General features: G+C 53.0%; 3 protein-coding genes across 8 annotated transcripts in view; 1 reads left to right on the top strand and 2 right to left on the bottom strand.

The window, feature by feature from the left end:
- SLC25A47 (solute carrier family 25 member 47) overlaps positions 1-2,681 on the bottom strand; it is a 6,589-nt gene extending 3,908 nt beyond the window's left edge. For both annotated transcript variants that reach the window (XM_081228182.1, XM_081228183.1), the window contains exons 1-3: positions 2,533-2,681; positions 377-420; positions 1-69 (exon numbers count right to left, since the gene is read on the bottom strand). The exon at positions 1-69 is cut by the window's left edge and continues 3 nt beyond it. In XM_081228182.1, coding sequence (XP_081084308.1) covers positions 1-69; positions 377-420; positions 2,533-2,560 — 141 coding nt within the window. In that variant the 5' untranslated portion in view covers positions 2,561-2,681. The remainder of the gene's footprint in view (positions 70-376; positions 421-2,532) is intronic.
- Positions 2,682-15,013: 12,332 nt separating this feature from the next.
- On the top strand, positions 15,014-28,769 carry SLC25A29 (solute carrier family 25 member 29). 5 transcript variants are annotated; one of them, XM_081230329.1, is made up of 5 exons: positions 15,014-15,382; positions 20,858-20,901; positions 24,545-24,615; positions 26,335-26,418; positions 26,736-28,769. In XM_081230329.1, exons 4-5 carry the CDS (start codon positions 26,356-26,358, stop codon positions 27,483-27,485), a joined length of 813 nt encoding a protein of 270 aa, XP_081086455.1. In that variant the 5' UTR covers positions 15,014-15,382; positions 20,858-20,901; positions 24,545-24,615; positions 26,335-26,355; the 3' UTR covers positions 27,486-28,769. The 5 variants fall into 5 exon arrangements, with proteins under 5 accessions (XP_081086455.1, XP_081086453.1, XP_081086452.1 ...); XM_081230327.1 differs by having other exon boundaries at positions 25,061-26,418; XM_081230326.1 differs by lacking the exon at positions 24,545-24,615.
- Positions 28,770-39,681: 10,912 nt separating this feature from the next.
- Positions 39,682-66,502, bottom strand: YY1 (YY1 transcription factor). The gene is made up of 5 exons (XM_081228181.1): positions 65,705-66,502; positions 51,677-51,839; positions 43,548-43,608; positions 41,657-41,815; positions 39,682-40,850 (listed from the first exon to the last, which is right to left on the bottom strand). Exons 1-5 carry the CDS (start codon positions 66,375-66,377, stop codon positions 40,668-40,670), a joined length of 1,239 nt encoding a protein of 412 aa, XP_081084307.1. The 5' UTR covers positions 66,378-66,502; the 3' UTR covers positions 39,682-40,667.
- Between the last annotated feature and the right edge of the window lie 2,204 nt (positions 66,503-68,706).

Here is a 68,706-nt window from a genome sequence, read left to right as displayed (position 1 = left end):
CTCTCGGCGATACGTATCCCGGATGCAGTGCCAGATGCCCGTGTACTTGGGCTCTGTCTGGATCCTGACCTGTGGGAGAAGTGGGCTTCAGGAAGGGGTGGCTCCAGGCCAGGGGCAAGGTCGGCAGGCCCTGGGGGAGGGAAAGAGCCAACACCTGATTGTCGCAGCCTTGCTGACTGTGGGCAGAGCAGGGACAGTGAGCCCCATTTAAGATGAGAAATTTGAGGCCCGGGGGGAGAAAGGGGCACTACAGTCCCGAGGACCCTGGGGCGACGCTCTGAATAGCAGGCTAGAAAGGTCTTCTGGCCATGAATGGGGGGCTTAAGCCCAGGCAGGGGCCTTGGGGTGGGTGGCAGGGGCCTGGTGGTGACCGCACCTTCACCGTGTCCAGGGGGTAGCCCACAGCAACACCGCAGACGCCTGGAAGAATACCAGAGGAACCGGTGAGAAAAGCAGGAGCCTGAGCCGTCCCAGGGAGAGGGGGAGGGTGAACCCTGATGGTGCTCCCGCTGAGAAAGGCCACACCTGGCTCTTCTCTTCCACACCGGGTCTCATCAGTGAGGGAGAGTGACCCCCATTTTACAGATGAGGAAACTGAGGCTCAAGAGAGGTAAAGTGATGTCTGCCAGGCTGCTAGTGGTTTCTCCTTCCCGAGTCTTGGCCCACTGGAGCCTTGTTCTGAAAGCCAAGGACACTCCTTGGCCTCCCCTCTGGCGGCGTGTTTTGGGAGACTTGGTCCAAAATTGGCTGGGCCCTGCCTCCAAGCCAGGCTGAGCTCGCCCTCAAGCCTCAGTCTGTGAAGGGTTTGTCTGCAAGCCAGGAGGCAGCTTCACCTCACAGCTCTGGGGGTGATGGCAGGGGGACACAGCCCAAGCAGAGGCTGGGGGCTGGGGAAGCCCGGGTCACCCCAGGCCTCTGTGAGGGACAGCCTGGAAGCACAAGTTTGCTTGGGACAGAGCAGGACTCAAGGCTTCCTGGACCAGGGCCCTCCGCCTCCTGCAAAGAGGGCCAGGTGCCACCCGCCTATCTCCTTCTCCTCTCCTGACACCAGGGCTCAACGTCCAAGCCCCCAGCACTGCCATGAGAAAGACAGAGAGCGAGCGGGCAGGTCCCTGGGATTTCATCCCTGGGGGGTGGGGGGTGGGGTGAGGGCCATCTGAGGACAATAAGGTATGTGGGGGCTGTGCCCTATTTACTGTGTATCCCAGGACTCGCTAAATATGCACGAATGAAAGAATAAAGTGAATGAATGAATGAGTGAAGGAACAAAGAGAGTGAAGCAAGAGACTGACTGACTGACTTGGGTAGAATTACCCCTCCTGGACCCTTACATATACCTCACCAAACTCCTACTCATCCATCAAAGCCCTGCCATAGCATCACCTCCTCTCAGGAGCCCTCCCTGACCCCTATACTCTGGGCTGCCTCTGTGCCGGAAACACGTTAGTCACAGCCCCTGTCACATGGCTTTGCTGCTGTCCCACCGCCTGCCGTCTCTGACTCCAGAACTAGAGTTCCTCAAGGAAAAGGCCCAGGTCTGATCCCCATGACCCTGAGCCAGGCACAGAGCAGGAGCCCTTGCCACCTAGGCCTCCCCTGGGCTCTGGAGAAAAGATGCAGGACTCGGGAGCCCTTCCTGCCGTGTGATCTTGGGCAAGTCAAGCCCCTTCTCTGAGCCTCCTCCTTAGGGGGCTAATGTCCAGGGAAGCAGCTGGCCTCAGGCCCAGCCCACAGCGGGACCTCAGGAAACCCACTGATGAGGCCAGGGCCCTGGTCTTTCCTGGCTCGGCACTGCCCTCCCCTTCTGAAGAGAACACCCCACCCCATTCCCAGAAGTATTGACGGGCAGCCGCTGCTGTTTCACAAGAGGAGCAAGGCCAAGGATGCCTCACCCAAAATAGCCTGTGTGTGATCGATGCTGGTAGGAGCCCGTTCCCGATGGGCCAGCTATCTCTGGATCAGGCTTTCACAATAGCCCTTTCCGCAAAAGTGAAAACGGTCTGGGGGGTCAACAAGGCTGGGATTGGCTCTGCGTGTGCACACAGCCAGCGGAGGGGGGTGCCGGGCTCGGCTGGGACCCTCCCTTTCCGCGCCCACCCTTGCAGTCAGTGTGGCAGGACCCAGGCCCCGTCTGTCCTGACTGTCCACCCTCTCCTGGAGCCTCCCCTCCCCTCCCATGACTCCGCCATCCCGCTCCATGCTTACAGCTCCCAGGCTCTCCCTGGCCAGGCAGAGACCACCCTCTGCTCCCACCCAGCAGCCCCTCAGCCTCCCAGGCTGAGCCCCCCAGGCCAGTGCAGACTCCCCCCCCCGCCGGCCCCCCCAAAGCTCCTCCTGGGCCCTGTGTCACCTGCCCCGAGCCTCCGGGAAAACTGCTCTCTCCTCCCAGCACCTGTGGCCCACACCAGGTGCCGGCCACTTCTGGGGGGCTTCAAACCCCACTGCTGCCCGGGCAGAGCACCCCCTCCAGCCCCTCCTGCTGGCCCCAGGAGCAGCGGTCCCCCCCCGAGACCCCTCTGTCCCCACTGTTACCTCCGATGGCTCCAGCAGCAAACTCCATGGACAGTGTGGCTGGTGGGGAAGGCCCTGCGGTCAGCGTGCCTGAGAGAGGTCCGGTGCCACCACCAGGGTGGCCTCAACAGCTCCCCGCTGGCTCCTCTCAGACCTTATACCTGCGGTGGGGGGCGGAGCCTGCTGACCAGTGGCTCCGAAGGCAGAGGCCGTGCTGGGCAGCAGGCGGGTCAGTGCCCACCTGGACTCCCTCCCCACTACCCCACTGTTCCAGTGTGCTCAGGACCCAGGTGTCGGGAAGTGTGTGAGAGGCCACCGGAGGCTAAAGCTCAGGAAGCAAGATCCCTGTCTGCACCGCCTGCAGGCCTGGCCCCAGGCCACGTCCAGACAGCTCCTGGGGAGGCTGTGATGCCCCCAACCCTCCCAGCCCAAGCTCAGACTTTATCCGTGTCCTGGGGCCTCCTCGGCTCCCCTGGAATTGCTCCTGTCCAGGGAACCCTCAAAGCTCCCTCGCTGATTCATTCAACGAACACTATCTGAGTTGAGGCTGCACCGAGGCAAATGAGACCCCGTCCCCGTCCCCAGGGAGCTCCAGTTAGCAGGGAGGGAGCTGGGGGCGACAGGCCACCGATGACTAAGCGTCCAGGAGGCTGGCCAGAGCCCTTCTGTGAGCAGCCCCAACAGAGGTCACGGGCGGCCCGCCCTCTGCTCCACACCCTTCACACCACCCTGGGCCCACACTCGCCCTGCCGCTTACACACCTCTCTCCCTGCGCCCAGGGCCCCAGCCAGGTCTGCCTCCGTTCTGAGTCCCCAGCACCCAACACGGACCCAGCTCTGAGCAGGGCTCACTGAACAAAAGGACGGGGGCAGGGGCTGCTGATTGGCCTCTAACCAAACCGGGGCACTCCTGGAGGGGAAGCCGCTCCAATAAGAGGCCACTTCTGTCTGCTGGGCACTGGAAACCACTGTAAAGAACGGTGACCCTCCCCCCCGGCAGTCGCACCCGCTTTAGTTAACCAAGCACTCCTCCTTCACCAGCTCAGGGGGTCCTCGTCACAGCCCCGGGAGGGAGGCAGGGCTGATGGTCCCATTTTACAGATGGAGCCACTGAGGCCCGGAAAAGGGACTCGTGCAGGGCCATGCAAGCAGCAGGGCCAGAGTTGATCGCGGGATACTTGCACAGCCAGCCCCTCTCTGATGCCAAGGGCCAGGCCCTGATGCCCGTGAGCCCTGCTCTCATGGCCATCAACCCAGTGGTGTGCTCAACACACCCCCATGTGACCCCACACAGCCCTTCAAGGACACTGAGGCTCAGGGAGGCTGTGCACTTGCCCAGGGTCACACCCGGTGGGGAGAGGTGTTGACATGGCAGTGTCTGGGCAGCGCTGTCCAGGCGGCCCTGGGGCAGGGGCCATGTGTCCGCCCGTTCCCTGTCCTCTGACACAAGGACCTGCAGGCTGGCCTTGAACTGACTGGTGCTGACAGAGGGGGAGCCCCGCCTCCACCTGCCCCCCTGTTTGTGGATCAAGGGGGGGACACAGGTTGGCAGTGGCCGCTGCCACGACAGAGGACAAAGGGCAAAAGGCAGCCTTTCCAAGGCCAGTCCTGATATCCATCCTGGCCTTTAGAGAGGTGCATGTTAGCATCTGGTTAGGAGCCAGGCTGTCTGCCTTCAAATCCCAGCTCTGAGACCTTGGGCAAGCCCTTGACCTCTCTGTACCTCCGTTTCTGCATCCATGAAATGAGGACAGTACCTGCCTCTCTGTCTGTGAGCACTCAGGGCAAACCCCGGGTGTGTCCCTGTGGGAGTGGCCAGCCAAACGCTAAGGCTGCATTAGTAGGAGCGTAGGTTCTAGAAGGAGGGAGGTGACGACAGGACTGTTCTGAGCAGGGCAAATCCATTTGGGACATGGGTTCAGCTGCAGATGTTACACTTGAGAGGCCGGTACCTTGGATGAGGAAGGAGCTTGAGGCATGTTGTCTAACTGAAAGAACAGGGAACTGTCTAGTCTCATGTTTCCTGCAGTGTCTAATGGAGTAAGTGCCACCCAGCCCCAGGCACCTGAGCCAGAGCCCAGGAATTGCCCTGGCCACCCTTCCCCCTGCACCCCACATGCTGTGAGGCACCCAGTCCTGAGGTCAACCCTCTGAAGTTCACGTTCGGATCCATTCCCGCTACCCATGTGCACAGCCCCCAGCTTTGTGGTCTCCCCCACCGGACAACAGCCCACCCCGCCCATGCCCCCCACCTGGGCAACAAACACTGCATGCCTACTACATGCCACAGTCTAGGCACTGGGCCACTGTAGTAAACACAGGCAAAGGTCCTTTCCTGGCTCTTACGTCCCAGGGGAGGAGACAGAAAACCAACACAATAAATAACCAAAATAAAGAGTCTGCCAGAGGGCGGTAAGTGACAGTGAGAGTCAGAGTAGGGAGGGGACAGGGCGGGGGGGGGGGGCGGGGACAGTGTTAGAAAGGGCAACCCAAGAGGTGGCATTTGAGACAGGTGTGTTTTCTTGGTCACTGCAGCCAAGTTTCACCTGCCCTTTGTCTCCTGAACAAACATGCCCCAACTTTAGCCTTCTCCACAGCAGAAACAGAAAACGTGCCACCTCACTGTTTAGGCTGCTTTGTGCAGGTCTAAACGTTTCCCCGGCCAGCTGTGAGCTTCCGGCAGGCAGGGTCGTCCTGGATTTGTCCCTGAGCCCACGGCGCCCAGCCCAGGGTGAGCACCCTGGAGAGACTGGATGAGTAAATGCGTGAAAAAAAATGAGTCCGTGAATGGATGGGTGGATAGATGGAGAGGTGGATGGATGCATAGACGGAAGAAGAGAAGGATTGAGAGATGGAAGGACAGACAGATGGAAAAGCGAGTGGATGGGTAGATAGATGAGGGATGGTTGGATGGATGGATAGTGGACGGACAGATGGATGAACCCAGGGCAGGGTCATGTGCTCACCCCTGACACAGGAGTTGGCAAAGAGGCCGTCTGGTGGCAGGGTGGGCAGGGGTTTTGGCTCAGGAGAACCCCACATGGTTTGGGGGAGACCTCAGCCTAGACTTGGCCCCTGGCTCCACCTCTCCCAGCTGTGTGAACTCGGACAGTGGTGTGACCTCTCTGAGTCTTGCATGGATGGCAGGAGACAGAGCCCATGGGCAGCTGCTGGGGCCACGCCTCCCACTGGCAAGGGCTACTATTACTAGCAGCAAGGTCGGCTGTAGGCCTCCTCCACCAACGGCAGAGCCCCACCACGTGCGGCCTTACAGAGCCCGAGTGAGGAGTTCCGAGCCACCCTCTAGGGGGAGACAGACATGGCACAAACAACCGTGGCGCCGCCAATGCAAGGGGCTCGGGGGAGCGAGACCCCCCTGGGCATGGCGGGGCTGTTTGCTGGCCGAGGTGCCATGGAGGAGCTTGACACATCCTACAATGCATTCTTACACTTCATAGCAAAAGGAATGACTACAAGTTATTAACAAAAAGTCCAGACCAAAGAGATGCAGCCAGCACAGAAGTGAAAGCCCCGCCACCCAGGCGTGGGTCCCGCCTCCCAGCAGGATGCAGGCAAATACAAGTTCTTTTTTACCATCGTTTTGCGACTTGCTTCTTTTCCTTATCAGTACATCTGGGACGCCTTGCCACCGTGGCACCTGGGGACTCACTTCCTTCTCCTGCATGAACACAGTGCCCGTGGGGTGGCCGCAGGGCCTGGGTGGACAGGAGGCTGAGCCAGGCTGCCCGGGCGTGGCCTTCACCCTGAGCTTCTCACTGTGTGATCCGCTGGGGCCTCAGTCTTTGTAAAAGAGTAGTTCTGTTGCTTCCCACCGTATGGCTTTGAGAGGGCTAAAGCGTCAGCAGCCACAAGGCTCCTGGAGCCATGCCTTCAGCCAGCAGATGCTCTAAATATCACCCTTATGATTCAACTAGCTAGTGATGTCCTTTGAGCTAGTGATGTCCTTTGGATTGTACTTGGACAGACAAGTGTAATACTCCGGTCTGTTACAGAAAGTGCCCCAATAATCACGCTTTGGAGTCTTTGGTGTTTCAGTGGGCACGTTCTCAGAGGGGAGCTTGTTGGGTCAAGGATACCTGAACTTTTTTTTTTTTTTTGCGGTATGCGGGCCTCTCACCGTTGTGGCCTCTCCCGTTGCAGAGCACAGGCTCCGGACGCGCAGGCCCAGCTGCTCCGCGGCATGTGGGATCTTCCCGGACCAGGGCACGAACCCGTGTTCCCTGCATCGGCAGGCGGACTCTCAACCACTGCGCCACCAGGGAAGCCCCTGAACTATTTTTATCTATCACCTACGTTGCCATTTTGGCAGGATTTAGAGGGGCGGTGGTGAGTGGGATTTCCAGGCAATGAGTCCAGAATGGGCACTGGAGGACTGGGCTGGCTCCAGAGATTGTCATTTCCAGAAAATGGGGCTCCTTGGCAAGACTGGACGAGGTCAGGAGAGCCCGGGTGCTCTCCTGGCTCACTCTGTGACTCTTCGAGCCTCAGTTTCTTCATCTGTGAAATGAGACAGGAGACAAGTCTGTACACACTGGCTTGACCCCTGCCGTGCTCTGCCCGGATTGCACAATGCCCAGCTGGGTGCTGCAGACCACACGGCCACGGGCAGGAGGCGAGGCTGCACCCACCTTTGGTGGGGGCATATCTCTAGGGTGTGACTGGTTCAGGGGGAAGGGGGTGGAAGAGTCCCCACCTCAGTTCTCCCAGACACCCTAGCCCCACTCTGACATCCTGAGGGGTTAGGGCCCTGGCTCCCAGGGCCTCAGGGTTGCAAAGCATGTGACAGGGCGTCCCCTGCTGTCTCCCGTGCCCCCACCTCCACCCTGGCAACGGGGTGAACAGGAAGGGCTGCCCCCAGCTCCCACTGTTCCCAGCGGAGGTGCCAGATGATGCTGCCTTTATGTCTGAGCTCAGCTCAGAGCTCCAGCCCCCCTGGAGCCACCCCCGTGTTACAGATGAGGACATCGTGGGCCAGAGAGAAACAACCAGGGACAATTAGGGGAAGACCTGGAATCTGAGCCCCGCTCTGCCACCGGTGACACCGATGAACTTGACCCCGTGACTCAGGTTCCCTATCTGCAAACAGGGACGACAGCTACCTGGGGCAGGGTTAATGCAGATAAGGACTTCTTAAATTCTTTTTTTTCTTATTTTTTTGGCCTCGCCACACGGCATGTAGGATCTTAGCTGCCCGACCAGGGGTCGGACCCGCAGCCCCTGCAGTGGAAGGGCGGAGTCTTAACCACTGGACGGCCAGGGAAGGCCCAATGCCGGTAAGGACTTTGAAGGCTCCAGGCACCGGCTGTCAGACGGAGCAGAAGAGACCCTCGAAGGGCCAGCCAGCAGCCTCCGGCCCGGCTCCGCTGCTGGCTTGCTCCTGGGCCTGCGGTCAGGCTCCTCCAGTCCTGCCTCCACCCACACGCCGGCCTTGTCTCCCCAGTTCCCCGGCACCCAGGCCATAGCCAAAACCCTCTGGTCACTTCTTGCAGCGTCTCCTGTTTCCAGTCCCCTGTGACCCCTTCACGACCTGCCCAGGAGGCACCTTCAACCCTGGGGTCCACTGGCTGGAAGGGCCGAGAGGATCATACCCCCTGGGCCTCAGGCTTCTCGCCTGGACAAGATGACCTCTGACACCACCCAGACCTAAGACCCAGGGGGCTGGATTGAGGAATGAGGCTCCGTCCCAAGCAGGGCCTGAGGCCCATCATATCTGATGATGTGGGGAGAGCAAGCTATTGACGCCTGTCAACCATTCATTAATTCCAGCGCACACCTTCTCGTGCAGGCCTCACACTGGGTGCTGAGCTCCAAAAGTGACTCACATGCTACCCGGCAGCCCCGGCCTGGCTGGGGAGTGTACTCATTATCTATGACCGCATGAGAAATTATCCCCAAATTCCTCAGAAGCTTATGATACCGACTGGCTATGATCTCGCCGTTTCTGAGGGTCAGGGTTCTGGTAACAGCTTAGTCCCGCGGCTCTGGCTCACGGCCTCTCACCAGGCTGCAGTCAAGCGGTCAGCCAGGGCTGCGCCATCTGACGCCTGCTGGGGGCCAGAGGACCCCGTTCCACGCTGACTCGCTCACACGGCTGTTGGCTGGGGGCCTCAGTTCGTGGCCAGATGGACCTGTCCACAGGGCCGCCTGAGCATGCTCAAAACACAGCGCCGAGCTTCCCACACAGCCGGGGTCCGGCCACAGTGCCTTTATGCAGTCGTGGCCCTCTCGAAGGGGGTGGTTGCTGCACAGGCAGCAACAGGGGGACCTGCCTGGCGGTCCAGCGGTTAAAACCCCGCACTTCCACTGCAGGGTGCTTGGGTTTGATCCCCGGCTGGGGAAGTTCCGCAGGCCACGTGGTGCAGCCAAAAAACCAAAAAAAAGACAAATTGCTCACAGGCAGCAAGAGGAGGGCTTGGCTGGACGGGCGTCCTCAGCACGTGAGACCTGGACGAGACCGGCAGGGAGCAGGCCAGGAGTGGGAGGGGCTTGGACCTCCCTGGCTGGAGTGTGTGGACACATCTCATTGGTTGTGGGCACAGCACATCCAGGGGAAGCGGCGGGCCTGGGGGGGCGGTGACCAGTGAAGGAGGGGAGGCTGGGACAAAGTGCCGGGGAGGAGGAGACGCCTGAGCCAGGTGGGAAGGAGAGAGGCACTGTTTGACAGGAAGCCCCTAAGGGCAGGCTCACCTGGACCCCCGCTGGCACAACAGATGCTCAAAGGCGGATGCGGCCTGCCACCCTCCATTTGGACAGCAAGGCCCCGAGAGGGGTTCACCTGGGAGGTGAGCCTGGCCCCTGGCTGAGTGGCACAGGAGCCAAGTGTCAGGCACCCAAGGGGCCCAAGGACGGGCCTGTGGCAGGGGCTCCAGAGGGCAGAGCCCAAAGCAGCGGGGCAGGTGGCAGAGGGGGGATTCTGGCTCGGGCAGAGGGGACCGTTCTCCCTGCTCGGTTGCCCGTCGGGCGCTGGCTCACGTCTGGCTGGGTGACTGCCCCAGGCTGGGCAAGCAGGACAGAGGAAGCCACCGGAGGGAGGAGGGACACAGAGCTGACAAAGGCCCCTCCCACCCGGACAGGTTCTGGAAAACGGGGGCTTGGACTCTGGATCCAACAACCACCGCAGGGCTCCTGGGTTCCAGGGTGCCGAGGCCTTTCTCTCAGCCCCTTTCTCCGTGGTCTCCGGCGCTCGCGAGGAGCCTGCCTGCCACCCTGCTGTCCGAACACGCCCCTGGGCTCAGTACCCAGTACCCCTGCCCAGGGCACCACCCTGCCCACCCTCCCACCGACTCCACCTGGGCGGGGTCACACGGCCCTCCTCTGGGTGCCTGCTCACACTGCCTGTCAGCCAGGGACGGTCTGCTCACCCAGCTGTCCCCCACCATGACAGTGGAGCCCCCAGAGGGCACCGATCAGGCCTGGCCCCAGGCGGCCCGTGGGCAGCAAGCACACGCCGTGTCCACGCTTGGCCAAGCTCCCCCCAGCCCAGCCCCTCTGCTCTGGCCAATTAGCCCAACCCAAGCCGGGGTCCACCCCTTTGGCCTTCCAGGTCCGGGGCGCCCCAGGCAGATGCCCTTAGCTCTATTTTTACACCAGAAGCGCTTGCCGTGTCTATTTATATCCCTCCCCATCTTGAGCTTCTGGTCATCTCGTAATCTGGCCAGGGCCTCCCTCGATCCTGCCTCTCGGTCCACTCACTCCAAGGCCAAGTGGCTGCGGAGCACAGCGGAGGCCACAGCTCACTTGGAGAGGTAGCCCTGGGGAAAACTGTGACGGTTTGCAGCTGAAGGAAGATACACACACAGCGCGGTGGCTGCTTTGGGGATGACTAAATTCAACTGAGAGATGTGAATTCCGCAAAATCTACCCAACAGGAGAACTCTGGGCGCCATGGACTTGGGAGGGGCCACCAGGACACTGGCTGACTGTCCCTAAGGGGTCCCAGGCCCTCCACCCTCTGAGGCCCAGCGCAGACACCCTCACTGGGGTGGCTGAGTCATTCCCAGTGCAGACTGGACCAGAGGCCAGAGGGACACGCAGACGGCAGACGTTTATCCACCGGGAGAAAGACACCCCTTGGGCAGAGCTCCTTCATCGGCACCAGGTGCTGGGTCTCTAGGCCCCCAGCACAAAGCCACCACGCCTGTTCACTGCAGCATCTTCAGCAGCCATTAGAGGGCCCTCCTGAGCCAGGGCCTGGAGCCCAACTGTGGGGTCAGGGTTTAAGAAGACCTTAGGAAAAAAAAAAAAAAAAAGAAGCCCTTAGGAAAGCCTTCAGTACCTCAGCTGATTAATTAAATTAATTCTGATCTTCCATGTTTCCTGCAAAGGTGTCAGTGGATCAAGGCAGAGAGTCGGGCATTTTGCTCCGGAGGAACGACAGCAAGGCCGGGTCTGCCCCTGCTCTGTGCCCGCCCTGCGTGAGCTCCTTCACTTGCTCTGGCCCCTAGAATCCTCCTGAAGCCATCTGACAGATGACGAACCTGAGACAAAGATGGCTCACAGGGCCACACAGCCAGGAGGGGTCCGAGTTGAGACTGAAAAGCAAAACTGAGCCAGAGCTTCCTGAACCTGTCCTTGGAGACGGTCTCAGCCCCTGAAGAGGTCAGTTTCAATGCAGGTTTTGCCCCTGCCTGCTCCGAGGGTCCAGGTGGGGCCCTAGAATCTGCATCTTAGCGGTCTCTCTGGGAGACTCCGATCCTAGAGGTCTGGGGTGGGAGACCCGTGGCCACAGGGCAGGACAGCCCAGAGCCCAGACTCACTCACCCAGGGCAGGCTCCTCGGCTGCCTGCTCACCCCCTGATGTGTGCCAGGCCCCGTCTAGTGTTAGTAAAGAGGGGCAAAGTCCCGGCCCTGGTGGAGCTAACATGCCAGAGGAAGGGAGGTGATAAACACATAGAGGACATACAGTGTCACTCTAGGAACTGGACGAAAGCAGGGCATGGGGATGGGGTGGGGGGGCCCCCCAGACAAGCCCCTTTTGAGGAGCTGAGAGTTGAGCAGGGACCTGAGTTCTGGAGATGACCTGTGCCAGGCTGGGAGGAGGAGCTCCCACCCAGGGGAAGCAGTCAGTGCAAAGGCCCTGAGGTGGGAATGAGCTTGGAGCTGTGAGGGTGCAGCCAGGTCACCTTGGGCTCTGAGGTACTGAGCTTGGGCTTTATTCCAGGTGAGGGGGGGGGCCCGTGGACAGCCCTGTCCTCCCCACCAGTCTCTGCCCAGGAGCTTTGGAACCTGTTCCGGTGGCTTCCATCCTAGAACCATGCCTGCCCTGGCCCCCAGCCTCGCCCTGCACACCCTCCGGCACGGCCTAACACCCCAGAAGATCTACACAGCAGGTGCCTCGGCCCACCCTTACCCCACTCACCCTGTGACACCTAGAGCTCCAGCCATGCTCCCCACCCCACCCGGGGTCCAAATAGACTCCCGTCACTGAATTCATCAGATTCCAGGGTGAGAACATTTACGACCTTTTTTTTTTACCTGCTGGTGTTTCTAAATTTTCCAAACCCAAACTGTCTTATGTAAGAAATTATAAAAGCTGTGCAAAATAAAAACTCTACCATGCACTTTCAGTGACCTGGCTTGATCCCTGGTCCCCTGTGGCACTTCTCCCCTCCTAGCTGTCCTCCTACTGCTCTGGCCGTGGGCCCCTCCCACCTCTTAAAGGCTGGGGTCTGAGCCCGGCAAGGTGACCTCCCCTGGGAGGGAGAAGGGTCCTGGGGCCCCGTGGAACGTGAGAAGTTTGAAAAAGCACATTCTGTGCTGTAATTTTATCCTCAGGAAATGAAGAAGAACAGACATGGACCCCAGTGGCTGATGGAATAATGCAGGGCTGTCAGTAGTACTCATTTACTTGGCCATGACTTCTTCGCTTCTGGGTCTCTCCCCAGCTGTCGTAGAAGGCCCAGGAGGTCAGGGAGGAGGGTCTGCTCTGTCCCCGCTCCAGGCCCAGAGCACGAGCCGAGGGAGGGATTCCCGGGCAGCAGGGACATGCATGATTCTCAGGGAGAGACGGCTTTCAGAAGCAATGTGGTCTTAGGGTTTAGTAAGCCAGCAGCGCACCCACATGACCCCAGCCACTCACAGGGCCTGCTTTTACTCCTTCCTCACGGCCTTGAAAATGCTGCTTCAAGCACACGCTGGGACGAATGGGACAGACCCTGGACTTGCCCTTGGGGTGCTCCCGGTTGGAGGTCACCGCCCAGCACCCTCAGCCTAGGCCTCTCTAACAGGCCACTGTGGGCAAACCTGCCCCAGAGCCCACCCCTCTACTGCTCACCACATACTGGACCTTTGTCCCCAAACCCAACAAGCCTCAGCCTGAACACTGGCTGTCCCCCAGTCCAGCCCCACTTCCCAGCCCTCCCTGCAGGATGCACAGCTAGAGGCCTCACACCTCACACCCCCTCCCTGGCCTGTAGGATCCCACCCTACAGCTACCAGCTCCCCCACCTGGATCCCTGTAGGGCCGGCCCAAACAGGGCTTCCCTCCAAGGAGCTTTCTGAAGCTCAAGTATTGAGTGCCTACTGCGCACCAGGCTGCCGGGCCCCTTCCCAAGGACCCCCCCCCAAGGAGTCAGGGCTCATGCCACCTGCCCCAAGCATGACATTAACTTAAAGGCACTTGTGTTCTCTTAAAAACAAAACAAAGCGGGTCCTCTTTGGCTCCTTATTAATTGGTCCGTAATAATTTTCTGACTTTCTGCCCTGTTAAGGCACTTGACTCTCCTCTCAAACCTCCAAAAACAGGGATGGATGCTGCAGGCATTTTTGCTTTACCTCCTGAGGCCTCAGTCAGCCAGGGACCCCCTGTTCCTAGAGGTGAGTCACCTGGATGTAGGTTGTCCAGTTTAATCGCCATGGCCTCAGAGGTCTGTCTCCAGCCAACTCCTGCCCCTGTTTTGAGTCTGGGCTGCTCCTGGGGCCCACATGCTTTTCTGGCTCATGGGCCTTGTTGAGGCCTGAGCTGGGTCAGAGGCTGGCGATATTCAAACCCAGGCCTCCAGACCCCTAGCTCAGGGCCCACCAGCCATCACAAGCACTGGACTAGGAGTCAGCAGACCTGGGTTTGCGTCTCTGCTTACGGAATGTTCTATTTAGATTCTAAGAAGAATAAAAGGAAACTGCATATAATCGTTGGATTCCTAGTGGCCTCTGTATCACCAGGGTTCACTACTTATTGTACATACTCCTGACATATACCCCTTAGTACCAAGTATATATAATCTTTAAAACCTGTCCATGAGATACATATCCATGGCAACCCCCGTGTCGATTTCAGAAACAGTAAAATGCAAATAAAAGAATTGTGTGATCTGCCACACCGCAAGGTGTGGTCCTGACCACAGGAGCACGAAGAAGGAAGTTGGGCGCAGGCCTGAAGGCCTGAAGGTGTCATCTGACTCCCATCGTGAGGGAGAATGCGTCCAGCCAAGCTCAGTCCCGACCGGCCAATCAGGACTTCAGGAGGCGCTGGGGAAGGAGGGCAGGAGGAAGTCTCTGACCCGGACCCTCCCCAGGGAGCAGGGAGGGGGTCCCTTGCCACTGCCAATCTCGGGGACTGGGGGGAGGGGCGGGGAGCGGCGTCGGATTCGGCTCCTACTTAACCTCCCCGCCCCCCCGCCGCCCAGCCACCCGCGTAGACCAGAGCCCAGCGCCCTCCCACTTCGCCTTCGCACCCTCCCTCCCCTCCGCCTGGCTCTCCAGGCCCGCAGGCCTCCCAGAGCCGCGGCTCGAGGACCGTCCCCTCCGGCCACACAGCGCCTGGCCGCCGAGATGGACGCGCCGCGATCTGGCCTCTGCCGCCTCGCGGCTCTCGGGCCAGTCCAGGAACCTCCCCCGCCTCACAACCTTCCGCGGCTCCCGCAGTTCGCGCTCAGGTGCGGGCCCGCGAGGGCCTAACCACGCCCCTCGCGAGGTGAGCCAGGCGGCCGGAAGCCGCAGGCCCACCGCCAGGAGGGCGCACAGACGGGAGGGGCGAAGACTCCCCGAGGGGGTGTTTCGCCGCTCGAGGAGTGTGACAATTAGTGTCCGAGACTGCAGGCCTTGGAGGGTCCTGGCGCTTCCACGTTCGTTACCGCGGCGTGTCCCCATTATATAGGCGAGGACCCTGAGGCTGGGCGGCGGAGTCTGGATCTAAACCCAGGCCCCAGGATCCTAGGCCCAGTCCGGAGCGAGCGCACGCCACCTCCCGCCCCGCTGACCCGCATCGCGCACGCCGGGAAGCTCCCGGGCCGCGCAGTCTGTTGGCTCCCCGGCCGGGCCGGGCCCCACCTTCCAGCAGCAGCACACACCCGGCTTCGTCTCCCGCCCGGGGCGGCGCGGGCGGGCGCACGAAGCACATTCTTTGTCTGCAGCGCCTCGGCAGCTCCCCCGCCCGCCCGCCTGCCTGTTACGTGCCTCCCGCCCCGCCCGCCCCAGGTCCGCCCAGCCAATGAAGCGCGGCGGCGGCGCGCAGGGCCCGGGGTGTTGTCCGAGCCTCGCCCGCCCGTTGGCTGAGCTCTGCGCCCCGCCCAAGCCCGGCCGGCAGGGCCGAGGGGCCGGACGCGCCGACCGAGGTGAGGCACCACGGGCGGTGCGCGGGCGACAGACAGCAAGGGCCAGCGAGCCGGCCAGCGAAGGACGTGCGCCCGGCGAGGAGTCGAGCGCTGAGCCGCCTTTGCCGCCGCCAGACCCCAGCCTGCGCGGTGTTCCGTGCCAGGAGGCGGCGGCCAGGCCGAGTCCCGGCCCAGCAGGGCAGGGGGAGCCCTCGACGGCCACCAGCCCGGCGAGGGGCCAGAGAAAGAGGACAAGGAGGAAGGGCGGCCTCACCGAGGGCCCGGCAATGGCGCTCGACTTTCTGGCTGGATGCGCTGGGGGTAAGGAGGCGGGCGGGTCCTGCCCGGGCGCGTGCGGGGGCCGGGAACGCCGGGCCGCCGGGGCGAGGCATCCGGGTTGGGAGGCCAGCGCACCTGCGAGCTCTCGGCCCAGTGGCTTATCCTGAGGCTGGGGATTCCTCGTCTGTAAAATGGGTTAACAGTGCTCTTGTCTCACGGGATTCTCGTGGGCGTGAATTGACGACAAGCCGGGAGGGCGCCTAGCGCGCTGTCCGCGAGGGCAGGTGTCTTTTAAGTCCTTCAGGGCACGTTCGGACGAGAGGTCTGGCGCTCCGGGACAGCACCGTGGCTGCCAGGGGACTGCCAGAAGGATGCCCCACCGCCCTCCTCGCCCGAGGCCAGCGGACGGCGAGGCCCCGAGCCCATTTCCCTCTCCCCCTCCCCCAGCCCGCGCCCACCTGGAGCAGGGTCCCCTCCCTCGACCCAAAAAGTTTGAAGCTGGCTCTACCCCGTCTCCCGTAGCCGTCTGGGTGGGGCTGGGGCCGGGGCCACTGGACGACGCCCTTAGGGAGATGGCGTAAAAGGCGCCGGCACGACCCCAGGCACCGAGTCACGCTTTGGCGCCCCACCCCCTTCCTACGTGGTACTGCTGGGCGTCAGACTCCACCCGGCTGGCAGAGTGGGCCTGACACGCCGCGCGAGCTAGGCCTTGGTCTCACGCGTGCGTGTCCCCGGAGCCGGGGCGCGGCGCTGGGGTCCTGTGTCCCCGGGAGGACCTGAGTCAGTGTGCTGTACGGGCTCTGCTGTGGCCTGACCGTTGGGCGTCGGGCTCTGCACTTGCCTCTCTGGCCTTTTAGTTTCTCTGCTTTTACTTGTAGAGTTAATTTATTCAACAGGTACTCACTTGGAGCCGGGCTTAGCCCTCAGGGATTCGGCAGAGTGGAGAGAAGGGGCGGGGCTCTGCTTCACGGGAGAGCGCTGGCTGGGTGTCCCCAGGCCCCGTCCAGTCTCTGACATCAGGTGCTTCTCTTCGCCAGCACCTGCCCCTGTTGTCTTTAGTAAAGCTCTCAACTACCTGCCAGCCGTGGGCACCCTGGAGGAAGAGGAGAGTGTCTAGCATTTAAACCAGTGCGGGCTAGCTTCCTGTTCTGCACGAGAGGAGGGCTGGTGGAGACGGGGGATGTGCCCAGAAAGTGGCCCAGACCGTCACCCAATCAGGCCTCCAGGCCCCAGAGCTTTCAGTAATTTGGGGAGCATTTCTCCCAAGCCCGGGGTGCCAGAGGAGACAGGAGGGGCTGGCCTCTGTGGCTCTCAATCCCCCCATCCCCATTCCACTCTCTGCTCTTCCTGTCCCCCTCGAGGGACCTCCCCGAGTGTCCTGCCACCAGGCCGGCGGCTCCTCCTGGGCCCCAGACCCTTCTCTACCCACCCCCAATGGTGGCTCAGTCCCAGGGCCAACACCCCTTCCAACCTCTTTCCACTGGGCGGAGTGTGGGTTCTTTTCCCCAGAGGGGCAGGATTCCTTCTGTATTCACGCAGGCGTCCTGGGATCCACAGGGATTGGGCTGGGAACACTCATCCTAAGGCCAGGCCCATCCCCACCAGACACACTTGTTAAGCCGCTCTGGGCTCTCGCTCACCCAGGACCCTGCCTGGAATGCCTTCTGCCCATCCTCGCCAAGCCCACCTGCGAGAGATCCTGTCCAGGCCCCAGGGTTGGGGCAAGGCCAGGGTCCAGCACCCTGGAGAGCTGTAGGTACTCCACAGCCTCCAAACCGACTGCCCTGCCGGGATCCAGGTGGAAGCCGGGGGCTGGTGGTGCCCACCTTCTCCCGCACTGTGTGAGCGGAGACGGGAAAGGGTAGAAGAGACCCTCTCCTGGTATATTTGACCCAGGAGAAACCTAGGCCCCTCAGAAGTGGAGAGAGACTGCCATGCTCTTCCCTTCCCCCAGCCTCACGGGCGCTAGGGGCCGGCCCACAGGACAGGGACCGGATTGTGTCCCAGGCCTGCCTTCCGGGCCCCTGGCACGGCCTGGCCAGAGCAGAGGGTCCATCCAGGAACCTTGCGCAGGTGGCGCCCCTACCTTGGGGCCTGGCCCCCAGAGGTTGCCTGGCTACTCGGGGTTTGAGTTCCTCAAGGCCTGGAGGCTTGGGGCAGATGAAGGCTGCCTTTCTGCAGCTGGGGTGCCTCTTGATTCAGATTCCCCGGAGGAAGGACAAGTACATCACCTCTGACTGGCTGGGTGTGGGCCATGTGTTCAACCTCGCCTTCCGGGGAGGTGCGGGTGGGACCTTGATTGCCAGCTTCCCCGAGGTCTCCCAGGGTGGAAGGGTCCCAATGCCCACCTGCACTCCCCCACCACGGGTCAGTTCCTGGTCGGACCTTGGGCTCTGAATGGGGGTCCCCTTGCCGCAGGCATGGATGGGAGGAGAGCAATTCAACCGTAGGCAGTGGGACCCTGCATAGCGGGGACAGGTCAGTCATCCTGGTGTCCCTTCCCACCACTTCTGCCAGGCGCCTCCAGGACAGTGGTCCTGCCTCCTGCCCTTGAGGGTCATGGGGTGGGGGTTGCCCCTCAAAGACCAGCTTATGTAAGGCAGTGGGCACCGGCTTTGGAGTTGGGAGACACGGTCCACTCTGGCTGCTGTGACTGTAGGCCACTCTCAGGGAGGTGGCCCTCAGGCTTCCTGGCTCTCAAGGTGACTGGGAGGTTAAAAGGATAAGGATTTGGGGGGCTGGAGGCCCTGATGGCGGCAGGCCCGTAGCCGACTCTTGTTTCTGTGGATGGAGATGTTTGGGGTGAGGGGGGCCAGCCCTTTGCCTGAGGGCACTCAAATCAAGGGAGAAAATGGGAATGCAGCTGCCTGCTCTAGGAGTCCTTGGTGGGATGAGGGGCACCTCTCCCACCCCACAGGCTGATGAAGGCTGTTGCTGGCACCTGGGCAAGTCTGGGACCAGAGGCGGGGGCATCTACCCACAGGAAGGGGACCCCCGCCCCAGCTGGGCCTGGCTGCAGGGGGCACGGCTGGAGAGAGAAGGAAGGCCAGGCAACACACCCCAGGCAGTGTTAGGTTTCCAGAACCCGAGGAGATCCAGTTACAGCCCATGAAAGGAGGTTCTAGAACTAGGATTTTCAAATTCAGAAAATTCAAAACATGAAATGAAAAAGAAGGTAGATCTCAAGTGATAAAAACAAAGTGTGTCTCAAAGACCAGAAACACAGAGGTGGAAGTCTCGAGGGGAAAGACAGGCTTGGGGTGTCTTTTCACCCACCTGTGAATGTTAGGGGTCCCAGAGGGAGGAAAAAGGTCTGGAGATGATGCGTATGATGAATAGATAATAGAGGAAATTTTCTCTGATCAGGAAAAGGCTAGTCTGCGCTGGGGGAGTTCCAGGCTGGGTTCTTTTAAAGAAAAAAGACACACCCTTGGTATCTCCTGGTGACATCCCTGAAATCTACAGATAAAATCTCAGTGGCTTCTTCATAGAATAAATAGATTATTGATAAAGGAGAACAGACACGCTGACAACAGATTTCTCACCTGCAGCACTGGAAACCGGAAGATTCTGGGACATTGCCGCCCTTAATGGCCTGGGCCCGGAATTCTCACCAGAGCACAGGACTGTTTTCCCTAATGGCGTTAAAGAAACAGATTTTGCAGATGAGCAGGAGTTCAGAGGGCATGTCTCCCACGTGTTACAACTGAGGGCCGTAGTCAAGAAAGGCTCCAGTGCTCGGAGTAGAGACCCCGAGATGGCGGGAGAGGTGAAGAGGAGAAGGAATAGCCTCGAGTCTCGTGGGGTTTGTAGGTGGAGATCAGTAGAAGCTGGCAGGGTGGGAACCCTCGTGGGTGTAGGGTGGGGCAGTGGAGGGGAGAGGGAGCCTCCTACTCTCACCCCGTGGCAGGGATGGTTCTTTCTACATAAGGATTATGAGTGTTCAAAAGCAGAAGTAACTCTTAGCTGAACTTACAAATTAACAAGCAGAAAGGGGATAAATAGTAGTTTGCCTGAACCAGCAAATATGTGGAAAGGAAAGAAAGTACATAGATCATGCCCATAAAATAAGACGGAATCATGTCAGATCTCTTGTCTTGGCAAAATCTGAGACTGCTGCAGGCCAGAGTAGAAACCAAAACCCAGCTGTAGATTGTTTGTGGAACAACTAAAACAAAGCAGTAAGACAAGGTTGAAAATTAGGAACTGGATAAAACTATACCAGACACACGTGACCAAAAACAAAGCAGGACTGGCAAAGCTAATATCAAACAAAGTGGATTTTAAGGTCTGAAGCATTAAGCAAGATGAAGAGGACATTATACAAGGATTAAAAATACAATTTATGGGGGAATTCCCTGGCAGTCCAGTGGTTAAGACTCCACGCTTCTGGTGCAGGGAGCACGGGTTCAATCCCTGGTCGGGGAACTAAGATCCCACATGCTGTGTGGTGCAGCCAAAACGTAATAATAATAATAGTAATAAATAAATAATTTTTTTAAAAAATACAATTTATGAAGAAGCATAATAACTCCCGTTGACTTCTGGGCATCCACGAACATGCTAACCAGCTCTGTCAGGGAGCTAGCTCTGAGTGGTTAAGGAGGGCGGCTCCAGGGCCAGAAGGTTTGGGTCCAGATCTCGGCTCCACCGCTTACCTAGCTGTGTGGCATGGACATATTACTTTTCTATGCCTCAGTTTCCTCATCTGTAAAACGGGCTAATGGTCCTTTCTTTACATACATAAGAAAGAGAGTTGATACACGGACAAAACTAAGAACGGTAACCAGAAGGTAGAAACGTTACTGTTTGTTACTCAACAAATGTTAGCCTGTTTAATTGCTATATTTAATTATACATTTAAATATAGCAAAAAAAAAAAAAAAGAACTGTAAGATGTACACACATGAAATTCTAGGGGGGAAAGCATGGGAGTCAGTGCAGCAGTTACCCGAACTCACTGAGCCCCACTTCTTCCATGAAGGAGAGTAACAAGACTGCCCGACTCACAGGGATGTTTGTAACCCACACAGCACGCAGGACTCTGACAGGTGCTTGTGGGCCATTTGGAGGGGGAGCCTTTGTCCTCTGAGGGGGGCTGGATTCGGACAGGTCCTGGACCGGTACATAACCGACCATGAACGCCTCAGGTCCTGGGTCAGCACTTCCCGGGCCAGGAGTGCCCCTCTGGGCGAGGGGCCGGCCCCAAGTCCAGAGCCCCTGGAGCCCCCAACCGTGCCAGGTATTTGGAGTGATGTGAGCAGCTTAGAAATGGCACATGCAGCCTCCCAAGGGGGAGCTTCGGTTGTCACCTGCAGTGAGCAGCAGGGCGGAGGGAGGGTCACCAGCTCTGAGCTGGCCAGGTCCTGGCCTGACCTCGGGGCGGTCACCTTCACTTACCCTCACGCGGAGGATTAAGGGGCTCCCGGGATGTGCCAGGCATGTCCTTGCCAGAACCGTGCCCCACGCTGCAGTTTCTGAGGCATCTGGGTCACACGTCCTCCTTTCTCCCTCCAGGTGTGGCCGGTGTGCTGGTGGGACACCCATTTGACACGGTCAAGGTGAGTCTCTCGTCGAGGTTTTATTCTCAGGCCCTCGTGGAGGCGCAGACATTGGAGGGCGGCTTGCAGCGTCTTGGTGGCTGGACCCCGCCCCCCTTTCCGGGCACCACCTTGGGAGCCCTTCCAAGGTCCTCCCACAGGTTCTAGAAGGAAGGTGGAGTCAGGGTTCTTCTCCCTGCTGCCCAGGTGAGAGGCAGCTTGTCCACAGGGCCGAGTTGGCCTATCTTCCCAGGTTTGTGCCTACAGTCTCCCAGCTGGGGCTGAACTTGGAAGTCCATCCTGGGGCTTGGCCAGCTGGGACCGAGGGGCCGAAGGGCAGGTTTCCTCCCACCCAGAGCAAGGGGCACCCACCCTGTCTTTACGCAGAACTCCTCCAGACAGCTTCCTGAAAAAGAAAGTTCAGAGAGAAAATACAGAAATACAGAGAAATCAAACCTTGTCCGCCTTTCCCGTGACCGTGATCTTCACAGAGCAGTGGTGATCGGGGCTGAGAAACGGAGCAGCCGTTTCCTGAGGGCTGGTGTGCACCTGTAGGGCACTGGGGGCTCCAGAGCATGGCCCCGGGGCCGGCGCCCAGGTCCCCCTCCACGAGCCCACACCTTGGCATGCCGTCGGGCCCCAGGTTCTCCGGCGCCTCAACGGAAACCAAGGAAGTCCGCGCGCCCGGTTGGAAATTCCCAAATAAGATTTCCCCCCGCCCCCCCCCGGTTCTGAGGTTTTTTGGTCCTTCAGCTGTAGCCAAGTCAGGACCCTTCCTGGCCGGCTTCCCCTGGGAGCCTGGTGAGCTGCCCGCAGCAGGCACTAGGCCAGACCTGGTGTCCCGCTGGGAACACTGAACGTGGCATCTCTTCCCAGGGGAGCGAGGGCAGAGCCCAGGCAAGACGTCATCCCGAGGAGGGTTTGAGAGGACTCCCTGTCTCCGCTTCCTTCAGGAGCCCAGGTGTTCCGGGGCTGAGAACAAGTCCTGTGAACTAGGGCAGGGGTTTTCTCCAGCACAGGCGTGAGGGCCCTGCCTCATGCACTGGCTCTGACTTTAAAAAGGTCTGTCCCGGGAATTCCCTGGTGGTCCAGTGGTTAGGACTCCCCGCTTTCACTGCTGAGGGCCCAGGTTCAATCCCGGGTCGGGGAACTCAGATCCCCCAAGCCACTCAGCGAAGTCTCCCCCCACCGCCCCCGCAAAAAAAAAAAAGTAAGTCTGTCCCTGGGCCTTGTGCGGCTCCGGGCCCCCTGCCCGGCTGATCTGCCATGGGACTGTGGGCCAGTCACTTTACCTCTGGGCCAGCTGTTGTGACCTGCACAGCGAGGGGTTGGCAAGATTCCTGAGGCCTTTGGGCCGGTGCCCCACAGTGTAGTCTGTGCTGGGTGAGATGCTACTTCCGAAGGGCGTGGAATTCCTTCCAAGCCGCTCAGCGACTCTGGGGAGGAGTTGGGAAGGCCAGGCTTTCTGGCCACGCAGCAGCCCCTGAGCCCCCATATGGGCCTGTGGAGAGTGAGGTGCTGGGGCAGCCTGTCCGCACAGCTGCCGGTGTCTGCCCAGCTGGCCACCCCCCGGAGCCTGCCCACGGGCCAGAGCAACCCAGGACAGCCAGGCAGGGTCCACGTCATGCTGTGTTTCTATCGCGTGTTCATGTGCTGTGAATGCCTCTCAGAGCTGCATCCAGCCAGGAAGTGTCTCCGATTCACTTCTTCAGCCCAGCTTTGCAGAGGCCTCTCTGAGCTAGGACTCAGCCAGGCCTGGCCAGGCCTTCTGCAGCGCCCCGCCCCCGGCCCCTCAGTCAGGCCCGCCAGGCTGGGGGGCACTTTGCTCTGGCGTCTCTAGCTCCCTCGGACCTTCTGAACCATGACCAGCACCCCCGGCAGTAATCGGAGCACAGGAGCCTCTGCCCCGCTGGGCTCCTGCCCCCGGGACACCCCTCTCCCCCCACCTTACCTGGCACCTGGAGGGTGGGCTCTGAGGAGATCCATTTGGAACTGTGTTTTTGCCACCGTGGCCCGCCAGCATCACATCTGGCAATGCTGTCTTTAAAACGCCAAGCTTTTGGTGTGCGGGGTAGTGTGGTCTTTGTGAGCTTCCACCATGGCGTACTGGGGCCGGAACGTGCAGAGGTGATGGTGCAGCCCATCGATCTCATCTTCCGAGGCTGCAAAATAGATCTCGGACTCAGGTGTGACTTTATGAGCAAGTGAATATGCAGATAGAGGGCTGTATCATTGGTTTTGATGAGTATATGAACCTCGTATTAGATGATGCAGAAGAGATTCATTCTAAAACAAAGTCAAGAAAACAACTGAGTCGGATCTCGCGAAAAGGAGATAACATTACTGTGCTCGAAAGTGTCTCCAGCTAGAAATGATCAGTGAAGTGAAAAATTGTTGAGAAGGCAATACAGTTTTTTTAGGTGTCCTTTGTTAGGAGTGTAGTTCTAAAGCATTTATTCGTATTGTTTTGCTCACCTTTATGATATTACCAGATGACAATAAATGCTGTGGGATTGTTTTTATTAAAATATTTACATTGTTTCCTTCTTAAAAAAAAAAAGCCAAGCTTTTTATTCTGAAGGGGGAGAAAACCCACCCCCAGCAATCACCACTGACACTCTTGTCCCACCCATGGGCTCAGATACTATTAAATTGTGCTGATTCTAGAGACACTCATTTAGTTTGATTTAATGCTCTATCACCAATGGCCTTTCTTTTTTTTTACCGACTGTTTTCCATTATAAAAGTTAAGCATTCTCAGTCAAAGAAAATTGGGAAATGTGATTTTTTTTGATGTCTTTTAATCATCGGGTACATACACATTTTTTTGGTTGGCTTTCTATTACAAAAGTAATGTAGGTCATAAAAAATGTTCACCATAACAGAGACATATAAACTAAAAAGAAAACAAAAACAAGAAACAACAGTCCTTTATGTAACCTTTCCCCCAAACCTTGTTAATGATTTCTACCAAAAAACAGACATGTACACAGGCCCACATATATTGCTTGCTTTTGGCAAAGGTGGGATTTACTTCATAGCTCTGTGGTGGTTGTTTTAATTGAAGTGTCACACACGGAGAAATGTGCACACGCGCTCTGTGTACGAATCTATGAATCACTGTGAAGCACACACCTGGGAGAAGAAACGAGGCCTGTCCCCCCGAAGCCCCCCTCCCCTCCTAACACCTCCGCCCTCCCCTTTTCCAGGCGGCCACCATCCTAACTTCTCATCCGTGGTCTGTTTTACCTCTTCTTGAACCTCATGAACTTGGACCTGGGCTCCGGAATGCGTGCAGGGACACCCGTGTTCCATGTCCATCCACGCTGTCTTACGGCCACGACATTGGCAGTTTGTTCCTCCAGGTCTTTGGAGCTGAAATCTCAGTCCAAAGTTTGGTTTTCCTCTGTTGCACCCAGAACCGCAGCCGCTGTCCGCAGACACACCTCCTTCGCACGTGTTTCTGTGGGAAGGCCATTTTCTGTCCTGTGTCACTGGATGTAACAGTGACCAGGGACACCGTGTCTGAGCCCTCTTTCACCAGGGAACAGCCGGCCCGGGCAGGGGAGGGGGCGGGGAGGCTGGGGGCTGGCCTCGGGGGTCCCTGCCTGGATGTGATGTTGAAATTTTGTGTTGCTTTAACCGCCTTTACTTTCTGAGCTAGGGGCTGTCTCCATCCATAGCAAAATGTAACTTTGTTGTAGATGAGCGTAAGCCTCACCCCGGAGAGCGCTAGTAAGTACAGACCAGGTGAACCCAACGCTTTCTCTTCTCTGTCGTTCCCCTCCCCTCCCCACCCAATCAGACCCTGGGCCTGGACCCCACCCCGCCACGCCCCTCCCCAACCCCCATGCCCCAGAGTTCCCTCCCCAGCTAGGGACAGGGAGGGTGTGAGGTGAGCTTGGGCCCAGCCCAGATCCTGGGGTGGGAGCCCTGGGGGCTGGCTGAGAAAAATCAGCCCCCTCTGGATCAGGAGATCATGTGGGGTCTCCCAGCCCCGTCGGGGAGCTGGGAGCCTCCGGGGCTTGTGTGTGAATGACCACTTTCCCAGGGGTGGGCCCGTCAGTCCTCAAATGAGATCCTGTCAAGACTTAAAAGATGGGGTGTCTGAAAGTCCAGCCCTCAGAGGGAACAGCTCCGTTTCACATCACGTCTGCTGACACAGCCCTCTTGGTGCCAGTGTCAGGGGACCACAGGAGGAAGAGACAGTCCCCCAGAGACCCCAGAACACTGAAGGGAAAATGAAGAGCCTCCCATCACAGAAACAACCTGAAACAGAGCTCGTGGTGTTAATATGTTTTCCAAGTTCGTCGAGTGGTGGTGCTTTTCTCCTCTGAGCTGGCATCCAGGGCAGGGCGGGGTGCTGGGGTGAACGTCACAGGGTGCCCTCGGCGGTCAGCTGCCTCTCGGAGCAGTGGCTGCCAGCTGTTGGTTGAGGTCCTCGTGTGCCGAGATGGTATTCTTTTTTTCCTTACAAAACATTTCCTGTAAGTGCATTCGCCAGCACCCCTACCCCACCCTGGACCCGACCAACACAGCCACTCATGTCCCCGGAGTGGACAGCCTTGACCGAGTTGCAAAACATCTCTGAGCCTGTCTTCCCACCTTTGAAATGGGAGTGACCAAACCCACTTCGGCCAGTGATTCTGCCTGTAATGGTGATAATCTCTGAGTCAGAGCCGGGGACCAGCTCCCGGAATGGGACCTAAGCTAGCTCACCCCGACCCGCGTGACACGGATTCGGAGTTCAGGAAACGTGCTCCTGCTCTGCACTGCGGGGCCTGCGTATCAAGGACAGAGATAAGCCCTCGGTCAACAAAGGACGCTTTCACAGTGAGGCTCTGGCCCGCTGGGCTCCAAGGGCAGTGCAGCCTGATCCCCCAGGCCCCAGAGTTGCTGACACGGTCCCCAAGGAGGCTGCCAGCTGCTCTCCTGTCACCGCTTTACTAACTCATGACCACTGCCCTCACCGGGGGACACTGGCAGAAACCAAGCGGAAGGCCCACGAGGCCCGAGGCTCCTCACTTTCAGTGCCCACTGCGTGCTGCCAGCCCCTGATGCAGGGAGTGCGTGGTGGGATGTTAGATCCTGAGCCCCTTTGGCATCGGCCACGATTTGCTACCGGGAGGGTGGGGAGGTCTCGAGAGATGTCTCATGCCCCACTGTCGCTACATGGTGCAGAGACAGTGAAGCAGGGGTCTTGAGGACCCCTGCCCCTCTGCAGCTGGCTGTCCCTGTGACTGCCCACTGATAGCCTTCCCTAAGGAGGCACAGACACCCAGCCCTGCCCCACCCTGGAACTCCTAAAGCCATAGAAAGCTCCTTGGCTCCCTGCCTCCTGGGTCTGGCCTCGGGCCTCCTGGCGAGAGCCTCCCCGGGTGTCCTGAGTGCTGGCCCCGGGGAGCTGGGCGTTCTGGCTCCACTAGCCCGCCTTTCACCGGGCCCTCCTTCCAGGTGCGGCTCCAGGTCCAGAGCATGGAGAAGCCCCAGTACCGAGGGACCTTGCACTGCTTCCAGGCCATCATCAAGCAGGAAAGCGTGAGTGGCCTGGGGCTGGTGGGGGTGTGGCGGGGAACCAGCCTCTGGGATGCTGCCGTCCGCAGGCCACAGAGCTGGAAAAAGAGGCTTCGGGGCAACTGTTGGGCAAATCCAGGCTTTGCGAATGGCAGGGTGCAAGTGCCCAGGCCTCTCAGATGGAGGGCTTCGGTTCTACTAAAATTCTGCTTGATCCTCGTGTACCGCTAGGGTGGGCTGGGGCAGCTGCCAGCTGCATGGAGGGTCCCTGGAGAGGTGGGCTTGGGCAACCCCAGACTCCAAGCGGGAGCGCCCCTGACGCGTCTCTGTGCACCCCGCAGGTGCTGGGCCTGTACCGCGGCCTGGGCTCGCCCCTCCTGGGGCTCACCTTCATCAACGCGGTGGTGTTCGGCGTGCAGGGCAACACCCTCCGGGCCCTGGGCCGGGACTCGCCGCTGAACCAGTTCCTGGCGGGCGCGGCGGCGGGCGCCATCCAGTGTGTCATCTGCTGCCCCATGGAGCTGGCCAAGACGCGGCTGCAGCTGCAGGAGGCGGGGCCGGCCCGCACCTACCGTGGGCCCCTGGACTGCCTGGCGCAGGTCTACCGGCGGGAGGGCCTGCGCGGCGTCAACCGGGGCATGGTGTCCACGCTGCTGCGCGAGACCCCCAGCTTCGGCGTCTACTTCCTCACCTACGACACGCTGACGCGCGCGCTGGGCTGCGAGCCAGGCGACCGCCTGCTGGTGCCCAAGCTGCTGCTGGCGGGTGGCACATCGGGCATCGCGTCCTGGCTCTCCACCTACCCCTTGGACGTGGTCAAGTCGCGGCTGCAGGCTGACGGGATGCGGGGCGCCCCACGCTACCGGGGCATCCTCGACTGCGTGCGCCAGAGCTACCGCGCCGAGGGCTGGCGCGTCTTCACGCGCGGGCTGGCCTCCACGCTGCTGCGCGCCTTCCCCGTCAACGCCGCCACCTTCGCCACCGTCACGGTGGTGCTCAGCTACGCCCGCGGCGAGGAGGCCCGGCCCGAGGGCGATGCTGTGCCCGCCGCCCCGGCGGGGACCGCCTTGGCCCAGCCCTCCAGCCTGTGACGCCCGGGCCCCCGGCACCCGAGGGCCCGACCTCTCCCGGGGCCGCGTTTCCAAAACTCAGCCTAGACATAAATTGGGGCCCCGACACCGACCGCCCTGCACCGCACTCCCAGACCCCGTGGGCTGTGGACTCCATCAGACCTGGGTTGAATTCCACGCCTGAGCTGGGTGACCCTGGCCACAAATTTGACATCCTCGGTTTTCTCCTCTGTGAAATGGGGATCCTCATACCCGCGTTGTACAGTCAGGAAGCTCAGAGATGATGCCCCTGTGGCACCCAGCCTGGCACTCACTGTTACTTGGAGTCTTCCAGAAACCCAGCCAACACTCCAGCCCTTTCCTGGGATCCCAGCCACACCACCATGGGGTCTCTGATGACCCACCCATGAGCTTGCCAGCGACTCGCTAACGCTGCAGATCCTCCACCTGGCGGAGCTCTCGGGACACTTCTTGGCCACCTGTCCAGTCTGTGTTAGGGACAGAGAGGCCGTTCAGGGGCTCCTGGTGTCATAGAACTGAATCTTCTGCCAGTGCACCCCAGCTTCTCCATGTGGCAAGGCTGGGAATACCCCTACCCCTGACGCTCCCACTGGAGGGTAATCTGGGGGACCACTAAGAAGCCATGAGACCTTCTGGAAGCTCCGTATTGGCCTAGGGGCTGGGGTGGGGGAGCGGGCACAGGTCAGTGGGAGGGGAGATCTCAAGAGGTAAATACAGCCATGGCAAGGAGAAGTCTTTTCACCCTCTGGGCTTCAGGCTGCCCATCCGTAAAATGGGGACGTGGGTCAGCGGATGTCTGGGGCTCTGGCCCACTACCAACGGCCAGGAACCAACACCAGGGTTCCCCAGGAAATGGTGTCCTTCCCAGACAATCTCAATGCTTCGTGTGCCTGTGAATCATCGCAGGGCCTGTAAGTGGGCACAGGTACCGCCAGTTTGGGCCCCTCCAGGCCGAAGGGCATCTGAGCGCACGCTCCAGGGGCATCTGACGCTCCAGGGGCTGTCACTAGAAGCAGGGCTGTGGTGTGAGCTCAGGGCAGCCCGGGCGCATCCAGTACATCATGGCCGTGAGAATGGGTGGGAGGAGGATGCTTTTGCACAAGTTGCAGGTGACTGTGGCCTCCTTTGCCCCGAGTGGCGCTCAGCCTCTTGGGCAAAGTGATAAGCTCTCCCAGGAGGCAGGCTGTGCTCAAGGAAGGACAGGACTCCCACCTTGTACACGTGGCATCATTGTTGTACAGAAACCGCCAAGGGAATAAAGTGTTCTTTGTTTTTTAAAGACAATGGGGCTTTGTGTATCATAGAGGAAGAGGTCTCAGGCCCACCCCGACACTGGAGTCAGAGGGGCCAGCATGGTGGTCTGCCTGACCTGGGCCAGCTAGGGGGTACCTCCAGACCCTCGGTTTCCTCATCTACAAAATGGGGCTAATGGAGGCGTGAGGATTAAGGGAGTAAAGCTCACAAACAGGCTGAGCACAGTCTCAGCCAGGCAGCAAGCGCTTCTCCGTGTCTGTTGTGACCGGGTGATGGGAGGCCTGGTCCCCGGCCCCCCTCCAGCTGGGCAGGGCAGGCGACGTGTGCTAGGAGCCCTCTGGAAGTACTGAGGTAGGAGGGCTCAGGGGACACTAGCTGAGGCCAGACTCGGCCTCCCGGAGGAGGGAGGTCTGAGTGGAGCCCTGAAGGGCGAATGGGCCTATCCCTCTGAGGTTAGACCTAGCCCAACCTAAGTGGTCCGAGAGGGCTTCCTGGAGGAGGCCTCGCTTGCCAAAGGAGTGTCTTCACGTCTGCCCACCCCCACTTCTGCCCAGCCTCCTGCAGTCAATCCTGGACATGCCGAGTCTCCACAGCTACCAGCCTGGACTCTCCTTCCAACTACTGAGTCAGAAGCCCCCGCCCGCCTGCAGAGTAGGGCAGGAGGGAGGGCCCAGCTTCCGCTCCAGGAGGGGCCAGCTCTCCTGTGCCTTCACACCCCGTTGAATCCCCAGCATCAGCCTGTGACGTCAGGCTTATCTGCAGCTTCTTCCGGGGACAGGAGGGCGGGAAGGGGCTGGCTGGTGACCCCGGGCAGGGTGTCCTCAGACGACACGTCACAGGCTCTGTTAACCCAGTGGTGTTCCCCTTGACCCCCGGGTCCCAGGCAGCAGCTCCTTCCCCAGTGAGGTTCCTCTGGCCTCTCTCTCACTTCTCTTCCCTCTGAAAGAAACCAGGCAATTGCTAAAGGCCAGGGTCCCCCACTCCCGCCCATGCTGCGATGGTTAAACGTTACCAAAAACTCAGGCGGGAGGAGGGGTTGGGAGAGGTGTAGAGTTTGTATGGATTTTTTGACATTTTATTTTCTCCCTGATTTGAATTTTTACTTGTTTTATTTGCAATGAATACTATATTAACATGGTACAAAGTAAAAAATGCAAACGGAACCCAGGCTATGCTGCGAAGAGAAAACCCGGGTCCCCGCCTCATCCCAGCCGGGCACCCCTCCCAGCGCGTCCCAGCCGAGTGCCGGCACGTGGGAACATCCACGCTCCCGCAAAGCACGGCCCAGGTACCGACCGTTCTGTTCTTTGCTTTTTTCAGTTGACAATTATCTTGGAGATTGTAGCAGTTTCCCAGGGCTGCCATAACAACAGCCCACAGATTGTGTGGCTAAAACAAGAGACATTTATTCTCTTAAATTCTGGAGGCCGGAAGTGTGAAATTCAGGTGTCAGCAGTGTTGGTTCCTTCTGGAGGTTCTGAGGGAGAATCTTTCCTGGCCTCTCCCAGCACCTGGTGGCCAGCAATCCTTGGCTTGTAAGCACATTGCTCCAGTGTCTGCCTCCATCTCCATGTGCCCTTTTCCCCTGTGGGTCTCCGTCTTCTCTCCCCAGCCCCACCCCGGAACTGCGCGGCTTGCAGGATCTTAGTTCCCCAACCAGGGATTGAACCCGGACCCCCGGCAGTGAAAGCGGGCATCCTGACCACTGGACGGCCAGGGAATTCCCTGTCTTCTCTTTTTATAAGGACATCAGGCGTTGGCTTAAGGGCCCACCTACTCCTGGATGACCTAACGAATAACACCTGCAAAGACCGTTTCCAGATGAGGTCACATTCACAGGCACCTGGGGTGAGGACCTCAACATGTCTGTTCAGGGGACTCAATTCAACCCACGACAGACATCTTTCCTTATCAGTGTGTTCCAGTTGGCCATGTTTTTGTTAACAGTTGCATGGCCTTTCATCGGGTGACCATTCCTTACTTTATTCTTTCAGCTACGCTTGGGACAGTAACTAGGTGGGGACAGCTGAACAGTCTTGGAGGAAGGGCAACAGCTGACCAGGCCACAGAGGGACAGTGAGGCTGGAGCTGAGGGGGCAGATTTAGCCAAGGCCTGGGAGGGTGGACGGGAAGGAAGGGTGGCGTGGCAGACGCTCCAGGTGCCTAGAATCCCAGTTTGTTCTGTGCTTCAGCGTGTCCAGAACAAAAACACCTTTCCAGACTCCCTTGCAGCTAGAGGTGGCCATGGGTCCCACATCCTGCCAGTGAGATGAAAGCTGTGGCTGGGGCTTCTGAGAAAGCTTTGTGAAAGGGACACACGCAGCTGTGACACATCCCTTGCCCTCTGACCCTCCCCCCTTTTACTGATGAAATGGGGACAGGATGCCTGCAGGTGCAGTGGGGATAGAGCTGGCCCTGTGGCCTTGGTGGGCCACCGAACCAACCTGACCTGGGGAAGGCCAGTCACACACTCTTCCTTGGTTTCTCTGTCATTTGTAGCCAAATGCATCACGACCCGGTAAGGAGCCGGCAGGTTTGGCCCGGGGTGGGGGGTGATCTGGGTCATGCCTTAAAGACCCCCCAGGAGGCTGTGAGGTGAGTGGGCTACACTGGGCCAGAGGAGGCAAGCCTGGGTGGGGGCATCTGAGCCAAAGGGCAGTTCCAGGCTGGGAAGGGAGGGTGCCAGCGGCAGGTGGGCAGGGCCACTGGGGAATGAAGGGAGACAGGTGAAGCCCCCATGCAGTTTGAGGGAAACCCCGAGTCAACCCACCAAACCGTTTTCCCCGACTTCTGCAGCACGGGAGGCCGGCCGTGGGGAAGTGCATCCTCCTCCCCGTGCCCCCTCACGCCTCTCTCCTTTTCCTTTTTTATCCCTTTGGGCCCCAGGCACAGGAGTGAACAAAGCATGCCCCTCCTCCTGATATTGCCCTCACTGGCCTGACCTGGCCCGCCTTCACTTATTTAATCAATTCTCCTGGTCAAAAGCCCCTCGCCCCACACAGAGCTGGGGCCTTCATGGCTCCCCCATGGGGGGCGGGCTCTTGTGACTGCAGGAGCAACGGATCAGCCCTTTGCACACACACACCCTTTAATGCTCCCAAGAGCCCAACAGAGGACACCAGCGGGGGCGGAGGGGGCGGCCCTGTCCAGGGTCCCAAGGCCAGAGCCCCAGGCGCTATGGGCCCACAGCCCTCACGGCGACCGGCCGTCCTCCACCGACCAGGATCAGCCTGGGCTCCCACCCTACCCGCCCCATCGACTCCTGGCGGCCGACTCTGTCAAGTTCTGCAGTTGGAGTGGCAGTTCAGGTAGCAGAGGCACAGGAGACAGGCCAGCACCCACGCTGTGAGCCTTGGTCTCAACTCCCTTGCTGCGTTGGTGCCCAGACCCTGACCTCATGGCACCCACCCGGGCTCCCTGGGGGATGCAGTGTCCGCCGTGACCAGGGCACACTAGCTAAGGCTGCTGGGAGCTGCGCCTATGCAGAGGGAGGGAAGGCAAGGATGCAGGAGAGAGTGAAGCCGGGACATGGGGTCGGGTGGCCGAATGGCGACAGGCGATCTGCCGGCAGCCTGCAGTCAGAGGCAGGAGTGGCCCAGGGACAGACTGGAGGGGGCGGGTGTCAGCGAAGGCGAGGCAATTTGGGGGCAGTCGCGGCAGTGGCATTCAGGGCTGGGGTCATCGGGAGGAAGAAGCCAAGGAACACACAGGCCAGACGGGGGTGGGCCATCCTAGGACAGACGCTGCGGTCATCAGGGGCGGCGGGGAGCAGGTGGCCTGGCACTAGAAGGGGGTGGCTGCAGCAGAGCGGGGCTGTGGGGGGAGGGGGAGGGACGGTGAGCAGCCCAGCCCCCTGGCCCATGGAACGAGGGTGAGGGAGACACAGCAGCGTTGGCCAGGGGCTCCCAGGCCCCCCTCGCTGAAGCCTCAGCGTCTCCCACCCTCCCGATACAGGTCCTGACTTCAGCCAAGGTGGCCAGGCCTCCTGGGGCCGCTGCTCCCCCTGCCCCACCCTCCATGGGCAGGCACCACCCTCTCCCTGGTGGTCTGGGCATGTGCCAGGAGCCCTCCCAGCCCCAGGCCTTGCTCAGAGGACCCCCTCCCCCACCTCCCGGCCTCTTCTGGGGCCAGCAGAGCGCCCACTCCCCTCCTCCCTTTGGCCCCTGGAGGGCGGGTGCCTCGTCCTCCAGGACTCTCCGAGGCAGGCCCCTGGTCCCCCTGCCGCCCCCTCACGGTGCAGCAGGCCTCCCATCTTCCGTCGAGGAAGACGAAGCTCCAGAGGCCCAAGGTCAACAGTCCCAAGGTCACGTGCCCTTCGTGTTGGCCGAATGCCAAGGCCTTTCCAACCACCGTGTCCCCTCCCCCTGGCCCGGGTTGGGGTCCACCTGCAGGCCCGGGGCTCAGCTGCAGGCTGCACCGAGGGGCCGCTGGAGGATGAGTGAGCCCCCTCACCCCCGGCAGGGTGTCCGCGGCGGGCACGGGGGGCCGTGGGGTGCCGAGGCGGAGGGTCCCTAAGCTCCCCACGGCGCTCGGCTCCTGAAACGGCCAGGCGTCTCCAGGGGAGCTGGCTTTCGGGGTCCTGGCACCTCGACGCCGCGCACACGTACACCTGTCCCCAACCAGCCCGGACGCGACCCCCTCCCCACCCGCGGCCCCCCCACGGCTGCGCTGCTCCAAAGCCGGAGGTGCGAGCCAGCGTGGGACCTGGGACCAGAGCCTGAACTCGCTATGGCAGAGCCTGGGGTGCGGGGGAGTGGTGGGCAGAGCTGGAGAGGGTCTCTGGCCACCAGCTCCGGGGACACTCGGGGGATCCGGTACATAAGCAACACTGCAGAAGGTGATGGAAGAGAGGCGGCTTGGACCAGGTCGCTTCCGGCCAGGCAGGCACACCCTTCCTCCCCAGCCCCTCCCTCTCTTTTCTTTCACAGCACGCCCCAGACTCATCTGTTATCATCTCCTGCCCTCTCCTCTACTAGATGTAATCCTAGTCCCCTTAGTGCGGTTCCATCAGCACCTGAAACGGGGCGTGACACATCATTGGTGCTCAGCTGAATGAATACACCTGGCAATTCAAGGACAGGGAAGCTTTGGAAATGAAGAACTCCAAGAGGGAGGCGAGAGGCTGGAAAAGTAGGTCGGGGCTCGGGGCTGGGGCTTAGGGTTTTACCGGGTACGAGCAGGGAGTCACTGGAGGTTCCGGTGTGGTGACAACTCCCACGCTGGAGCCTGGCACGGCAGTGATGGCAGGCCGAAGAGGGGCAGCTGGGGCCAGATCTAGGAGCTGAAAAACTGCTGTCAGTGGGAGTGCCCGGAGAGCCTGATCCAAGACCAGGAGATGCTCTCTTCTAAGAGCCGGAGAGGCTGCCTAGCTGGGAGCCCAGAGGCCATGGCATCCGCCACAGACAGGGACCAGGGCTTCTTTGAAAGGGGGTTGGAGATGAACTCAGGCTGAGGGTTCTGGGGCAAACAGGGTGCCACTGGGAGCCAGGTAGCCTGGGTTTTGACTTGCGGCTGCCCGAACCTTCACCGGTGCCCCTCATCCATGGCGTGGGGTGATCTGTGGAATTCCTCCAAGGGCAGTTTGGAGGAATGACTGAAATGGTGTTCACAGTGCCGGGCACGGTCCTGGGCACAGCTCTCAACAAATGGTATCTTTGCCGGGTGGAGGTACGGGCACGTGCAGAGGGACGCTGGTCTCACTGTTATCTGGGGGTGCCCACAGAAAGCAACACCAAAGCCCCCAACAACCCGAGGTCCTTCCCATCTCAAAGCTGAAGATGCGCACAGTTTTTCACCATGGCTGCTCCTCGGCTCAGCCCGACCTTGGCCCTTCACTCAGCAGTCTGGGCCTCATGTGGGCCTGGACGTGCCCCCTCAGCCACATTCCGTCAGCAGCCCCTCCATCATTAACAAAGAGGAGGTAAAGTCACATGAATTAAGGGGTAATAATAAACCTTGATCTGCAGTACATCAGCCACAGGAGCCTAGCTGGGCGAGGGTGGGGGAGTATTTCGTTCCCCAGTCCCTAAATCCTATCTAGCTCTCAATATATTGACCAAGTGTTAGAGTCTATCTCTGTTAGTAAGCTTTTCTTTTTGGCACAGAAGCTTCCAGAACTAACATTGAGTGAGGGTCATGGACCCAAGTGCATGAGAATTTCATTTGGCTGTGCTTTCTAAAAAGTGGGTGGGGCTTCCCTGGTGGCGCAGTGGTTGAGAGTCCGCCTGCCGATGCATGGAACACGGGTTCGTGCCCCTGTCTGGGAGGATCCCACATGCCGCGGAGCGGCTGGGCCCGTGAGCCATGGCCGCTGAGCCTGTGCGTCCAGAGCCTGTGCTCCGCAACGGGAGAGGCCACAACAGTGAAAGGCCTGCGTACCGCAAAAAAAAAAAAGTGGGTGAAGGGACTTCCCTGGCGGTCCAGTGGTTAAGACTCCACGCTTCCACTGCAGGGGGCACAGGTTCGACCCCTGGTCTGGGAACTAGGATCCCACATGGCCAAAAAAAAACAAAAAAACAAAAAAAAGAAAAACGACAAATTATAATAATGTTGCTGTTTACTAAGGCCTGAAACCATGCTCTGGGTCTTAAAGGTTCTGAATTCTTAAAAAAAAAAAAAAAAAGTGGGTGAGGTTCTCATTTAAACTCCTTCTGGCCCATTAGTCCATCTTGGAGCTGAGGTTATGTTATGAAAGCATTTCATAACACAAGAAAGATTGAATCCTAGGAGTTCCCATTCCCGTGCCAGAGGGAAACCCACAAGGATCTGCCCTGGGCAGCTGAGGCAGCCGTCAGACCAAGCGGGAGCTTACGGCCAGCTGTACTGTGTAATGAAACTCAGGAAAAGAGGTGGCTTAGAGATTGAGGAACAAACAAGAACCACAGGCATTAAAAAGCTTAACAATATTATGCGTTTATTATATTTTATAGAGCCATGTTACACATGCTTGGTGCTTCAAACTGAGTTATTGTTAAATGTTTTTCTGGATGCAAAGCCATTTGATGCTTGATGCGGATGCCTTAAATACTATAATATTTCTGCATCTATGATCTATGAGCTAAGGAAAAACCAAGGACAATTCCAGAAATGGCAAAGAACATTTAAGAAAAAGATGTACATGAGACGCAATGCTAAGTCCTTGAACCAGGGCCTACAGAAGTTACCAGAAAGTGAATAAAAACAGAATTGTTCTATGAAAATAGTTTAACCAATCACCATCTGTAGATAACAGAGCCTCATACCAGTTTTGGATGTTGTAGAAAAAAGGTTATTGTTTGGTACTGATGCCCTTTCCCCCTCCATACTGTATGCAGACATCGTGCAGCCCCCAGATGGAGCAGCAAACAGAATACAGCACAGCAACTGGCCCCCTCCCTATGACATCCCAAGGCTGTTTCTTACGGCGTCTTTGTGCCTTTAACGAAAAGCAGTCAATTTGATCAAACCTGCCACTTTGTGGAAAACCAATCATCGCTTTAGATGAATGTGATGCCACCACACTCACCTTCCTCTGCAGACTCCCCGAATGCTGGCTGAAGACCTGGGGGCCCGGGTGACCAACCTGTGGGAATTTTGATTTGCCTGCTGACCTAACGCCAACGTTCTATTTCAACATTCCCTTCCGGTTTTTCCAGTGGGAGCGCATGAAGTGTGCCAACCACACGCCGCCCGCCCCTTCCATCAGGTCTCCATCCAGCCCCAGCTCCAGCAAACATCCTCTCCGGCCCTCCGGAGCCCACTCGGGCATGAGGACAGACACCGGAAGGCTTTGGCAGGACACGCCCACTCGTGGAGGGCCCGCCCCTCCTGCCTGCTGCCGCGGCTCTGAAGGGCCCGCACTTACAGGCCTTAAGGCAACCAGGGAACCCGAGCACAGTCCGCACAGTCAAGGCCCATAAAGGTCAGGAAGCCGGGGTGCAGGAGACCTAGCCAGCCACGCAGTCAAGTGCTTCTGCGCAGGCGCGAGGGACCCCGAGGGCACCCTCTGATAAGTGGAAGAGCAGACTGTGGAGCGCGTGACCTCGGCTGCGAGGAAGCACAGCTTGGGGGGTCGCGCCTCCTCCTCAACCTCTTGGGGTCAAAGTCAGGGTGGAACACACCCGCCTGGACCTGCCGGGTCTGAGCTCTGACGAGGTGCTGCACTTGCACCGATGCCGACGGGAGCCAGGACAAGGGGCTCTGCAGTCAGACAGAGGAGACCCGGGAGGCCAGGGTCGAGGCCATCCAGTGGCAGGCATGGGGTGGGGGGCGGGGGGTGGGGTGGTGGTCAGGGAGAGGAGGCCTCGCGGCGCGGCCCCGGCGTCCAGCGGACGCCTACGAACTGCTTCTGCTCTCGCCACTGCTCTGACCTCTGGGGTCCTTGCTTTTGCTGGTGGTCAGATGTCAAGAATATAGAAGAACTGAGGATTAACAACGTGGCCTTACTAAGCACGCTGATCCCCAATCAGAGGAATCAGACACAAGAAGTGATCCATGTTCTCTGCCTGTGGTTGTTTCCGGGTGGATTATCACGGTTCCAACTCAGAAACGTAGAGAGGCCAGGGAGGGCTTCCTGCGCCACAGACACAGGCCCTGAGGTTAAGGTACAGTAGGTATGTCTGGCTAAGCATCGCCGGCAGCAGTAAACCTCCTTAAAGCGCTTCAACAGCTGCTCAGGCAGAGCCGCCGGTCTCTACAGGCGCCCTTCTGAATGAAGGGTCTCATAGATCACGAAGAAACAAACCAGAACTCGGCAACACCATCAGGCGTCCAGGGTACTATCCAACGGGTCTCACTTTACTCAAATTCAGCAAAATAATTGACATTTAAAAGAATGTACATGAAAACCAAATTAAAAAAAAAAACACAAGAACAACTTTGATTTTCCTCAAATCCGCAGGCCTTGAACCTAGGCGCACAGCACACAAACACCGTATGAAACCAACAGAGAGCTCAATGTCACCTTGGAAAATAAATGTCACTCTGGGGTGACAGTTCTTTATACAAATATTATGCTTCCCCCTAAACCCCTACCACCAAAAAAAGGGGAAAATAATAAGAAATCCAAAAATAGAAAACAACATCTTGTTAAATGTAAACTTATCCTCTGGAGTTTTTATATTACATATGCTAGAAACATGCATTTATTTCAGCTCAGATGTAAGAAAATATGTCTATCAGTATTACTTATAAATCAGATTAACCCTCAAGACAACTGACTCACTGTGAGAACATGACTTTAAATTTTAGTAAATCACATCTTTAGCAAAATTATAACTTCTAACCACGAGCAAAATGGGTATGTTCTACCCAAGGAGAACTACCTCTACTCTGTAAGCTGCTGCTCATTTATCAGTTTCCTACACTACTGGTGTAAGTTGAGTGCTATGTCAATGAGGAGCTTGGGCATCAGATTTTCCTCAAATGCCCAATGAAATGCCTTTTTCACAAACTAACTCTGCAGATTGAGAGCAAACACGTGAACAGAGAAAAGCGTCAAGGGGGGAGCGATGGCTATTCCACTCGGAGACAGAAAGGGACAGGTGACCAAAGGCATCCCCCAAGGGGTCAAGGCACAGAGGAAGAGGGACTTCCCTCCAACTCAGGAGCCTGGCTTCTGTGGGTCATGACATGGCTCTCGGGGCTGCCGGGGAGACTTCCCCACAGCCTAAGTCTGTCTTGCCGTGGGCCCTTGGGCAGGAGTCCTGAGGACGGTGCCAGGACCAGGCTCCAGTGTGGCACAATGCTGGGTGAGGGTGATGCAGCTCCAGACCCCTAACGCAGCCACTCGGGGACTGCTCACCCGATGGTGGGGTGGGGAGGGGAGCACGGGCGCTGACACCACGGGCGGCGGTGGAGGCCTCCGCCCCAGGTCTAGTCAAAGAACCACAGGTTCGCACTGGGATGCTCAGCTTTGAGGGGGACCTCCGCCATGGGCTTACCTCTCTCCCGACTGCCAGATACAGCACAGCCTGGCTTACCCAGAGAACAGCTGGGGTCTTCTGATTAACTCAGTTCCATCAAACTACTCAATGGATAACAGATTCTGAACAAATAGAAAAAAGTGTCTCAAGTTAAAATTTTTCATCTATGATTCAGAAGGCACTTCAAAATTCCGGAGGGCCACAGGGTCACTGTCACTAGGTCACCAATCCTCCTGTATAGGACCAATGGAGAAGCTGTAAGAGACAGGGCTATGTTTTTGACCTGATGATGTCCTGGACGTCTTGTACCTGAATCTCTGGTATTAGCTAGTCCGTCAATTACTTTGCAGAGTCAAGCATACAGCACAAAGACACACAGTATGTTTGCATTTTGAATAAATGGGATTTTGCTGTATCATGGCAGTTTATAAAATAGTCTCATGAGTCTGATACTTGACTCTAAGTAAAATCCAAAAATTATAATCGTACATTTAAGAGGTCACAATGTGAGAGGTAAAGTACTCATTGAGTACAGTTTTCTTAATAACCGAATCACCTTGCCAATCTGCACTCAGTATCCATTTAGAAGCACAAAAGTAAGCTACTGGCGCTCAACTGCTACAATGTGCTAGAGTTTAAAGATTCCACTAGATGGAGGAACCAAGGCTCTCAAACCAAACAGCCAATAACCATAAGTGTTTCCTGTTAGACAAGCCAGGACCTGTGGGAGTTGCCCTGAAGGCGGCCTGAGCAATGGAAATAAATGCCTGGTCTCCCCTCTGCTCGTGTCCCCTGCCAGGTAACACCTTACCTTGAGAACACACACAGGCCAGGGCACAAACTGCTTCGGTCACACGTTTGCTGGGGGGGCTAAAATCAAAATCCTATTACCAACGGGCCTGGCGTGGGGTACTCTGAGGTAGTTCCTTAACTCGGGATGCCTGTTACCTAACTCTCTCTTTCAGAATTCAGTACACATGGGAAGTATTAAAATATCCATGCATCGCTTTAATCACAAGTCACTGTAATTGAGTGCAAAGTAAAGGAAACTTGAGTTGCTTTATTTAACTTCCAATTTCTGGGAGGCTCAAGAATTATAATTATTCTGGACAACAAAAGGAAATAAGACTGTGCTTACAGATCTTTTTCTGCCATATTCTTTCTGTAGGATTGCTATTTTATTGTTGCCCTTTCTGTTACACGGGATGTACACATCAGGTGTTAAAAGGTACAATACATTCTACGACTGAGCACCACTTTCTGTAACTGAACAGGCAAAGAAATTACACTGAACATCAGCATCTGGCAGTATTTTTCGGAAAAAAAAAGTGACTAAAATGGGTTTAAATTGATTAACACTATTAAATCACATCTAATATTTTGATACTACATGATTCAATACAGCTATACGATACAATTATACAAAATGTGTTAACATCAAAGAATACAACCAAAATTAAGAGAGCAAACAAAACCTATATAACTTTTTTTTTTACAGGAAAATACTTTTGAAGTATGCATGTAACTGCCCATTCTTTTAAAGAAAATCTACTGCAAGCAAAGTTATCAACCTCCAGAAAAATCACACATAGCATTACTAAGCATATCCCCAAAAAGTGTACAATATGCACACTTGGAAAATACAAAATTAAAAAAATTGTAAGCAACAGGTGAGCTTCATATTTATAAGAGTGTGAAAAGAAGTCCCATTTTTAGCACTGTTGTATAAAGAATTGTCTTTTGATGCGAAGTTCATGAATTGTCCTCCTGTTGGGACCACACTTTACAAAAACACCGTGTTTTTGAAACGAGATTACAGAGCAAGATAGAGCATCTTAGCAATGTCATCTTATTAAAGTTTTTTTTTTTAATTTTTACTACTTTATCAAAACATGTCCCTTGGGTATGTAGGATTCATTTTTAAAATTCTTTTCTAGAAACAATATACAAAGGAGAGGCATATTTATTCCCAATCACACTCCTGGAAGATGCTTCCCAAGGCTGAGAAGGGTCTTCTCTCTTCTTCTCACTGGTTGTTTTTGGCCTTAGCATGTGTTAAGATGTGAGATTTCAGGTTAGTCGACTGAGCAAACTTCTTATTACAACCATCGAAGGGGCACACATAGGGCCTGTCTCCGGTATGGATTCGCACATGTGTGCGCAAATTGAAGTCCAGTGAAAAGCGTTTCCCGCAGCCTTCGAACGTGCACTGTCGAGGAGAGACCAGAGACAACCCGCTCAGACTCCGACCAGGCCCGGGACGGGGCAGCTCACTGCTGGGGGGAGAGCAGCCTACCTCTTCTACCTCCCTGCCCAACCCTGCCCTGGGGGGAAGCTGTTGAGATGCATCTAAATCAGGGGGCAGGGAGCTGTAACTCTGCCCGGACAACTCCTAGGACCCACGCAGAGCCCTCATGAATTGTTTAACTACAACGTAAGAGAAACATTCAGCAAAACAGCAAGAATCTTCCTAAATCTTATGTTAGGGTCCTAACATTTGTGTAAATATTTCAAATAATAAGAGACAAACGGTTAGGAAGGTTTCTGGTGTCAAGTATCAAAAAGAACCATGTTAGATTTACCAGCTGCACTGCTGATTTGTTCACTTGTTCATGGGCTTCTAAAAACAAAGCAAAACACTATTTTCAAAGTTACTCTCCTACAGCAAAAATTTTAGAAGTTCCCTGTCAATTAGCAGTTCAATATACTATAAAAAAATAACTACAGCAAGTAAACTGCTTTAATCCCACAGTGAACGCATGAGAACTTCTGTTTTAGACCTGCTCCCCAGCAATCCCGTGTTTCTCCTGACGTCAAGTACACTCCAGAAACACCTCGATACAGCCCGTCTCTGGGACCACACAGATCACACGTGGCGGAGTCGAGAGCTGGGGCAGCCCCCCCGAGGGAGACACCAGGACCTCGCTGTGGCCTCTCTGGGCGGCGTCTCTCCAGCACGGCTGCCACCCTGCCTACACCTGCGGGGACAGCGGAGGGGAAGAGGGCTGGCTCTACCTGAAAGGGCTTCTCTCCAGTATGAACCAGTTGGTGTCGTTTTAGCTTTGAGCTCTCGACAAAAGCTTTGCCACACTCTGCACAGACGTGCACTCTGGGGCCGTGGGTGTGCAGGTGTTTCCTCATGGCAGAGTTATCCCTGAACATCTTTGTGCAGCCCTTCGAACAGAGAGAGAAGCTTAGTGGTTCACACTGCAAACTGTTACAAACGATTCTACCGCTTGACAGCCTTCACTGACACAATACAACGACCCTCCCAACCTCCCCACATACATTTTACTTCATATTACAGTAGAAATATTAAATCATTTACGACAAAAAAAAAACCCAAAAAACAAAAAAACAGCTGAAAAAGGCCTTAACATGTAATGCAAACTTGTTTTACAGTGAGGAAACTGAGGCTTAGAGATGTCTTTAAGTAGACTTGCCCAAGGTCACGCTACTAGTAGGAGCCAGGCTGGGAGTAGAACCCAGACACCCTGGCTGCCGGCTACACCACGGCCGCCTCACCCGGCTACGCCCCCAGATGAAGTAACAGAAGCACTGAGAGGAACGGAGTTAAGAGGACGGCGGCCCACCACCGCCTCTGGTGGCCCCGTACTCTGTGCCGCAAGAATGGGCTGCCGTTCTCCATCGCCTACTGTTCCCTCTTCTCTCTTTGCCTCTTTCCCCTTCTTGACAGAGAAAGAAGCAAGAGGGTCTCCACGGAATGGCAACTACAGAAGAAATTTATTTTGTGAGACACTAGGAAAAGAAGCAGGTAAACTGATACCAGAGCAGGGGGGGAGGCGGATGGGTAGGCGGTGCTTGGGAGAAGCATGTCCTGCACCATTTCTCCTGCAGCTGTTGCCCAATAATGGAGTGAATGGGGAAATGAGACAGCAGGACAGGAGGACAGCACGAGTCAACACTGCACAGCTTCACAGGCAAGGGGGGCGGTGGGGGGCAGGGAGGGGCGCCACAGGGGTTTTCACCTTGACCCCTAGGCTGTTTCCATTCAGAAAATGGAATTGGAAAAAAAAAAATCTTATTGGAAAAGAAGTACAGAGAGAAGCTAGAGAGAAGATGCGCACTTAAGGCACAACTGTTTTCAAATGCTTATTAGTATTCGGCCTCAACAGAAATGCTTCCACATATCAAAATGTCCACAGCAAGAACATTAAAAAAAGAGACAAAAAGAATTTATGGGTGCACAGTCATCAGAGGTGAGACCATGAAAGTAAATTTATCCTTCTCCAATTGTTGTTGTTGTCTTTTTAAATTTTTTTATTCCACTCAAAATCTCTCCCCTCCTGTTTTTCTGTACCACCTACTTGATACTTTATTTTCACCTCCAATTACGTTTAAAACACACCCAAATCAATATCTCAGAGTACTTTTTAGACTATCATTAAAGACTAATAAATAGCCACATTTGAAAACAATTAAGTACTCCCTAGCAACACACAATCAACAGGGTAAATTAAAATTGTGAAGGAAATGATGAAGTCTTATTAGGGTCACTTCAGCAACATCCAAAATGATTTCCAAATTTCCATAAGGAGCCCACAGTCCCATAAAGGTCCATGGGTGAGGCACAACCCAATGCCTTAAGATTGACTTGTTAACAATCCAAAAAGAATAAAGTCCTAACAGAGTATATTCAGTACACAGTGAAAATAAAAACATTGGCACCCTGCAGTAACCCCATTTAATGGTATTTAAATTTAAGTGGCCTTTATGGAACAACAAAACTTACATCACAAAATACAGTCTCTTGAATTTAGAAACCGGATTATAGTTCCTCACTGAATCTCAATTATGAAGATGGAAATAAAAAGTGCGATTTCTTACAAGCTCTCTAAAACTTCATTCACAGTAACGAACGCTTTTTCCCCCTAGCATTACTTACTTTATGAGGGCAAGCTATTGTTCTTGGAGCATCATCTTCTTTAATTTTTCTTGGCTTCATTCTTACCAAAGGGGGGGAAAAAAAAGAGAGAGAGGTTTGTAGGAATGGGCAGAGATGTCCGGCATAAATCACACAGTCCCTAAAATGCCTTCCCTATAGGTACAAAAACTAAGAGTACAACATGCTTCCGTGAAGGGGAAGGGATGAGAAGACTCACATTCTCTGAGGACCTGCGACTGTGAAGAATTCTCAAGCACAAGCATGACTGAGTGACTGCCTACGGTCTCGTAGCTAATAAGCTGGTGCAGCTTAGGATGGCACTGTGAGCTGTGTGATTTTAGTATCTGCTCTTTTCCCCAAACTCTTTAAAAAAGACCAACAGCCCCCAAACCACAGATGAAACTCCTAGTGGGAGCAAAGTGAAGTAAGCAAAGTGAGGTATCTAAAAGCAGCTGCTGTGATAATAAGGGTGCTTTAAAAAAGGAAGATATGGGAGGGTCTTAAAACTATACATCCTATACAACTGCTTAAAAAAGGGGGGGTTGTCCATCTTATACTGACAAAAATGATCTTTATAATAGACTATTTTTTAAAAAGGGTACAGAAAAGTCCTTTTAAACAGAGAATTATTTATATACATATACGTATACTAGCTCTAGAAGGAAACACAGCAAACTGTGAGTACTGGTTACTCTGGGAGGGGCCCCTAGGGACTGGCGGGAACACCCCCAAACCTCTTCACACTGTTTAATTTTTATCATACTATTAGTTTGGCTGTTGGTGGTGATGGGAGGGAGATTATAGCTTCGACCACTTGGGCGGTCAGGGAGAGCCCTGCTTGTGGAGTTACTACCCAGAGCTTGCTTACTTGGTAACTTACCTACCTGCTATTTTCACTGAACCAACCTTTGGTCTTTTGTCAAAACTTTCTCTCCAAAACTCCCTAAAGATCTGTGTGTGGTAGAGGGTGGGAAATTAAGAGTTCCTAGAAAAACTAGAAAAAAAGATTTAAAATCTCTGAAACCGATGCTCTTGACCCTACCTTTGCCATCTCACACTCCTGTATGAGAATGCGTACTTAATACACAACTAAGCTGATGCTCCCTAAGAAGAGGCTGATTTACCACCACTCTTTCACTCTGAGAGATTGCCGCTGTCATCTTTAAGGGAGCAAAGGCCCTAACGGAATCATCCTGCTTCACTCCTGATCTGAGAAAAGGATTCCCTGATGCTCCTTACTTTATAAAGCCTGAACTCATGAAATCGCCTCCTTCAACTTTCCACATCCTGGATGAGCAGAGGTGAAACAATTCATCTGGTAGCTATAACTTATCTCTAAGGAGTGTGTTCAAGACAGTACAAATTTCCTACTTGGAATTCTAAGAGAACGTTTTCAGTCTGGTATCCTCCCCAGTCCAACCCTGTAGATACTTGTTCTTTCTTGTACTTGGAAGATTACCACATCAGTGAGCAAACATTTTCTAAGCGCCTGCTGTGTACAGGGCTCTGAACTAGCCTATGTTACCTTAAAGAGAGTTTGGGTCTGAGTTCACAAAACCAGGTACGACAAAAATTTGGTGCCACTGCGCCACCTGGAGGTTATAATAACAGAGTCTGAAAAGTAACAGTGATTCACAGGACAGGGTTCTACTCCAGTCAAATGTTAATAATAAGAACTGTATATTAAGAACCAAGCTTCAATCTTCCCAGTTAAGATGTTTACTCTTTGATGATTCCACTCAAATGCTGTCTTGGCTGTGAAGATAACTACACGATTGTCTTTGTCCAAATTCACAGAATGGTACTAATCTAAAAGGGTGAATCTTACTGTATGCAAATTATCTCAAAAACAAAAAACTCTGACTTTAAAAAGACATTCACTGGGTTGACAAATACGTCATACTGACAACCTTTCCCCTCTTGCACCCGCCTTAGGGCTCGAACATGGGGACAATGGCAGCGAAATGCCTATGCCCGTAGGATAGGTGCGGCCCAGTTACCTACGAGGGTCCCCAGACCTCACAAATTTTCTTAAATTCATTCCTAGGAACCTATATTTTTTTTATCATGGAAAATTTCAAATACACACAACAGTAAAGAGAACAGTCCTGTGTGCCATTCACCCAACTCTTGATTTATTTTTTGAATGTTATTAAGTGGCGTTTCTTCTTGAAATGTCATTTTTAAAACGTGTGCTAATACTTAGCAATTAATTTTAGAATGACAGTTTAAAACACATCTGAGCAAACACCCTTGGCCTCAAGGAGGAAGTGGAGGTATTTAATTGCAGCCACTCTTAAGCTCCTGAGCAAATCACTGAGGCAGTGTACGCAGGTACCTTGTACATTATATTCGAATGCAAACACTAAAAAGGTCCTTTTCCAAACAAGCGTGCCTAGATTGAAAGTGTTCTGTTTTGTGAGTAAAGACTAAAATTAAAATCTTTGTGGCAACAATTGGTACATAAACCTACAAAATAAAAAATACATATATGTTTGAAATCCTAAAAAAGAGAGTAATTTTTTAAAAAGACTAAAATTATATACTACTACTTAGAATACCTTCTTGACCCACCCAAACTAGTCAGTCACAAGTAACCAAGATATGAGTTTCTCACTGACTGAGAAACTTACAAAGCTCTTGGACCTGGAGATGACGACAAGAGCATTAGCATCATGAACGAGGTGAAATGGGATGTGGGACTGGGCGCTGGCTTCAACCAGCCGCACGACCTTGAGCAAATCACTTAACTTCTCAGCCTCAGTTTCTTATTCTGTAAAAAGGTATTAATTCTACCTATTTAGAGCTGTGAAAATTAAAAGAGATGATGTACGTTAAGCTCTTGAGAAATGATGGCTATTATTACCCTCAACCTGTGCTAAACGGGCCTAGGCAAAACTGAGTTCATTCCTTAAAAAAACGCCAGTTGTATTTAACAACCCAGAAGGTACTTACTGGTGGCTCCAAACCACCATTGCACAGGTAAAGTGGAAAGGCCCCCTCCATGTATTAGAAATTATATGGAGGAGCCAGGTAGGCAACAAAAGTTTCCTGTTCAATTAAAAATAGAGACTACGTGCCCTATGACGTGACTGCTGATTTTACACTCTGCCATTCTGCATACATTGTAACGGTTGGACACCAGTACCACAAACTGCAGGAATTTCCTGGACAATTTTCAGCAGGGTATTATGTAAACCAGAAGTTCTGACTAAGTTAAATCTGTAAATGTCCCAGAAGCCAAGATGAAACATTTCTGAAGAAGTGATTCTTGAATGAAAATCAGCAGCTTAGCTGACTCGCGACTGGAGCCAGCTGTGCTGACAGGACGGAAGGCCCTGTGTAATAGCGCTGCCACCTGCAGGCACCGTCCACCTCCCTTCCTTGTGTCCCTAAGACAAACGAGCCGAAGTGTGTTCTAGGGGTTCTCTCAGTGTACGTTCACGTGATATTGAGGGGTTTTACGGCATTTCAGCTCCACCATCACACTTTATCTTTGTATCAAACCAGTGAAAAAGCCTCAGGGTGGGTAGTGAACCACAACAACAAACCACCACCAACTTGGGACTGACCTAACCACTTGTTATTCTGATCTTCCTGCACAGAAGGTTTCCAAAGGGCTAAGTTTAGTTAATGAAAAATGCACAAAATTTAATCAGGGGACAGAATTCTCCAGGTCCCACCCACTGACCAATTTTTGAAGTATTTACTAAAAACACATTTCAAGAAAGAACAAAATCGCCATAGTCCCACCTCCGCAATACCATGACTTTATTTCTTATACTTGTTCACACACACTAAGTAATTTACTAAGTGGTCTAGGCTCAGTGCAGCAAGAACCTGAACATTCTTTGGCCAGTTCCAAGTCCAGTCCAGAATCCTACCACCCCAGTACACGGAGGGGAGGGGAAAGCAACTAACATGCCACCTTAAGCCGAGAACTGAGTCACAGAGTGGGGGTGGATGAAAAGAGGAGGCCAGGAAAACAAGTTCTGTGCGTTTTTATAAGCCAAGAAGATAAGATATGGCCCCCAACAGTTTGAAACTTGGCACTTTGTTGTCAACCGCTTTGAGACCCAGTCACCATTCTGGGGTCTCTGGAAAGTCCTATTCACAGCTGTTACGTCGTCAAAATGTGAAGCCCTCACGGAATAGGGCATTCCAGGCTCAACTATTTCTCACCACCACTGCCCAATTAAGAGAGATTTATTTGGTTTTACATCATCTTTTCAAGAGATACTATGGAAAATGGGGATGAGAATGAGCCCAACCTCACAACTGCCCAAATCCTGTACCTTTACTTTGTACGTGTTGTCAAGGGGAGCAAGATTACATTCTATTCTGTATACAAAATGAAATCTTTAACAGGCTGATTATAAAAGAAAATAAACACACACTATATTCAGGTAATTACATAAGTAATGCTTACTGAAGAATTTAACTGTGTGCTAGGGATCATATTTCATGCTCTCCAAGTCCAATACAGTAGAGCTTCAGTTACCAAGGAGAGAATTTTCCTAGAGTCATGTCAAATGAGTGTTCTCTCTTTAAATATTGTCAAAAATGGGGCTTCCCTGGTGGCGCAGTGGTTGAGAGTCCGCCTGCTGATGCAGGGGACACGGGTTCGGGACACGGGTTCGGGCCCCGGTCCGGGAAGATCCCACATGCCGTGGAGCGGCTGGGCCCGTGAGCCATGGCCTCTGAGCCTGTGTGTCCAGAGCCTGTGCTCCGCAACGGGAGAGGCCACAACAGTGGGAGGCCCGCGTACCGCAAAAAAAAAAAAAAATTTGTCAAAATTATGCCCCATTTTTAGGCCATGGTTTTCTTAACCCTGCCACCCTTGGCACGGACTTTCTGACTATCTTCTCTTCTTTAGAAGACTCTTTCCCATACTACCAAGATCTTCTAGCTTCTTGCTCATTCTATCCACTACTGAGTGAAATGGGCTTTTCTTGAAGAAATTCTTACAACCCACTGACTTCCTATTCTAAACTGAACAAGTTTTCCAGCCTGTTGCACAGCAGTCTTCTTGATTTCCTGTACACTGTATTCTTTAGCAAGTCTTCCCTTTGATGTTCATCCTCATTGTACTGGAGCACACCCTCAAGTAACCTCTTCAGAAAGGATGCATGCAACGTAAAACGAATCCTTAGGTGTCTAAAATTGCCATTGTTTTGCCCTTGTGTTGGACTGATAGCTTTGCTGGATCAAGAATTCTATGTTTACAATAATTTTCCTCAGAAATCTCAGAGCATTGCTCCTTTGTCTTCTAATTATCTATTGCTGTTGAAGAAAATTCTCCTTCAGGTTTAATTATCATCCTTTTGTAGACCTATCTTTTCTCCCTGGAAGCTTTTAGCGACATGTGCCTGAGTTTAGAGCTGAGACGTCCTGGAGTTTCTGTTCAGAGAACTGGGGACAAGCCTTAAGACTGCTGCCCCAATTCTCCAGCAAGGGGAACAACGCTAGGGGTCACCAGCACCTGATTACTTCTGCTGCTCACTACCCGTGGGCCCCACCTCCCTGCAAACCTTTGCCTCCGCCCTCTGCTCCTCCACCAGGATTACTTCACAATATAGTATGTAGAGAAATACTTATTCTTCCCTCTCTTGGCCCTTCTGGAAACTCTACTGGCTCTTGGAATGCTGTACCTACCTTTTTCTTTTCTCTTCTTTGCGTTTTTGGCCGCACCCCACGGCATGTGGGATCTTATGAGCTCCCTAACCAGGGAGGTGCAGTGGAACCTGTGCCCCCTGCGGTGGAAGCACGGAGTCAACCACTGCACTGCCAGGGGAAGTCCCCTGTACTTACTTTCTTGAGTCTTCTACCTGTCTGAATGGTCCTTTGGCTCTGTCACTGGTTCTGAATACAAGGGCCTTCCCAAGACTTTACTCTTTTCTCTCCAAAGCCTCCTACTGCCCCCGCCAAGAGCTTATTTACTGAACACTCTCATGCTCTTAGCCGTCCCCCATCAGATGGCTCTAGCCCTAACTTACTTCCTGAATCCACCTCAAGTCCAGCACGGATGTCTCTTCAGCATCTAAAACCAAACACTGCATACTCTGAACCCCAAACCAGCACCCTCTCCCAACTTCCCTGTCACCTGTGGAGCAAAGCTTTTAATGTGCATTAAAAAAAAATTAATGTGCATTTGCCCCTCCCTCTAGACATACAGCCAACCTGTCTCTGTCTTCCACCGTCTCCTGTCATCTCTGTCACATTCACTCACATTTACATAGTCTGACCGCCACCCACCACAATTCTGGCTCAGGCCTTCATGAGCTCTTGTTCAACTGGTCTCTCCCACTTCCTGGGTGTCCCTGCACCCATCCAGCCTGGATACAGCTGAAAAGTAATTCTCTCAAATTAAATCTCTGATCATACAACCCCCTCTCTACTGCTCAAAAACCTTCACCAGCTGTCTACTACATACTAAAGAGCCCGTATCTTGGCCCAGTATTCACAGGCTCTAATGATCTGGTTTACGTTTACCTAAACCCAGTCATTTCCCTGTAAGCACCCTAATTCACAGCTAAACTTGACTACTTCTGTTTTCTGAATATATACTGGATAGTGAATGTGTATTCTGTGTTCATGCTGTTCTGGCATGGAGGCCCCACCATGAAACCCCATCCACTTGTCAGAACTCTATGTGCTTCAAGGCCCAAATCAAACGCTGCCCCCTCCACAAAGCTCTCCTTGATTCCCGTGTTCCACCTCTCTATCCCTGGGATAGCAGCCCACACCCCAGTAAATCTGAGTACCATAAGGAAGATGTGACTAACTTTAGGAACACATGACAACATTAAACGCAGGTATGGTATTTGGCTCAATCTGTCCAAAAACTCTTGACCTCACTGCTAACTACGTACCCTACAGATTCCATTTTTATTTGTACTTTTGGTGGGGAGGGGAGCAGGGCAGTTAATAGTCAATTCACGTATCTGTATTTAAAATACAAAGAGCAATAAAAGCTGGAACATGGTGTCATTAACAAAAGGATAGGGCCTTACGTTTTTTAAAGCCATGATAAATCAGAAATAAATTAATGTTTATATTCCCTATAACTACAGTTTCACTGGAAAGGAGAAAAGGGTACAGACCCTTTTATCAAAGCACGATAGTATTCTTATACCCAAGTGACATGTGGAGAGACTGAGGCTCCAAATGGCCAGAGGCCGCCCAGCTTGTTTTTGGCAGGCTGGGAGAAACCAGGACACCCCAGGGTCTCCAGCTCTTCCCTACTCTGCTCTCAAGAAAGGGTGGGGGAAAGAAAAGGTGCTCCGCTCTGTTAGACAGGACAGGAGAGCACAAAGGTTTCTTTCTCACTGATTCTGTCTTTGCCTCAATTTCCTGGGCTGTTCCAGGTTCCATTCAACCTCAAGTAGGGAAAAGGAGTATACTTCCTACTCTAGATTTTATTAGTTCATTTCATTTTATTCAAAATTTTACATCTGTGTGGGTTTTCTCACGCCCTTATAAAAACTGCCAAACTATACTAGAAAATAATGTAAAAAGGGGCCAAGGTTTCTATAGGAATCTGGCTGGTTTCAGGCAAAACAAATAAACAACCATTGGGTTCAGACCTTCCTTCCTGCTCCTAACCTTGGATAGTCAAGGCACAGGGTCCTGGCCCTAAATATTTGACCTCTTCCTGTCATGCCAGCTTAAATCAACAACACACCGGGAGCCTAACTGATGACATGCTGAAATCGGAACTGATGAAGTCCTTTCCAGCGGTCAGCTGTAAAAATCCAGTACAGACCCAGGCCTCCAGCAGCTTCAGACCAGGACAATACACGCCAATTTAAAATGTATACAAGGAGGCCAGGAGGCAGGGTAAAGATCCATTTCCAAACAAATTATGTGCAATTTTATTTATTCACAAGCAACATCAATTACAGAATTAAAGAGTAGGTATTTGCTTCATCTTATTCAAATCTAAAATGGTGCCAGTTACATTCATAACATAGTTACCACTGAAAATAAAAACCAACTGCTTTTGTTTTCAGAAGCTTCCCTAGAGCAAGAACACAAACCACTATTGTAACTTAGGCACCAAAAAACACAGCTGGCAACACTCAAGTACTTTCTTTAACTAAAAGAAAGGAAAAGTTCTTATAACTTACCTAGCAAATTCTGCTAGCTGTTTGGGATCTGAGAGATCAATGCCAGGTATCCCTCCAGGAGGAAGTTTCTTTCCTGTCATATACTCTGAATAATCGGGAGGTGAGTTCTCTCCAATGATCTGTTCTTCAACCACCGTCTCATGGTCAATATCTTTTTTTTCATCTGAAAAACATCGTAAGATGGATCATCTTAGCCGAGTAAAGAAGTATATGTAAGCAAACACATTTTTAAAACTATAAAAAATGCTTTCCTTAGCAGCTTCTCAAATGGGTGATTTATAGCCATTACCTCTTAACCACCCAGTCTTTCTCCTCAATCTCTTAAACCCCTGTTTCTGCTTGAAGGTCACCGAAATCCTCAATGCCAAAGTCAACAACCTTTCCCTCAGCGTTCCTTCTTAGCCTAGTGGGAAGCGTTGGCCATTACTGTCCTCAGCATCCACTTTTCCCAGTTCTACGCCCACTTCTCTAACCGGCGGCTTATTTTCGGCTTCCTTGCTTCTCCTCCTACCACTTCTCAGAGTTCTGCTTTCTGTCCACCACACACACTTCCTGTTAACCAGCAACTCTGCAACGCTGACTCAGATCTGATTTTCTAGCCTTCACCTCTTAGCTAGCCTCTTGCCTACTGCTCCAGCCTCCTCATTCTTCACTCTTCTCCCCTCACTCTTAGCTCCAGCTATATTGGCCTTTTAAGTTCCTCCAAGGTACCATGGCCCATCCACCCTAACCTCATGGCCTTTACCTGTGCAATTTTTATTGACTATGATGTGTACTCATAGCTGTGTGATTTCTGTCACCCACTCCCACTAGACTGTAAACTCCACGAAGACAGGGATTTTTGATCTGTTTTGGTCTGTTTTGATCCCCATGTATCCCTAGAGCCTTGCTCTGAGTCGGCATGTAGGTTGGTCCTCAATAAATATGTGTTCAGGGACTTCCCTGGTGGTCCAGTGGTAAAGAATCCACTTTCCAACGCAGGGGACATGGGTTCAATCCCTGGTTGGGGAACTAAGATCCCACATGCCTCAGGGCAACTAAGCCCACGGACCTCTCAACTACTGACCTTGTGTGCCTCAATGAGAGAGCCCGTGTGCCACAACTAGAGAGGCAAAATCCACATGCCACAACTAGAGAGAAGCCCCCGCATGCCTCAACAAAGACCCCGCGTGCCACAACTGAGACCCGACGCAGCCAAAGAAATAAAGATAGATAAATAAATAAGTAAGTAAGTAAGTAAGTGTTCAAAGAATGTAGGAGAGCTCTACTTAAATGTTCTACTACCATCACAAATCCAACAGGTTAAAAAAAAAAAAAAAGGGATACTGACCCCCACAATGAGTCTCCTATATTCTAGACACCAAATACTACTGACCATTCTGGGTCCTATGCTGTCTGGTCTCATTTTACCATATCTAGTATTTTATTTCTCCTTTGCACATGCCCTCTATATTCCAACCAGCCTGTTTTTTTGTTTTTTTGCGGTACGCGGGCCTTCCACTGCTGTGGCCTCTCCCGCTGCGGAGCACAGGCTCCGGACGTGCAGGCTCAACGGCCATGGCTCACGGGCCCAGCCGCTCCGCGGCATGTGGGATCTTCCCGGACCGGGGCACGAACCCGTGTCCCCCGCATCGGCAGGCGGACTCTCAACCACTGCGCCACCAGGGGAGCCCCCAACCAGCCTGTTTTTCACACAGGCTAATTCAGAAGTGCTTGGAAGGAAATATTCAGTAAGAATAAGGAGTTCCTCCCTTTGCTCTTTCTCATCACCTCTCTCCAAACCCAGCCTACCCTCTGGAGTCTAGCTCAGATTCTCTAAAGGCTGGCTGATTCCATCGCTCCAACCTCAGATTCTTACCTTTGAATTCCTGGATTATTTCTGAATAATAACATTGATGAACTCTAAATCATGCTGTTTTGAACTTTTGTTGGCCTTGTCTCTCAGACTAGAGTGAAGTGCCCAGAGACCAAAACCAGTCTTCTACTACTTTGGTGATTAAAGCAGAAAATAGAATGCTTCAAAACTCTCAACAGAATGCTTCACAACTCTCAATGCTAACTGAAAATTTCTGCTTCTCCATCAAATTGCTTCACAATATAAAGCACAGAATACAACAGTTTTAAACTTTAAATGCTTCTCCTTTCCCACCGCTCTTCACTTTAGGGAACACTATAGGTCATTACAAGGAACCACAGAATATAATAGCAGCTGACATGTTATTGAATGTTTCTGGGAAGGCACTGTTTTAATCACTGCACATATTACCCTATGAAGTGGGCAAATTAGCAAGTTCATTTTACAGAAGAGAAAGCTGAGACACAGAGAGGTTAAGTAACTTGCTCAGGGTTAACCAGTCAGTAAGGGACAGGGGTGAACTCTAAGACCTGAGCGCTTTACTGTCAGGCTCAGCCGCCTCTTGTTTGGAACTAGAAAGAACCTGATAATATAACCCAGGTTACCCGTTTACATATGAAGCAGCCTAAGAAAACCTAGCTGGATGCATTAATAAAAAAGAAGAGGAAATGTGGTTACTGGATCACAAGTTACAAAGCTGGGACTCCGCACTGTAACCAGGTTCTTTCATTTCTTTTCTCAGGGCTGTGATAATTCCTTTACCCTCTGATCGCTCCAGCCTAGGCACAACCACTACCACGTCAACTTTCTAGTGGTATCGAACTAAACTGGTGGGTAGGCAGGCTGTTTTTCTTCTCACAATGAAGACACATTCTTGTTTGTATCTTCCTAATAAATACAAGAATCACGGCAAGGTTGAGAGTCACTGCTGCTCTGAGCAAGCCACTGCTAAGGATTATGTCTCAAGTGTGCTGGGGCAGAAAGAAAGCTGAACTCTTGGCATAAAGGAATCACAGGCTCAACCATTCCTTGTATTAGTTCAACACGTAATAACTGAGGGCCTCCTGTGAGCCTGGCACTGTTCTAGGCAGCAGAAACAAAACCAGGTCTCTGCCCTCATGGGACTTACATTCTGGCGAGGGAAGCTGTCTCAGTCGGTTCAGGCTGCTATAGCAAAAATACTCTAGACTGGGTGGCTTAAACAGAAATGTATTCCTTACAGTCTGGAGATCAAGGTGCCAGCCTGTTGAATCCTTTCTTCCTGGTTCCCAGACATCAGATGTCTTCTTGTTGTATCCTTACATACACACCATTTCTCATCACATTACATAATTTGTCTCTTATTATAAGAGCACTAACCCCATCCATGAGGGCTTTATAACCTAATAACTTTCCAAAGGTCCCACCCTCCAAATACCACTGCATCAGGGATTAGGGCTTCAACTTATGAATTCTGGGGTGACACAAACTGAAGTCGAATGAGGAAATACTTCTTGAGGATCAGTTCTTAGTTCCAACATTCAAGAACATAAAGTACCCAGAAAACAATCAAATGATTAAGAATTAGAATACATGGGACTTCCTTGGTGGCACAGTGGTTAAGAATCCCCCTGCCAATGCAGGGGACAAGGGTTCAAGCCCTGGTCCGGGAAGATCTCACATGCCACAGAGCAAATTAGCCCACGTGCCACAACTACAGAAGCCCGCGCGCCTACAGCCTGTGCTCCGTGACAAGAGAAGCCACCGCAACGAGAAGCCCACGCACCCCAACGAAGAGTAGCCCCTGCTCGCTGTAACTAGAGAAAGCCTGCGTGCAGCAATGAAGACCCAATGCAGCCAAAAATAAATAAATAGAATAAATAAATTTATTAAACAAAACAGGTTAGATTCAAGTTTTATTGTGGAGAAGGAATGAACATGGCTGGGTGATGAGTCAGACAGGTGGTGGTGGTGGTGGAAGAGGGATGTCAAGTATGCCATCTCAGTTTCTTGTTTGTGTTTCCTGGAGGACAGTGGTGTCATTAGCTAAGATGGAAAACGGGGGAAGAGACAACCTGCAGGAGAGGATCTGGAATCCCACTTTGGTTTGGTTCCACTGGCTAACTGTGCGACACCTAGTGGACAGACCTCAAGGAGGTAAGAAATAGCTACGTACTGGGGATAAAAAGAAATCTAGGTTGGAGAGAAATATAATGGGAATCACTGGCATACAAACTGCATTTAAAGCTGCAGAAATATATCTATAAAAAAATATAGAAAGAGAAAAGGCTCAGAACCAAAAGCTGTGTAATTCCAATACTGAGAGAATGAGGAGGACTTTACAAAGGAGACTAAAGAGATATGTTCAGATAGAGAGAAAACTACCTTTGTCTAATGAGAATCTTAATCAGTAACACACCAAGTGAAAGTGGCACACAGTGAAAGCAATCTGTCCTGAAGTACACACAATAAGCGCATGATCTGTACATCATTTTAAAAACCGTAATTAAACTGATTAAAAATCAGTCTGCTTTTGATTATCACTATATACCTGCACTTCAAAAACAATGTCAATGATACAATATTCTTTCCTTAAATAAATGAATAAATAAACTTTTGTTGATCTAAGTTCTAAATAATTGCTGTGGTTACTGTAGGTTTTCATAATATATACTTAAAACTTCATATTATCATCACATATTTCTTACTTATTCCTTAACAAACACTGTATTTCATGGAAGTTAATTTGGAGAACTCCTTGAAGACCAGCGCACAGAAACTGTAAAACAGAGGGTTGTTAACTATTCAATGGCAAAATTTAAGAAAATAAACTACTTATATAGGGGAAAAAATCAAATTTCAAAGAAGACTGCTAGAGAAATGACAAAAGATGCTAGGATCTATTGCCAGAAGAAATAAAAAATGTCCGCCTCATTTTCACCAAGAACTGCACACATATTAAAGCAACACATCAAATTATGTCACTGTTTGCTATAATTTGTCCATTTTATCTGATTTTTTTTTTTTTTTTTTTTTTGGCGGTACGCGGGCCTCTCACTGTTGTGGCCTCTCCCGTTGCGGAGCACAGGCTCCGGACGCGCAGGCTCAGCGGCCATGGCTCACGGGCCCAGCCGCTCCACGGCATGTGGGATCTTCCCGGACTGGGGCACGAACCCGTGTCCCCTGCATTGGCAGGCGGACTCTCAACCACTGTGCCACCAGGGAAGCCCTATCTGATTTTTGCAAAGAAAATCTTCAGAAGTTTTTGCCCAATAGAAATTTATGATGCACTAAAAGACAAATAACTGCATTTACAGACCATATGTACATAAGCTTCCCTCTTTGTTCAAAAAACGTTAAGTGAGAAGTATTAATTCATTTTTTCTTTTTGTACAATTTTATTTTAAAATGTTTTACTATTATAATATGTATTCAAATACAGATTTTCACTGCCTGCAGTGGCCATTATTATATTCCTTCCATTTCAGAATTACTACTGAAGTAAGATAGAGGAGGATGAAGGTGTTAACTGATCAGCTCTGATTATCAATTTTCTTATATGTGTTACTGAGTTCTAGTGACTGGCAACGGAGTAATTATCAAATACACATCAAGGGACTTCCCTGGTGGCGCAGTGGTTAAGAACCCACCTGCCAATGCAGGGGACACAGGTTCAAGCCCTGGTCTGGGAAGATCCCACATGCTGCGGAGCAACTAAGCCCGTGTGCCACAACTACTGAGCCTGCGCTCTAGAGCCTGCAGGCCACAACTACTGAAGCCCGAGCGCTTAGAGCCTGTGCTCTGCAACAAGAGAAGCCACTGCAATGAGAAGCCTGCACACCGCAACCAAGAGTAGCCCCTGCTCGCCGCAACTGGAGAGAGCCTGTGCACGGCAATGAAGACCCACGCAGCCAAAAATAAATAAAATAAATTAAAAACAAACAAATACACCTCAAAGTAAAGCATGTTCATGAAGCAAAGTATCTAAATTTGCTTTAAAATCTGTTTTGTATATTCTTCTCTGGAGTTTTCCTTCAGGATAGGACTTAGTTAATTATCTCATTGTTTCAAGGGGACAGGGTTAATCCACATTAGAAGTGTCACCAAAATCAGTTTCTATAGTCCTGAAACTAACATAACATAGTAAATCAACTATACTCCAAAACAAACAAAAAAATCGGTTTCTATAATCAATGTGACTTAAACTTATAATTGTGATTATACAACATAACTGGGCAGAGCAAATGAAAACCAAATCTCAGAATTCCTGTTTGGAAAAAGCTGAGAAAACAAGTCATTGATTCAAAGAAGTAGGGTGGTAGGAAAACTGTAATATTGAGGAAACTTCTAGTGTGGATTAGATGATTCCCGTGCTCACTAACACTAGGCTAGAGGCAAATGACCTACAACAACCAGGCCTAAGATGGAAGGTGTTGGAAAAACAAACTCTAGCCAATACCATCCAGGAATGGGGTGGCACACTTTGAGTTGTTTCAGCAGGACAATCTATTCATTCACATTTAAAAAACATTCTTTTTTCTGTACATGGAACTATTCAAAAGGTTAAAAAGGTACATAAATAAGTCCCTGTCTCTTAGCTATTCAGTTTCTAAGTTACCAAAGCTATAGCCACTCTCAGTCATTTGAGAGGCAAAGCAAAGAGACTCAAAACATTTACAGTCAAAAAGAAATGACTAAGGAACTAAACTAAACGTAAAGGCTGGGCGCACTCTACAGGCCTAGAAAACAGGTTCACAAGTGGAGCTTCACATGCCCTCCATGCTCCCACCAAACTGGTTTGCTTGCAATGTTATTCAATGTCCGATAAAAGGTATGTGAATAAACACAACGCTCCTTCCCTTCTTGCCCACCTCTCATCCCCCATCTGGGCTTTCCAAAGCCCAGATCAAGATCTCTTTCCTTCAAGAGGCCTCTCATTGCTATCACTGACCCTTCTTTGGTTTCGTTACTTATTAAAGGGTAGACCACCTATCATACATAAGGCTGAAACAAGGTAACACATTAAATGGGAACCATGGTGTCTGGAAAAGAGGTGTGCAAAAACACCTTTATTCCAAAAAACAAACAAAAAACCTTTATTCCACTTTGCCCTCCCTCCTGGGCCTAAGGGGAAGAGTAGGTCCTATGCTTATGGTTTTTAAAGAATGTTGAACTTTTAAAAACTATAGTAAGCAAGTAAAGAATCACCTTCAACTAGGTTACATTTAAGTCTTTTGGCTGCTCCAAGACACTACATGAAATCTGACACTATACTAGCTGGAATCTGTGCATTGCTATCACTCAGTGGGCCCCTTATATAGAAAACAGTTTATTTTAGAATTCAGTCCTAAGAAAAGTTTGATTCCCTTAGAAGTTTTTCTATCTTAGAATCTGCTAACAGTAGTATAGTTTCCTTATTTATCTTGATTGCCAGGAAGCTCATTAGGGTTGACCCTAATGCTTCCTTTTTTTCTGTGATCCTGATTTTCACCAATTTGCATATTTTTTAAATCTACTTCCCACTTATTTATTTGTGGGTTGGCTAGATTTTGTTTCTCCACACCTTCCATCTTAGGCCATTAACTTTGGTCTGACCATTCTAGGTAGCTTTTGACCAAAATGACATTATCTACTCACCACCGCCATCAAGCCAAACCTTCATCGAAATGGGGGAGAGCTAATACTTGAGATTCATTGCTAAGCAACAGACAAAAATCAGACATAGGCTGTTTCCACTCTTCCCCACTAACAGAGACCTTAGGAAGGGATACTATCATTTACTGAGTACCTGTTTCATGCCAGCAACTGTCACATTCCTCAATTCAAACAAAACCTTTATGGTATTAACCTCAAGTTTCTGGTTGAAGAAATCAAGCCTCAGAAATGCCAAGTAGTGGGACTTCCATGGTGGTCCAGTGGTTAAGACTCTGCGCTTCCACTGCAGGGGGTGCGGGTTCCACCAGAGGTCGGGGAACTAAGATCCCACATGCTGCATGGCGTGGCCGGGGCAGGGGAGAAAGGCCAAGTAGTGTATCTAAAGAGGCAAAGTGGTAGACCCAGGATTTGAATCTAGAACTGACTGAAGTCCATGCTTTTTCTAAAAAAGGAATGCTTCTCCACCCTCTCCCCACACTTACTACTCCTTTTCTGAAAGTAGTAATAGGTAGGAGTGGTATTTTGGACTCTAGGCTAGGATTCTGCCTTAGAGCACAATTCCATGCACTCATTCACTCAGTTATGTACTGAGAATCTCCTATGTGCCTTACCATCGTAAGGCTGCAGGGTTACAGCCCAGGACTTACACTCTAGAGGAAGTAGACAGACAAGCAGCAAGTTAAAAGATAAAAGTAAGACCATTTCAGACGGTGCTACAAAGAAAGTAAAACAGGGCTGAGAGAGAACGATGGCGAGGGGGGTGCTAATTTGAAAGGAGGAAAGGGTGGGCCTCCCAGAGCCGAGACTTGGAAAACAGCTGGCACGAAGAAGGTGAACATCTGGGGCCAGAGCACTGGAAGCAGAGGTAAGAATAAGTGCAAAGGACCAAGTTCAAGAAACTAAAAGAAGGCTGGGAAGGCTGGAGCATAATGGGAGCATAGGGACAAGGAAGGAAGTCAGGAAGGAAAGCAGGGGCCAAATCATGTGTGGCCTGGCAGGTTATGAGAAGCTTGGATTTTACTGAATGCAACAGTATGTCTCTGGGATGATGATGATGATGATGTGTGTGTGTGTGGAGATATAAAACATAAAATTTACCATTCTAATAACCATTTTTAAACTTACAGTTCAGTGGTATCAAGTATATCCACACTGCTGTGCTTGAGGGATTTTTAGGCAAGGGAGTGAATTCACACAATTCAAGCCTTAGAATGTAATTCAGAAAGGAATAGTGTGTGTGTGATCCAGTCAGATCCCCAGAAGTAAAATCCAGCAGTCTGTATTCAATCCTTCTCAAGAATCTATAAAAACGTAGTTAGTGTAATAACCATATGTATTACTACAAATTACAAGTGAGTTATCAACAAAATAAAAAATTAAAAACCAACTTTCAATTTGGAGTCATGGCAGCAGCTTCTATTTTTTTTTGGGGGGGGGGTGGTGCTTAAAATCTAGAAGACAAAAAGGGGAAAGAAGGGGGCAGAGTTGAGCACCGTAAAAGGAGAAAGACACTTCGGAGTGTTTTTAAGAGTGTGATACTCTGTGAGACACTAGAAATTCTACCTGAAGTTTATGGCTCTCCTAGGAGAGGAGACAGGGTCCGGACACCACAGAACAGCCTCCAGCACAACAATGCCTCTTTCCCTGCCCCTCAGCTCTTATATTTGAGGGGAACGACTTACACAAGAAAGAAAAGAGCCCGTCACAACCATTTACATTAAAGTTTATTCATATCTGAAACCACACTGTAAGACTAAATAAAGTAACTGAATAGTTACTACGAATTTTACTCAAAAGAGTTCCTATTATCTCACCAGATCATGTTAAAATTGGGTAGTTTTCTTTAAGAAATTGAGTGTACTGCTTCCTTTTGTCACATAAGAATTCAGAAAGGAGTAGAATTTCTTTGCTGTAAAGGAAATGAAAAATGCCTTTTGGGGTCCCCCTACTCCAACAAGTCATTTTACAAAGATCCCAAGGTCAGATCTCTGGTCAGTGCCGTCTAAAGGAAAATTTGACGCTGCTACCAATAAGATTCCCAGAAACCACCGGTCTTGCTGTTACTGATAATTAATCACAAAGTTAAACTGAACGGGACCTACTAACACAAGACACCTAGGACTAGGAAATGGCTCCTCTCCTGACCTGTGAAGTCTACCATAAATAGGAAGGCACAACCTTACAAAACAGAGTCAACTAACTCCCAAGACCTGCCCACCATCTTCCTAATAGTCTGCTAACAGTAATGACGTGAATGTTTTCTTCAACATCCAGGTAGTGTTTCTGATGCCAAATTTTGAAAATACAGTGTTTGCGTGTTTATCCAATAATACGATAGGACACAACTCACTGGTAAATGTTCAGATTTAAAAATTATAAAAAGTTTTCACTTTTGTTCACTCTTCCCATGGGAAGTAGTGAGAGCAGTTTATAAATTGGCCACCTAGAAAGAGAAGGTCACGAGATGACAAAAGAATGTGGATCTTAGGAAATGTTCGTTCTTGATAATTGTTTTTGCTAATAACCTGTTGTGGGCCCTGAATTTCCCAGCCTTAAAACAAACTGATTGGACTTCCCTGGTGGCGCAGTGGTTTAGAATCCGCCTGCCAATGCAGGGGACACAGGTTCAATCCCTGGTCAGGGAAGATCCCACATGCCGCGGAGCAACCAGGCCCGTGCGGCACAACTACTGAAGCCCGAGCGCCTAGACCCCGTGCTCTGTAACGAGAAGCCACCGCAATGAGAAGCCCGCGCTCACCGCAACTAGAGAAAGCCCACGCGCAGCAACGAAGACCCGACGCAGCCAAAATAACTTTTTAAATAAATAAACAAATAAATAAATAAAACTGATCTCACTAAAGCAGGCATCAAAACAAATAGAAAGGCTTTTCGGAAATATCAACCCAGGAGTCTGGCATACTTTAAAAAATTATTATTCATTCTCTTCCAAAAGCCTAAAATGCTAGTTGTAGGTAGGTCAGGAGCCGTGGCCTCTTCTGACACGGATTTTTCTTTTCCTCCTGGGGGAGACAGCTGTTGACTGGGGGTGGTGGGGAGGGAGGGCTAATAACTGGGAGACGCAATCTGACAGCACGAGGCTTATCAGTAAGCCAGGCTTCCAGAGCTACCAGGTTAGGCACTGGGCTCTATGACTTAGGCTGCCCTATGTAGGTCACGGGGTTGACATGATTACTTTGGAGGGTTTCTTGGGCTTGGCTCCATGGGAATTTACATTTATGGCATCTCTCCTTAGTGATAAAGAGCATGGTAAAAAAGGAAAAACAGCGAATGGAATGGTCAGGATTAGTAAGTTTTGGCAAACCTGAACCTTCTGAATATATAAAAGTGAGAAAAAATTTAATACTTTATGACTTTCTTTCAATTTGCTGATTCTAATGTCAATGGCTTTCTGCTCTGAGATGTTTTACTCGATCTAGCACAAAGCACTTCTATATTTGGTCTAACCGAAGATAGTTAAAATACCAACAGCCTCGAGTGAAGGTCACAAATTCTAACTACCTGAAACCTCAAGATTTGAAAGCCTTCTTAGATTTCTCTCAAAACTAAATGTTTTAAATACTCAGCTCTTATTGTTAGCTTTCCTACTCCACCCAGTGATTTAGTTAAGTGGTTTAGTTTTTAGTAAGTTCTACAAAAGAGGATGTCGCTCCCAAACTATAGTGATGAACATCTAGGGAAAAAAAAATACATAATACCATGCCCTAAATATGGCAATAATGAAATGTTCATTCATTACATGCCAGGAAAAAAAAAGCAAAAACAAACATGGGCCTTAAAGCAAAGGATTAAAACTATTCAAAACACAGTTAAACCGTGATTAAATATTAAAACATACTCAGCCTTAACTAGACCTTACTTTTCTCATCTGCAAAAATAAGCAGCTCCTGCTGTTTTATCTCTACAATGGCATATTACTCAGCCGTAAAAAGGAATGAAGTACATTCTACAACTTGGATGAAATCCTGAAAACAGACTAAGCCACACACAAAAGGCAACATATTATATGATTCCATGCAAACGAAATGTCCAGAATAGACAAATCCAGGGAAAAAGTGAGATTAGTGGTTACCAAGGGCTGGGGGTGGTGGGGAATAACAGTTATGGGGTTTCTTTCTGGGATGATAAAAATGTTCTGGAATTAGATAGTGGTGATGATTGCACAAACTGGTGAATACAGTAAAAACCACCGAAATGTGCACGTGGGAATTATGTCAATAAAAAGAAAAGAAAAAAAGCAGATCTCTAGGGACTCTTTCAGATCTATAACTACTCTACTACAGAACGACTAGATCCCCTTTCTGCTGTTCCATTCAAAAGATACCAACCATACATGCCAGACAACTATTTAAAGAAATGGACAAAAATACCCCTAAACTGTACAACCCTATAGCAACCACTTGCACAGAGAAAAAATAATGACTTTTAAGCTAACCTGATACGTACCACTTCAAGTAAAGCCTACATCACCAAGTTTTCTGAGTATGGAGAAGTGGGTTAACAATTTGGTAAGATCAAATGCAGAATATATAAAATACCCTGGGGCCTCCCTGGTGGCGCAGTGGTTGAGAGTCCGCCTGCCGATGAAGGGGACACGGGTTCGTGCCTCGGTCCGGGAGGATCCCACGTGCCGCGGAGCGGCTGGCCCGTGAGCCATGGCCGCTGAGCTTGAGCGTCCGGAGCCTGTGCTCCGCAACGGGAGAGGCCACAACAGTGAGAGTCTCGCGTACCGCAAAAAAAAAAAAACCCAAAACCCTGGTTTTCTTAATTACTTTAAAGCCAACATGACCATACCGTGAGAAAAAGTAAGTATAGCTTTATGTGGTTAATGTATCTTTACCTAAATATCTAATTTCAAACGATATCCCGAATTCAGCAAACTCATCAATAACCAACACCCCCTCCCTTATTCCATTCCGATTAATAATGGGAAAACATGACTTTTAGTTCCAACATGATCACTGTGCAATCATTCTGCGCTACCAGAATGCATACAGAAGGGATCTTTTGATAACCTTAAGTACTCAAATATATGTTTCACTGAAACCTATAGCCCCTGCTAAACTCAAAGTACTGACAGTTCTACCAGGCCCTCCGAAATCCAGAACAGCAGCGCTGTTAGCACTTGCTATTACATTTTGACAGAACCTCAGCTCCTTTGCTCAGTCCTGAGTCACAGATCCATCCACCTTTAGTTACCTCCGCCTGGGGCTTTCGGTAGATACGATACAACCAGACCAGCTTCTCAGTCCAGACTTTTCGCCTATTTCATTCGTTCCTGAGAATGTTAACAATGCTTCAATACTCAACATTCACCGCATTTTGAGGCTCCATCCAATTGTGACAATTTATTAGACAGAGCTGGCGTAAAGGATTCTACCACTAAAATCTAATTATCACAGGTACTAGGTTAACTAGTTCTGGCAGGATTATTCTCAGTCTATTTACTATTCCAACAATTTAACAAGATAGCCTTTGGATAAAATAATAGGATAAGGACTTGAAAACACCAGTTACGAAGTAAAAACAAAAGGATTTACATATGCGGATAAGGCTCTTCTGCCCCAGATATTTTTTCTGGCCCTCGTTCAAAGCAGTACTAAAACAGGAGAAAGACCCTTTCCAGAATCCTTCTTTTCACGGGAAAAATAAGGAGTTTTCTATCAAGTAAAAAGCATCTGGCAACTTTACTCGATTTGATCAATTTAGTGGCAAACGTTCCTAGCTGTGTAACTAACCAGCCTTCCTGCAAAGAGCCAAATACTTAAAGTAAAGAAAACTCCCCCAAACGCCCAGGACTGAGAACAATCTACAAAAAGCCGCGGCCCCTCTCACTAGGCGCCGCGGGGGGAGCAGAGGCGAGGCCCTCGCCGCAACGGTGACAGGCCCCGCCGACGCCGAGCCCGCACACACGCGAGCTCGACGTGCCGCCCAAGTCCCGCCCCGCCGAGGCGAGGCGAGGCGAGGCGAGGCGAGCGCGGCCGCGGGCAAGATCCGGCCTGCACGCGGGGCGGGCGAGAGGAGGGCCGGGCGGGCGCCCCCGCCCCCCTCGGAAGGCGCCTCCCGGGAGCAGTTGAGGCTCCGGGAAGGGGCGGGGGCGGAGCCGGGGCAGCGACGCCCCCCAGAGGAAGGCCGGGGAAAGGCGGTGGCCCGGCCCGGGCGCGAGGTCCAGGCCGCGCAGCCCCGCCAACGCCCTCCCGCGCCCCCGAGCCTCGCGGGGAGACGGCCTCGCGGCCGGCCTGCCGGGGGCCGCGGACAACGGGCCCCGGGCCGGCTGTTGGCCGAGCACGCCCCGCCCCGCCCCGCCCGAGGAAACTACGCCATTGCGGCCTAGCGGGCGGCGCCGCGCCTCCGCCGCCATCTTCGCCGCGCCGCCGCCCGCCGCCCCCGCCGCGGCCCGCCATCTTTTGGGGCCGCCATACTTGCCCCGCGAAGAAGATGGCGGCGCCCATCACACACATAAAACATGGCTTCCCTTCAAAACAAAAACATCCCGGGGGCCGGCGCGCGCCGGCGCTCACCTGAGGACCACATGGTGACCGAGAACTCGCCCTCCAGGGTCTTGATCTGCACCTGCTTCTGCTCCCACTTCTTGTTGCCTGCGTCCGCGCCGCCCGCCGCCCCGGCCCCGCCGCCGAGGTAGCCCTTCTTGCCGCTCTTCTTGCCGCCGCCCTTCTTGACGCGGCCGCCGCCCGACGACGACGAGCCGCCGCCGCCGCTCTTGCCCGCCGCCGCCACGGTGACCAGCGTCTGCTCAATGTAGTCGTCGTCGCCGCCGGCCGGCGCGGGCACCGGGATGAGGATCTGGTCCTCGAAGCCGTCCTCGGCGCGCAGCCCGTCCGAGTCGTCGCCGCCCACCACCTCCTCGCGCGTCTGCACCAGGATCACCTCCTGGTGGTGGTGCACCTGGGTCGGGTCGTCGGTGACGAGCGGCTGCAGCGCGATCATGGGCGGGTGGTGATGGTGGTGGTGGTGGTGGTGGTGGCCGCCCGCGTGCCCGTGGCCGCCCCCGCCGCCGTGGTCGCCGCCGCCGCCGTCCTCGTCGTCGTCGTCCTCCTCCTCCTCCTCGCCCACCACCGTGGTCTCGATGGTCTCCACCGGGATGGTCTCCACCTCGATCTCGTGCAGCTCCACGATCTCGGCCGGCATCTCCGAGCCGTCCGTAGCGATGTAGAGGGTGTCGCCCGAGGCCATGACTGAGGGCTCGGCCGCCACGGCCGCGGCGGCCTCAGCTCCGGGGCTGCGGGCAGGCGGGCGAGGAGGCAGCCGGCCGTGGGGAAGGAAGGCAGAGGGAGGAAGGCGGCGGGCGGGCGGGGGGAGAGGGGGCGGGCGGCGGGGGGAAGGGGCGGGCGCGGCGGCGGCGGCGGCGGGCTTCCCCGCCTCCTCGCCTCGGTGCGCCCCGCGCTTGCTCGGCCGCTGCTCGCCCCGGCGCCCCGCCGCGCCTCGGCCGCCCGCTTTGGCCGCGCCTCCTCCCGCCCTCCGGGCCGGCGCTCCGCTTTCCCCTTCCTCCTGCGCCTCCGCCTCCTTCCACACAAATACCAACTCCTCACCCCGAGCCCAGATCTCGCCGCCGCCGCCGCCGCCACACTCCGCTCAGGCTCGGCCTCGCGAGACTTCCGTGCAGCCTCGGCCCGCCCCGCCTCGCTCCTACTTGCCTGCTCGCCCTCTCGCTCCTCCTCCTCTGCCAATCGATCTGCCCGTTCGCCGCCGAGGCCCCGCCCACTCAACCCGGGCTCCTCCCGGATTGGGGCCGCCGGGACGGCCTCCGCGCGCTCTGGCTGGCCGCTGCGCGTGACGTCAGCGCGCCGCCGCCGCCGCCGCCGCCGCGAGTCGCTCGGCCCCCCGCCCTTCGGGGTGCCACAGCTGCGGAGCCCGCCGCCCCGGACCCGGGCCGCACTCGGGAGCGGGGCGTCGACGCTGCAGCCGCCGCCTTGGAGCCGGTGAGCCGTCCGCGCGGCCCCCGGTGCCGCGGGGGAGGGGGCCTGCGGGGCAGGGCGGGGCCGGCCGAGCGCAGGGTCCCGGCCGGTGGGCGGCCCGGGGGCCGCGAGGGGGAGCGGGCGGCGCGCGCGGGGCGGTCCCGGCGCCCCAATAAAGTCTGCTTTGACGAGAAACGGTTGTGCCTTCTTTTTCGTGTCGGGCGGCGTTCGCTCTTGACGCCTAGCTTCGGGCGGGCGATGGCGGCCGACTGAGGGAGGAGGGCCAGGCGAACAAAGGAGGGTGGGCGGGCGGGCAGCGGAGGGAAACGTCCTCCGGCGGCCACGGGTCGGCATATATCGCCGCGAGCACCCCGTCCCCGCTCCCCGCTGGGTCCGGGGCTGAGCGCAGGTGGGCTGCACGCGGGGCGGGGCGGGCGGGCGGAAGCGGCGCGCGGAGCCCCCAGGTCCACCGTTGGGAGGATGTCCGTTATCCTTTTGTGACCCGCGGAAACCTGAGACGAAGCCGTTGGGTGCCTGCTTCCCCATAGGTCTTAGAACAGCAGGGTCCCGGCCGCTGGTCCGGTAGCTTGGCTTTTTGTGGCTTTCGAAAATTTCCTTCTGAGCTTCCCTTTCTTCGCTCTCCAGCCAATCATTGTTTCCCTCGACCACCGTCTTCACCTCTTTCTCACTTGCATAGACGCTCCTCCTAATGCCCACCAGGCTTTGCATTTGTTTCCTCGTTGAAAATTCCACAATTTTCCCGCACTGTTCTCCTTTATACCTGCAGCAGAGCCTATATTTTTCCTGGCACGAATTAGCGGCAATTAACCCTTCCTGAATAGTTAGCTATGTTGCAGCGAAGTGGTTTTGCCCTTATTCATTGTTTTGGTCGACCTGACTTTGAGTTTGAAGCAATAGAAATAAAAACTGGTTTTTAAGAAAGAAAATCATGTGAAAGTGAGAAGCTGGGAAGCTGTGTCTTTGTTGTACCCGTTTGGCCAATTTAACGGCTGAGTGAATTTCTCAAACGTGTGTATTCACAACGTTTAGCCTTGTCTTTTGGAACAGTGTTCTTGCAGGTGAACACCGTGATTATTCTGAACTGTAATATATACATTAATCTTAGATCCAACTTATTAAAGCAAGCAGGTGTCTTTGTTGAGAACCTTTAGAGAAAGAGGTTTGTGTATTCTGATTAAAAAGTGGTTTTGTCAATCTCATTTAGTCCCTACTTATTTTTCAACGGCATTGGACTTGATATTTGAGGATGTTGGTCTAGGGAGTGAAAAATTAGATCATTGTCTCTTTGAATTTGAGTTTTAAATCCTGAGTAATTCCCATTGGAGTGCTGCACCCACACAGTTTGACAAAGTCAAGTCTGTTGAAATAAGTCATTTCTGGCTTCATAGCTTATAAATTCTGCATAAATATTTCACAAATGAAAACGAGTTGTGGGAGAATTTTTATGTGGCTTAATTAATTTCACTTTCCCCACTCTCTAGTAATTGATGGGAGGATGTCTTTGCAAGTAGTTGATACTTCCCCATAGATACAAGAGAAATGGGGGAAGTACCCAGTTAGGCAGCCTAGCTCCTGATTCATAGGGC

This window comes from Mesoplodon bidens (assembly GCF_964165515.1).
Source record: "Mesoplodon bidens genome assembly, chromosome: 3".
NCBI classification, from domain to species: domain Eukaryota; kingdom Metazoa; phylum Chordata; class Mammalia; order Artiodactyla; family Ziphiidae; genus Mesoplodon; species Mesoplodon bidens.
This window is presented reverse-complemented; position numbering and strand designations above follow the sequence as displayed.

Coding starts and splice junctions, on each gene's coding strand:
- SLC25A29 (XM_081230326.1), top strand. CDS start 15,349: ATGGCGCTCGACTTTCTGGCTGGATGCGCTGGGG. Junction 15,383..20,857: donor TCTGGCTGGATGCGCTGGGG/GTAAGGAGGCGG, acceptor TTCTCCCTCCAG/GTGTGGCCGGTGTGCTGGTG. Junction 20,902..26,334: donor ACCCATTTGACACGGTCAAG/GTGAGTCTCTCG, acceptor CCCTCCTTCCAG/GTGCGGCTCCAGGTCCAGAG.
- YY1 (XM_081228181.1), bottom strand. CDS start 66,377: ATGGCCTCGGGCGACACCCTCTACATCGCTACGGACGGCTCGGAGATG. Junction 43,609..51,676: donor CAGCTAGCAGAATTTGCTAG/GTAAGTTATAAG, acceptor CCCTTTGGTAAG/AATGAAGCCAAGAAAAATTA. Junction 40,851..41,656: donor CTGGAGAGAAGCCCTTTCAG/GTAGAGCCAGCC, acceptor TCTCCTCGACAG/TGCACGTTCGAAGGCTGCGG.